The following is a 72,089-nucleotide window of genomic DNA, read 5'->3' as shown; positions in this document are numbered from 1 at the left end:
TTTATGGAATTTCACAAGCTGCGACATTGTTTGTCGCGAATAAAACAGTGACCCCTATATACAACGCGTTTCCTATAATTTACGTCTATGGCCACAAACATTTTGTTAACAGATTACCGGTTTCGGTCTTTAATGACCATCAGATCTGCAGCAAAAAATGGGAAAAACATAAATAAACTCGCAGATTGTCTTCAGCTTAAAAACAATACATAGCCCATAATGAAAAGTACTACTGACAAATATATGCATTTGTGCGCTTTAAGTATGAAGAGGCATAGTTGTTTTATAGAAACAGAGTCCTCATGTACTGCAGCCTTAGTGGCATCGTCAAATGTTAAATGGAGAACCAGCACCAGCATCGTCAAATACATATAAATATCATCATATGCATGAGTCATATTGTCAGTAGCATTACTGTTCAAAACAAGCTGACGCACTGTAGCCACAAGATGTTTGTGTTGTAAGTTCACCAGATGTAACTAATGTCGGTATACACTAGTTTTCAATAATTAATTGAACAGCGAAAATAAAGGGGGTACAATAGTTGAAGTCTGTAATGAGCTTATAACATTACAGTAATAAAAAGCAATGAAAAAGAACACGACAATAGTTAAAAAGAGGAAGAGTTAAGAAACAGTAGTTGACATTTGCTCTAGTGCCAATACTATAGATAATGACATAAATAATAAACACCTTTGATAGTGCACCGGATAATATTAAACAACCATAAAACAAATAGCTAAAGAAGCCACAATGAAAGAAAACATAGTGCTGCACATAATCAGCGCCCTCTGTTAGCGCTAACGCGAGAATTCCGCACAGGCGGGAAGTAGTTGGAGGAACGTGACCGCCAGAGAGCCCCTCGTACCCTGCGGCACTCCGTTGCAAGTACTCTTCACAGAGTGGGAAAACGCCGTGCTCTTAATTTGTTAGAAGAGTTTGTAATTTATAAAGCAAAAAATAAAGAACCAACAAAACTGATTATCTGGAAGAGCGACTTTGTGCCCAATGCCTACTTTGTTTCGTTTGACAATGTTTTACTCTAATCTCTGTACGCCTCTGTTATGCATGGTTTGTTGATAGTTTCACTTAGTATTGAGTGCTTCAGATATTTTCTTCGTTTTCGTGCGTTTTACGCATGACCCTAGTATTTTCTTGTTCCTTCTCTGTTCATTTCATAGACTGCATTAACTAGACAATGTAGGTCATGCACTGTTACGGAATGTTATCATTCTTGCAAGCCAAGGAACATATTTATATTAATTGCGTGTAAGTCAATGTATTGTGTCTATTATACGTCACGTATTTGAATGTAAGGTGCGCATCCGACGTGAGGGATTGGGCGGAATTGCAAATTATAAGAGAGCCAAGAGATGAAGGTGTTGAACAGATAACGTAATTACTGGATGCCTCTGCTCACAATTTATACTGCAGGCGCGTTCGTAGTAGAGGTGTCAAGATGAATACTGTAGTTACCAGGTGCAGCTGGTAAACTATATTGCGGACACTTGAGTGGAAATGTTAGGGAGAAAATCTGCGGCCACTTGCGAAATTAGATGGGAAATTATATATTTATTATATTTAGAGAGGAAGGCAAACTGAAATGAATATTAGAAAATGTGCATAGAAAATAAAGTACTGGAATACTGAAATTATGATTTATTATTACGATAATTAAGTAACTTATACGCTTAAAGAATTGTTGGAACTAATATGAATAATAATAATGAGAGCATTCAGCACTTATATACGTAAAAGCAATGACCCATATAGATCTGATTTTAAGATTATCTTACTGATACTGTTACTGCTAATATAATATTCTGATTTTGCAGATGTCAGTTTCCAATTGAGGCAGCGATTTAGCTATTTAGATGATACGTCTTCATCTTAGTGGAGACGCATGTAACTGCTCGCCTATAGCGACCACTAGCACGTTAATTTTACTCTCCTTGTAAATTTACGGATACGTAGTTCTATGGAACATCTGGTAAGCAGTTTGACAACATCACCAATATGCAGTCAATTTGTTACGAAGTTGTTATAGAAAGGGAATCTATAGCGACGTCATGCACCATGTGGGGCGCAGGGTGAGGTAAAAATACATGGCCTGGATTGCATGTGCAGCGACAGCAGGGTAACAGTTTTCCAGTAGCGATGGAGAGTTAGAGATGCCACTGCTATTATGATGGCAATACGACATTAAATTCTGTGCCATAGATTAGTAGTAACTATGGATTACAGACTTTCGTTATAGTCTGCCTTCTTACTACTTATTGTCCATATCTGCAATGTGTGTCAATGATATGCTTGAATACTTCTGTTTTATTACCGATGTCAATTTCTTTCCAGTGTATGCAACACAGCTGGACTGAGTTACCATTTCAATTGAACGTTATCAGTTACTGCTTTATACCTGATGTATTTCGATAGTTACCCGATCATCAGTAAATGCGGGAGCGATTACGTAACTTATTATTACACAGGTTGTTTGTGAGGCTTTTTACCTTCACTATTCGATGCCGTAACATTAAATATTTTATAAAGTATTAAGACCTAATTTTACTGTTGTGCACCAAATTTCATTTCATTTCTAGTACCTTATTTTTCTCCCATAAATTTCAGTATGTGTGATGGAAATCTTCCACATATGATATTTCCCTTAAAATATGAAAGGTGATGTACCAGAATAATTATTCTATATGCATGAAGGACTGTAAAGATATAACTGTCACAATACACTCAATAATGTATAAATTAGATAAGAAAACGAGAAACATCAGGGCAAGAAATAAAAATCATAACATTACGGAAAGAAAGCGATGATGGAAGAATAGTGGTTGTAAGTAGGATAAGGACAAGTGATTGAAACGTATTGTTATGTGACTCACAGTGTTGAAAATGTTTTCTTGCAATACAGAGAAAATAATGTTCAGTAGATGACCCTTTATGTGGAATTCTGAGTACCGAAAAGTTTTGATAGCATCCGTATGGTCCTGATAAACGTTATTTGAGGTGGTCAAGAGAAATGAACGTGCAAATATTTATTAACTTTTTAGTGAAATTATGGCATGTCATTCTGGTACACACCATACTTTCTACGTAACTGCCGATCCTCACTGTAAAGATAAATGGTCGTGTAGCAAGTCAACACCAAACGCGATTTCTAGATCCGCAAAAATCTCCATACATGCAACGTTTTTTGCTCCCAGTTATCGAATACGTAATTACCAATTGCTTCTTCTATTACTCCGATATTCAACTCTTTCATTCCTAATAGGGCAGTCTACTATTGTAGTCTAATATCGTTACTCTACAACGACCACTGGACCCACGATCACACAAATCCGCCAGCGTGCCGCAGAATGCGAAGAAAATCGCTTCCAGAACTAAAGATTCAATCTTCGATGGCCATCCCTACGTTACAGTTGCTACACATCACATCCTACTTACTTCTACTACTACTACATCCGCCGTAACCGTACCCAAATTAGCTATCAGTTTATTAGTTGATCGTAAATGATCCCTCTGTCATGAATCCAGCGTTATAAATTGAATTAATTTGGTTCCAACGTTCTTCCAAATATTCACCCTTTGGATCAATCTCACACTTTCCTACAAGCAAGTCCCGTTTTTATTAAACGACATTGCATTTCACTTCCTAGAAACCAAGGTAGGCCAGAACAATACCAGTACGGCACGTCTCTAATCCTACTGAACCAAATCGTAATCGACATCTTCATCGGTACGTTCTCCATCAACTGCTTTTCAAAATATCTATTCCTTTTATCTACCTCAGTTCATCCAAAAAATCACAATTGATGCCTCATAGTATAAGCACAGGAATCACTCCGATGGAGTTTCTCTCAAGTAAACAGGCAGTTTAAAAGAATGGACAATATCTTAAATCCTATTCATCCTCCACACCCATAGGACTGAAGCTCACGTTCGAGATAAACTGCGTACATTGAATGCTGATGTCTTCCTTATAAGAATGGTCTCCACTGCCTGCAGCAGTGAAGAACAAAAGCTTGATTACTTCGCTTACTTTAACTCTGTTACTCATGCGGTGTTATATTTTGGAGCAAGTCTTCACTTCCACCAAGAATATTCTCAGCCCTGAAATGGGCGGTTAGACTGATATTTGGCGTCAGTTCGATAACTTCCTGTAGGCTGTTGTTCAGGTGTTTCGGAATTCTAAATCTGCTAGTGCTATGGGATTTATTGCTGGCAATATTGACTCGTTCAGAAGAAACTACAACATTCTTTCAGTGAAGAATAGACAGAAAAAGCTATATGCATTACTGTGACACTTCCTTAAACTGAAAAAATGAAGTGTGATAAACGCCAACTCGAAAGGTTTGTTTGTTTCACTCCCTTCCCTGTGCAATGTGTTATTTTTTCCTGTGCCCCATTAATTATTTGTTAGTGCTTTATTAATTATTTAATTCTTTCGTTTGTAAATTTCGTGATCAGCGTTCTGTAAACTGTGTACTAAGTCGTTCTATAACCTGATAGCTATGGCTCGCACTGTCCCACGAAACCTGATAGATAAATATATAAACACGGTAAAATGTAAGCATTGCCCGTACTCTCGAAATGTTCACCAGATATTTCTCTTCTCCAAATGGACATTCAACCATCAGCTTTCAACCTACATCCCTCTTTCCTTCCTTTTTGGTTCAGCAGTTTATCTGGAGCTACATACACAGCAAGCAACAAACACAGGACCTCTAATAGGCCACAGTACCTTGAACATCAATGTCCATAACAGCTTAAAACGTCTGCTCCGTCATATTTCCGCCATTATATCAACATCAACTGTTTTTAGGAATTAAATGTGTATCGATCGTAGCTTTATGTCAGAATTCTATGTAAGTGAAGAGCAGACACCGCGCTGCAGCTGGAACGTCCACTTCCAGTGGATCGAAGAACAATAAAAGAAAGTAAATAACACGTAGGCGTAGTTATCAATTAGAACTACAGTATTTAATTATGATTAGTTTTGAAAGACAATGGCAGGAAAAACGATTTCCTTCCTTTATTAATTATCTGGTAGCTGCGGAAACTAGATTGGTGAGCTGTCTGTACAAGAAAAAGAAGATAAAAAAGAACGGCACTCCCAGCATTAATAAAGAACACTATACCGTAGTGTGTTAACTGCCGACCTTGAGCTGTTACTTTACGCTGCGACGAGTTCTAACTCGCTACTTACAAGAATCATGTTTCTGAGCTCCGCCAGAAAAAACTCGTGTACGACATACAATATAAAAAGTGAATATGGAAATGCGCGGTTTCAAGAAATATGCTCACATACCTGTAGTAGCATTTAACATGTTTTCACTCCTTTGACTGGTAAGTACATTTTTGTAAGCCGTATTCCTCTATTCCCTTTGTTGATAAGCGGGCACATGCTTGCAATTAACTGCTCAGCTAAAAAAATTTCCAGCCCCCGTTTTAGCAGTTAACAATCCACTTTTCCAAGGTTAGACCAAACCAGTTTCAAGATGTTGTAATCGCCTCTCCAGATGAAAAATAAGGCCAATTTAACATTAGGCCATTGAAATAATACAGTATCCCAACTTTAGGATGCAACCAGTCTTTAGCATTGGCAGTTAAAACGAATGTTGTGCAATATGGCTAATTTAAATTTGGTCGTAGGAATAGCACAGCGAGACGTTAAATTATCTACATAACCCAACATCCAATTTAAATGGCAATGCTGAAGACGACTGGTATCCGAACGTTGAGAGAGGATACTGTTTCGATAGCCTAATATTAAAATAGCTACATTTTTCGCCTGAAGATTGGATTAAAATTTCGCCAAACCGGTCGCGTACAAGACTGGAATAAAGGATTTTCAACAGCTAATGCTGTATTCATGATTTTTTTGATGATTTTTAATGAAAAGCTTTAAAAAAAATTTTTTTTACATGTATCAACCAAGCTGTGGATGCCTGCATCGTGAAATCATTGCTTTTCGTCCACTACTAACGTGTACCCCTTCCTTGTTTCGATCTTTCACGTCGTAAGGACAGGCTACTATAAGGGGAGATCAAAAAGTTTCCGTTCGAAGGCCACACTAACCCTTTGCAGCATGTCGATGCTTATATCCCTGCATCGAAGATGCGCTGGGTTGATTGCACGCTGCAGCAACGCCATCAACGGGAAGTTTTTCATCGACCGTTATACAATAAGACATGCAGTTCCGTACTAATGAGGGAAATCTCATTTTCTTCTGAAGGCCTCCACCATTATTCTCAAAATACGTATGCAATTTCATGATGGAATAAATATGGACCTCCGGAGCTGAAAAATCATCTGTAGAAATTTCTTCAGATTTATATGCATTATGCAATACCTCTTAAATGCAGGACAACGACAGGGAGCAACGAATTCTGGTTCTACTCCAGGGTCCAGCGAATCTAGTTAACTGTGACTCTAGTTAAAATCAGTTTGTGATGCAGAAGAATTTTATCTTCTCTACTGTAAAGTACTGGGAAAGGGCTACAATACATTCCCTGGGGAACGCAGGTTTCGCTCGTTTGTGATTCATTCCCCATACGAAATTTCTTATGGAATCCAATATCACTTTTTTTTTTTTAGTCAAAAGTCTTCCGTCTTCTGAGTGGTTCGACGCAACTCGCTATGAAGTCTTCTCTTGCGCCAGCCTCTTGGCCTCAGAGTTGCACTTGCATCTTGAATTATTTGTAGAATTTTTTCTAATTTCTCTCTTCCCCTAGTGTTTTACCTTTTGCAGCCCCTTACAGTAATATATCAAGATAAACCCTGATGCCTTAACACATATGCTAATAGCCTACGATTCTTCTCGTTATTACTTTCCAGGTGTTCCTTTCCTTGCCTATTCTCAGAGTCTTCCCTTTCCATATGTCCATCTAATATTAAACATCCTTCTATAGCATTACATCTCGCTCTATCTTCTTTCCCGCTTTTCCCACGGTCCATGATTCACAACCACACAATGCTTCAAATGCACATTCTCAGATACTTGTTCCTGAGATTATGGTCGATGTTTGATACTAGCACAAACCTCCTGGGCAGATACGCCCTACTTGCCTATACCAGTCTCTTTTTTAAGTTCTCCTTCCTTTCTCCGTCATGTTTAGTTTCGCTTCCAAGGTAGGAGAGTTCATTAAATTCGTCCACTTCATGCACAGGAATTCTGACGATGATTTCTCTCTATTGTGCTACTACTCGCAATCCATATTCTGTACTCATTATACTGTTCATTCCATTCATCTCTCCCTGTAATTTTCCTTCATTTTCACTGAGTATACCAATGTAATCACTGAACGTTTATCATTGCTATTTCATCCTGAATCTTAGACAAACTGAATGTTGTTTTCTGTAATTGCTTCTTCCATGTATAGACTGAACGGTAGGGGTGAAAGTCTAAACTCCTATCTTGTATGCTGTTTAATGCGGGTACTTCGTTCCTGGTTTCCAGTCATCTTGCTCCCCCTTGGTTCCTGTACTTATTATGTATTGTCTTTCCCTATAGGTTTCATCTTTTTTCTCAGAATTTCGAACACCTCGCACAGTTTAACGCTATTGAAAACAATTACCAGGTCGAATGCCCTTGATTTATTTAAAGTATTGCTTCCATTATCAGTCGTAGTGTCATACCTGCCTCCCTAGAGCCTTTATTTTTCCAAATAGTAAACTGACTGTCATCCAACAGATCCTCAGTTTTATTTTCCATTCTTCCGTACATTATTCTTCTCAACAACTAGGATGTGTGAGCCGTTAATTCTCGTAATTACCTGCCCTTTCTATCTTAGTTACTTTGCAGGTGATATTTTTCAGTACATCGGAGTTTCCGTAAGTGAGTCCAAAAATTTTGTGGGACATAGAGGATGTTCCACTGGACAACTTGAGGCAGGGAATCTGGGGTCGGGGAAGTGAGCTTAAAGAGTTAATACGAATACAATTACATTACTGTGTACTTTTTACTTACAGTAGTTGCTGTCAACTGCAAGTACCATCATTAACACAATGCACGTACCATTTATACTGTGTCTTACAAAATGTTCTCAATGCAAGCATGGCATCGGCGAACAAGAATCTGACACACCCTGACAAATATCCCCGGTGTCTTTCGAATCATATCACAGGTAGCTACAATTCTGCCAGCTAATTCCATCTCCGTATCCACTACTGTTTCGTAGACAAGTGACTTTAGATATCCCCATAAATAACCATGCGGATACAGGTCAGGTGACCTTGCAGGCCATGGTATGGGACCTGCCCATCCACTTCAATGACTAGGAAATACAGCAATGAGATAACTGTCACCGTCCACACTGAGGTGAGGCGGTGCACCGTCACGTTGTATTCACATCGTCTCACAAACATCCAAGGTGACGGTCTCCAAACACTCTGCACGAACCTCAAGTACTGGTGGCCATTCATACTTCCTATATATCAGGCTCGTCCTCCTTATTTCATTGCAGCAAACGTAGAATGTGAGTGTAAATAAACAGCACAGTACGTGTAAACTTGTATGCATGTCAGTTGTAAATAATCTCAAAAACAGTAATGCTAGACAAAGCGGGAGACAAGTCTCCTTAATCTGGCTTCTCTGACCCCAGGTTCACAACCTCATAGATCAGGGGAGCATTCTCAGTGTCCTATTACATTTTTGCACGCCCGTATGGAGACACCCTGTATCTGATGTAATGTCTCCCGACTTACTGAAGCTATAAATTAATTAGTATTGTTTTCTTTTTATTGCCACTTCCCACAAAGCCTTTAGAAATTGCGAAGGAATATTTACTACATCTCCTGTCTTATTTGAACGCAAGACTTCCTACGCTCTCGCATGTACACAGCTCAAAAAAGTGGCTGTGAGCACTATGGGACTTAACAGCTGAGGTCATCAGTCCCCTAGAACTTAGAACTACTTAAACCTAACTAACCTAAGGACATCACACACATCCATGCCCGAGGCAGAATTCGAACCTGCGATCGTAGCGGTCGCGCGGTTCCAGACTGAAGTGCCTAGAACCGCTCGGCCACCATGGCCGGCGTACACAGCTCAGTTGTGCATTGTGGTGCGATATGTGTAACAAATTAGCTCACAGGAGAACATATTGATCACGTCCTTCAAAAAACATAATGGTTCCATTGGAGAGCTGTAGAGGGTGTGGCACTGGCACCTAGCAGTCATGTGACTCCAGAACGTGAAATCGTTTACATGGAAAGAGGGCTGTGAGACGGATCGACGTGGCCATGCCATCGTTCACATTATAAATGAAGTTACAAAATTTGTTAATGTACCAGAGAACCACTAGCGAGTATGTAATATAAGTTAAGAACAGTGGTCGTAAAAAACAGATGCTGATCGACTGTGACCGGAGACGAGTGTCTCCTCTTCTCAGTGACAATCGGCTTCAAACCCGACATTTGCCGTCAGGAATGTAGTTGCATGCGAATTATTTCCCAAGAAAACATTCTTAAGGAAACTGCATTCAGGAAGGCCATCGCTCGCAGAAGCCAACAACTGCAGCCTGTCTTCCATGGGTCAAACGATATAGAAATTGGACAGTAGCTGACTGCAGGCGTACATTATGGATTTATGAGTGACAAGTTCCCCTTTTCTCAAACGTAACGTGAGTAACCGACGGCCTAATGTGGCATTTAACGCGCAATGCATGGTGTCGGTGATGCTTCTGTGATGATTTAGCCTCGATTACCACCGCTAAATCGTCGCAGAACCGCCGCCGACACCATGCACTGCACGTCCCCATTATACCCTGAGTGAATGGACTCGAGAGTCCACTCACTAAGGGTATAATGAAGAAGAAACAGGATGGTTATTTCAAGATTATCGTTTGACCACGTTGTGCTCTATCTTACACATTGTAATAATGAGAATCTTCTCAGTAGATATCAGTTGTCATCCTAGTGATGCAAGGGGAAACTTCCAGTCTCACAAACACGCAGATATCATACTTTAAATCGATTGGACCCCTAGATCACCCGATCTCTATCCCATAGAAAATATCTAGGACTATGTGAGCAACGGGGGGAATGCAGTATCAACGGTATTAGCAAGGCATGGTGACGTTTATATTGTCAGGAAAAATGCACCACCCTCAAGGAGAAGGTAACGTTACTGAGAAATGGTATGACGGGTAGTTCACCATTTTAGGAATATAAGATAAGAAAATCGGTCCAAATGAAACATGTCATATTAAATGGTCTCCTAACACTCGCATCCATACACAATGCGCCCCACTTTATCTCCTCTCTAGTGGCAACACAGGCATGCATTCTCAGACGTAAGCGATCATAAATGTGCCGAATGGCATCTGGCGGTCGTGTCCCTCTCTTCTTGCGCCTTATGTTGCAGGTCGGCAATCTTTCTCGCAGGCGCTTGAGAACGAGGAAGCTCCCGCTTCATCATGTCCCGTAAGTTTCCACTTGGCGAGAGTTATGGTGGTCTTGTTGGCAAGGGCAGTTCTTTTACACGAGGAAGAGAATCACAGTAACCAAATGTCCTGCTGTAAAATAGAATCACCTTCCTGTCGAAGATATAAATAGCATGGGGATAACCGCCTTTGCAGAGTATCGGACACTGCTTACCTTATCCTGCAAACAACACCAACTGTTAGTTATAGCTGATGGTTCAACACATCATGAAGCGTCAGATGGGACCTGTGTGTCGTGGGCGATTGCACTTCGTAATAGGCAGCACACTATGTCTACTAAATACATGTGTACACTCATCGCTCGTTTACAGACACAGGCCTCTCTCATCACTGAAGACAATATGGCGCCATTTCAGTCACCAGTAAATCCTTTCACAGCACCAAAGTAGCCACACTTGGCGGTGTCGTGGTTTCAGTGGTAGCCAAGTCAGAGGTACATGCGGTGTAATTCGTGCTGCAAGCAGACGGTTCACAATGGTCACAGATGTCACAGCAGGTCCACGATGTGCCCGCATTTCACCCCTGGACAATGTTCATCGGCCACAGCTGCTCTTACAATGCATGGACCTTCACGTGCGTCTTAAATACGCCGACGTCCAGAACCTGGTCTACAGGTGTGGGAGTGTTCCACAGATAACTTTTAAAAGCAGCGACGTGCATCTGTGCACGTGTGCAGCAATCCGTTGCTACGTTCATCCAGCTTCCAGCAGGTCCACAGTGCGACTCCGTTTAAATGGCGAAAGCTGCTCATCAGGAGTATGTACTCGTTGGTGGAGCATGCTTGTACCCTAAAGTGAATTTAACAAACACTTTTCACCTATAAACTCAATATAGCTATTTCCGGGAGAATCAAAACAGAGGAAGCACAGACTGGCCTACTTTACGCCATCTTATCGCCAATGATCATGACAACCGAGTCACTAACAATACACCTTGTCAGTATGCACTAATTATGTCCAGGTGCATTGAGGCTATTTCATTTTTTTTCTGGTTCTCTATGTGCCATTGCCCTTATGTAATAACCTAAGTCTCAAAAGTGTAAGTTGCTAGAAGTGTACGTATTTCTATGCGCAACTGACATATAATGCAACAGAATCGTCTGTCTTTTCTTTTTGTTTTGAACGGCCAGTGTCGGTCGGTCACAGCCAGTGAGCTCCCTGCCGCCGTTTACATAGCTTAATTCATAATTTCTTTGCATGTTTTTGGGTACTTGCATTGTTTAATTCATAAATTTCTGGCGTATTACAGTATTTGAGAGTTGGAGCATCGCGTTTTAGTACCCGAATAGTGTTAAATCGCGTAGTCTCCTTCTGCCGCCGAGCAGTATGTTTGCAGTGCGCAAGTAGCAGCATTACTGCATTTACTAGGCAGTCTTGTACTTTATTAACCGTTTAAATTTTGTGTCTAATTGTTTGTGCTCTCTGTAGATTAGTTCAGTATTTAGCACGGATAGGAACTGCGACTGCTGTGTTCGGATGCGGGCTGAGTCTGTATCCCTTCGCTCCCAGCTTCAGGAAGAGTTGGCTTCGGTCACACAGCTTGAGGCTGTTGCCAATGGGCATCACTGTGGGGCTCCGGATGGTGTTTGTCGGGGACGGCCAGCCCCTCCCACGCATCCCCTGATCGGACTACGGCTGGGGCTGCCCGAGATACTGCCCACATTGAGGCTGACCCCTCACCCTTGGTGGAGTGGGAGGTCGTCTCGAGGTGTGGCAGGGGACGAAAGACATTCCAGAGGCCTGAACGGAAGGCCTCTCCAGTTTGTCTGACGAACCGGTTTCAGGCTCTGTCTCCGGCTGGTACTGATCTTTGGCCGGACATGGCTACTTGTCCTGTTCCAGAGGTTGCCCCTCAGTCTGCAAGAACTGGGCGGTCGCAGTGGGTGGGCCTACTGGTAATTGGGAGCTCCAACGTCAGGCGCGTAATGGGGCCCCTTAGGGATATGGCAGCAAGAGAGGGGAAGAAAACCAATGTGCACTCCGTGTGCATACCGGGGGGAGTCATCCCAGATGTGGAAAGGGTCCTTCCAGATGCCACGAAGGGTACAGGGTGCACCCATCTGCAGGTGGTCGCTCATGTCGGCACCAATGATGTGTGTCGCTATGGATCGGAGGAAATTCTTTCTGGATTCCGGCGGCTATATGGTTTGGTGAAGACTGCCAGTCTCGCTAGCGGGATGAAAGTATAGCTCACCATCTACAGCAGCGTCGACAGGACTGACACCGGACCTTTGGTATAGAGCCGAGTGGAGGGTCTGAATCAGAGGCTGAGACGGTTCTGCGACCGTGTGGACTGCAGATTCCTCGACTTGCGCCATAGGGTGGTGGGGTTTCGGGTTCCGCTGGATAGGTCAGGTGTCCACTACACACAGCAGGCGCCTACACGGGTAGCAGGGGTCGTGTGGCGTGGACTGGGCGGTTTTTTAGGTTAGACGGCCATGAACAAGTACAGAAAGGGCAACAGCCTCAAAGGGTGCGGGGCAAAGTCAGGACATGCAGGAACCAAGCAGCAATCGGTATTGTAATTGTAAACTGTCGAAGCTGCATTGGTAAACTATCGGAACTTCAAGCGCTGATAGAAAGCACCGAAGCTGAAATCTTTATAGGTACAGATAAATTCTGCCGAAATTTTCACAAAGGCACAGGCGGTGTTTAGAAAGGATAGATTGCATGCAACCGGTGGTGGCCTGTTTGTCGCTGTTAGTAGTAGTTTATCCTGTAGTGAAGTAGAAGTTGATAGTTCCTGCGAATTATTATGGGTGGAGGTAACACATAACAACCGAGCTAGATTAATAATTGCCTCCTTTTACCGACCTCCTGACTCAGCAGCATTAGTGGCAGAACAACCGAGAGAAAATGTGGAATACATTTCACATAAATTTTCGCAGCATGTTATAGACTTAGGTGGAGATTTCAATTTACCAGTTATAGACTGGGACACTCAGATGGTTAGGACGGATGGTAGGGACAGAGCATTGAGTGACATTATACTGAGTGCACTATCCGAAAATTACCCCAAACAATTAAACAGAGAACCTACTCGTGGAGATAACATCTTAGACCTACTGATAACAAACACACCCGAACTTTTCGACTCTGTAAGTGCAGAACAGGGAATCAGTGATCATAATGCCGTTGCAGCATCCCTGAATATGGAAGTAAATAGGAATATAAAAAAAGTGGGGAATGTTTTTCTGTTAAGCAAGAGTAATAGAAGGCAGATTTCCGACTACCTAACAGATCAAAAAATTTCTGTTACGGTACTGACAATGTTGAGTGTTTATGGAAAAAGTTCAAGGCAATCGTAAAATGCGTTTTAGACATGTACGTCCCGAGTAAAACTGTGAGGGACGGGAAAAACCCACCGTGGTTCAACAACAAAGTTAGAAAACTACTGCGAAAGCAAAGAGAGCTTCACTGCAAGTTTAAACGCAGCCGAAACCTCTCAGACAAACAGAAGCTAAACGATGTCAAAGTTAGCGTAAGGAGGGCTATGTGTGAAGTGTTCAGTGAATTGGAAAGTCAAATTTTATGTACCGACTCGACAGAAAATCCTAGGAAGTTCTGGTCTTAAGTTAAATCAGTAAGTGGGTCAAAACAGCATATCCAGACACTCTGGGATGATGATGGCATTGAAACAGAGAACGACACGCGTAAAGCTCAAATACTAAACACCTTTTTCCGAAGCTGTTTCATAGAGGAAGACCGCACTGCAGTTCCTTCTCTAAATCCTCGCACAAATTAAAACTTCTCTGACATCGAAATAAGTGTCCAAGGAATAGAAAAGCAACTGAAATCGCTCAACAGAGGATAGTCCACTGGACCTGACGGGATAGCAATTCGATTTTACACAGAGTACGCAAAAGAACTTGCCTCCCTTCTAACAGCCGTGTACCGCAAGTCTCTAGAGGAACGGAAGGTTCCAAATGATTGGAAAAGAGCAGAGGTAGTCCTAGTCTTCAAGAAGGGTCGTCGGGCAGATGCGCAAAACTATAGACCTATATCTCTGACGTCGATCTGTTGTAGAATTTTAGAATATGTTTTTGTTTGCGTTTCATGTCAGTTCTGGAAACCGAGAATCTACTCTGTAGGAATCAACATGGATTCCGGAAACAGCGAACGTGTGAGACCCAACTCGCTTTATTTGTTCATGAGACCCAGAAAATATTAGATACAGGCTCCCAGGTAGATGCAATTTTCCTTGATTTCCGGAAGGCGTTCGATACAGTTCCGCATTGTCGCCTGATGTACAAAGTGAGAGCCTACGGAATATCAGACCAGCTGTGTGGCTGCATTGAAGAGTTTTTAGCAAACAGAACACAGCATGTTGTTATCAATGGAGAGACGTCCACAGACGTTAAAGTAACCTCAGGCGTGACACAGGGGAGTGTTACGGGACCATTGCTTTTCACAATATATATAAATGACTTTGTAGATAGTGTCGGAAATTCCATGCGGTTTTCGCGGATGACGCTGTAGTATACAGAGAAGTTGCAGCATTAGAAAATTGCAGCGAAATGCAGGAAGATGTGCAGCGGATAGGCACTTGGTGCAGAGAGTCGCAACTGACACTTAACATAGACAAATGTAATTGTATTGAGAATTCATAAAAAGAAGGATCCCTTATTGTATATATGATAGCGGAACAAACACTGGTAGCAGTTACTTCCATAAAATATCTGGGAGTATGCTTGCGGAACGATTTGAAGTGGAATGATCTAATAAAATTAATTGTAGGTAAGGCGAGTGCCAGGATGAGATTCATTGGGAGAGTCCTTAGAAACTGTAGTCCATCAACAAAGGAGGTGGCTTACAAAACACTCGTTCGAACTACACTTGAGTATTGCTCTTCAGTGTGGGATCCGTACCAGATCGGGTTGACAGAGGAGATACAGAAGATCCAAAGAAGAGCGGCGCGTTCCGTCACAGTGTTATTTGGTAAGCGTTATAGCGTTACGGAGATGTTAAGCAAACTCAAGTGGCAGACTCTGCAAGAGACGCGCTCTGCATCGCGGTGTAGCTTGCTGTGCAGGTTTCGAGAGGGTGCGTTTCTGGATGAGGTATCGAACTACTTATGCCTCCCGGGAGAACACGAATGTAAAATTAGAGAGATTCGAGAGCGCACGGAGGCTTTCCGGCAGTCGTTCTTCCCGCGAACCATACAGGACTGCAACCGGAAAGGGAGGTAATGACAGTGGCACGAAAAGTGCCCTCCGCCACACACCGTTGGGTGGCTTGCGGAGTATAAATGTAGATGTAGATGTAGACGTAGATGTGAACACAGTTTAGCTTGTTCAATTCATTGTTCCAGAGAACACTTACAGATACCCGAAAATTTAACAAAGACGTTAAGAATTCTTTATAGAAAAGTGTGATAGCCCGACGACACTTGCAAAAATACAGATATTGGCTCTTCACGAACTATCCACATGTTGAGTACATCACAATATTCACCACTAAAATCACACTCACAGCCATACCTCACTTATGAATTACAATACTGTTGCAGGCAACATAATCGTTCTGCAGTTTGGCCCAAATGGCAGTTGTCTAAATTTTATTAATATCGTTCTTCGAAAAGAACATCGCCTTCCCAGGAGAGATTCACATTTGAGGTCCCGAAGCATCTCCGTTAAACGAGTCCGTTTTTCCAACCTACCTGTAACATATCTAGCAGCACACATCTGAATTGCTTCGATATCTTCCCGTATTCCGACCTGGTATGGATCCCAAACATTCGAGCAGTACACGGGAATAGGTAGCACTGGAGCACTGTGTGTTGTTGTGGTCTCCAACCCAAAGCCTGGTTTGATGTAAGTCTTCATGCTACTCTATCATTTGCAAGCCTCTTCATCTCCAAGTAACTACTAAAATCTACATCCATTGAATCTGCTTAATGTATTCATCTCTTGGTATCCCTCTACGATTTTTACTTCCCCTCCCCCACCAACCCTTTCCTGAAGTACTAAATTGGTGACCCCTAATTGCTCAAAATGTGTCCTACCAACCGACCCCTCTTCTAGTCAATTTCAACGTGCCACAAATATCTCTTCTCCCCAATTCTGTTCAGCACTTACTCGTAGTTCAATGAGCTACCCATCCAATCTTCAGCTGTCTTCTGTAGTGCCAAATTTCAAAAGCTTCCATTCTCTTCTCCTCTAAACTGTTTATTGCCCATGTTTCATTTCCATACATGGCTACACTCCTTAGAAATACTTTCAGAAAGGGCTTCCTTACACTTAAATCTATACTCGATATTAACAAATTTCTCTTCTTCACACATGCTTTTCTTGCCATTGCCTGTCTACATTTTATATCTTCCATACCTCGACCATTGTCAGTTGTTTTGCTTCCCAAATAGAAAAACTAATCTACTACTTTAAGTATATCATTTACTAATCTAATTCCCTCAGCATCATCTGATTTGATTCGACTACATTCCATTACCCTCGCTTTGCTTTTGTTCAAATGGTTCTGAGTACTATGGGACTTACGATCTGAGGTCATCAGTCCTCTAGATCTTAGATCTACTTAAACCTAACCAACCTAAGGACATCACCCACGTCCACGCCCGTGGCACGATTCGAACCTGCGACCGTAGTATTGCTTTTGTTGTTGTTCATTTTATATCCTCTTTTCAAGACACTGTCCATTCCGTTCGACTGCTCTTCCAAGTCCTCTGCTCTCTCTGACAGAATTACAGTGTCATCGGCATACCTCGACATTTTTATTTCTTCTCCGTGGACTTTAATTCTCCCAATTCTTCTTTCATTTCCTTTACTGCTAGCTCAATATACAATTTGCATAACAATCCTGTCTCAATTCCATCTCGGTCACTGCTTCCCTTTGCGCCAGTCTTACTCTTATAAATGCGATCTGCTTTCTGTACAAATTCTAAATAGCCTTTCGCTCGCTGTATTTTACCCCTGCCACCTGCAAGAAAAGAGTGTTCTAGTCAACATTGTCGGAAGCTATGTCTACAAATGCTGTAAGCGTATAGATTTGTCTTTCCTTAACCTACCCTCTATGAGAATTCGTAGGGACTGTATTGCTTCACGTGATCCTACATTTCTCCGGAATCCAAACTGATATTCCCCGAGGTCAGCTACTAGCAATTTTTCCATTCTTCTGTGAAGGATTAGTATTAATATTTTGCAACCGTACTTATTAAACTGAGAGTGTGGTAATTTTCACACCAGTCGGCACCTGCTTTCTTTGGAATTGGAAGTATTACATTCTTTTTGATGCCTGACTGTATTTCCGCCTCAAACATGTTGCTCGTCAGATAGAAGAGTTTTCTCACAACTGGCTCTCCCAAAACTATCAATAGCTCTAACGGAATGTTGTCTACTTCCTGGGCTTTGATTCGACTTCCGTCTTTCTATGCCTTTTGAAATTCTTTACGCACTATCATATTTCTCTTCTCATCTTCATCTACGTCCCCTTCCATTTCCATTAATTGCCCTCATGTACATCTTACTTGTATAGACCCTCTATATACGCTTTCCCCGTTTCTGCTCAAAAATTTTCAAATGGTTGTGAATTCTTAAGGAACCAAACGGCTGAGGTCATCGGTCTCTATACTTACACAATACTTAAACTAAGAACCACACACATATGCCTGAGGGAGGACTCAAGCCTCCGGCGGGAGGGGCAGCGCAATCTGTGACATGGCGCCTCTAGCCGCGCGGCCACTCTGCGCGGCTCCACCTCCCTGCTTTCCCTTCTTTGCTCTTGATATTCATACACGTCGTTCTCTTTTCTCCAAACCACTCTTTAATTCTCCTGCAGACAGCTTCTATACGCCGGTCGCTGTGGCCGAGCGGTTCTACGCGGTTCAGTCCGGAACCGCGCTGCTGCTACGGTCACAGGCTCGAATCCTGCCCTGGACATGGATGTGTGTGATGTCTTTAGGGTAGTTAGGTTTAAGTAGTTCTAAGTTCTAGGGGACTGATGACCTCAGATGTTAAATCACATAGTGCTTAGAGCCATCTGAACAGCATCTATCTTACCACTAGTTCAAATGGCTCTGAGCACTATGGGACTCAACTGCTGAGGTCATTAGTCCCCTAGAACTTAGAACTAGTTAAACCTAACTAACCTAAGGACATCACACACATCCATGCCCGAGGCAGGATTCGAACCTGCGACCGTAGCGGTCACGCGGTTCCAGACTGCAGCGCCAGAACCGCGCGGCCACTTCGGCCGGCTTTACCACTAGTGATAGATGCTTCTACATTCTTACCTTTGTCCACTAGCCATTGCTGCATAGCCATTTTGCCCTTTCTACTGATCTCATTTTTTAGTTTTCTGCATTCCGTTTCGCCTGCTTCACTTATTGCATTTTTATACATTCTTCTTTCAGTGACTAAATTCAGTATCTCCAGTGTTACGCAAGGATTTCTACTAGCCCTCGTCTTTTTGCCTACTTGATCCTCTACTGCCTTCACCATTTCATCTCTCACAGCTCTGCTGTATTCCTTTCCCCTGTTCCTGTCAATCATTCCCTCATACTCCTTCTGAAATCCTCTACATCATCTGACTCGTTCAGTTTATTCAAGTCCCATCTCCTTAAAATCCTGCCTTATTGAAGATTCTTCAATTTGAATCTGCAGTTCATAACTAATAAATTGTGGTCGGCGTCAACATCTGCCCCTGGAAATGGCTTACAAATTGAAACCTGATTCCGAAATTTCTGTCTTACCATTACGTAACTTACCATTTTATAATCAATCTGAAACCTTCCTCTGTCTCCAGATCTCTTCTATGTATACAACTTTCTCTCGTGATTCGTAAAATTGAATAATTTCTTGTATCTTATACATTTCCTCTGTCTCCTCCTCATCTGCGGAATTAGTTGCTATATAAAATTGCCCACTGTGGTGGCTGTGGGCTTTGTGTCTATCTGGGCTAGAATAATGCGTTCACTATGCTGTTCATAGTAGCTTATCCGCGTTCTTATTTTGTATTCATTATTAAACCTACTCCAGCATTACCTTTATTTGATTTTGTATTTATAACCCTGTATTCTCCTAACCAGAAATCCTGTTCCTCCTGCCACCTAACTTCGCTAATTCCCTCTATACATAACTTTAACCTATCCGGTTCCATTATTAAATTTTCTAGCCTACCTGCCCAATTAAGGGATCTGATATTCCATCCTCTGATCCGTAGAACACCAGTTTTGTTTCTCCTGATAACGACTTACTCCTGAGTATTCCCCGCCCGGAAAACCGAGCGGGGGACTATTTTATCTCCGGACTATTTTACCCAAGAGAATGGCATCATCATTTGACCATACGGTAGGGATGCATGACCTCGGGAGAAATTACGTCTGTTGTTTCCCCTTGCTGTCAGCCGTTCGCAGTACCAACACAGCAAGGCCGTTTTGATTGATGTTACAAGGCTCCTGTTCTTTTCATTTAGCTTTATATTTTAATAGTTTTAACACTTGTAAGTATAAACCTGTTATACTGTACGAACTGGTCAACCAGTTACGCTATATTTACCATTCCATGCGATTCAACCTCCGAGGTAGTCACTAGTGCAAGGTTTTGCCCTTCAAAGACTGGATTCTGTGTCTGTTTCCTTCCATCTATTTTTATTTATATTTTTCGCTCCTACTGTTCTTTCTTCCGCGCTTCTCTATCACGACATGATTTAACTGGTGAACTGCTCTGTGTGCATCATCTTCATTTCTCCCCCAAAAAAAGGGTACTGGCGTCCGTGAAACAGTTTGTTCCGAAGTACTCCTCATTAACAGTCACTCCATTGCCGGTAGTTTTTGAAAATTCCTTCACTGCATTCTCTATGGGCAAATTAAATAACAGTGGAGACAAGCTGCAGCCCTGCCGTGATCTTTTTATAATCTTCAGCGACAATACATACTGCCCTCTGATAACATTCGGATACTTGGAAACATGCAGGCTTATTCTTTTGTTCCTGAAGACTACTCGTATAGTCACCTCACTGAAAAATTTTTTCCACATAAAATGTAAACGATTTTGTTTGCTTATGGGACAAGAAGAAACACATATTTTGTCACATAGAGATATTTGAATATTGTTTGATAATGGTCAATGGCAATGAGGTTCACCAACAGCCGTGTAACTTAGGATGTCATTTAGTTTTGAAAAAATGGTTCAAATGGCTCTAAGCACTAAGGGACGTAACATCTGAGGTCATCAGTCCCCTAGACTTAGAAGTACTTAAACCTAACTAACCTAAGGACATCACACAAACTAACCCAAGGACATCACACACAGCCATGCCCGAGGCAGGATTCGAACCTGCGACCGTGGCAGCAGCGCGGATCTGGACTGAAGCACCTAGCACCGATCGGCCACAACGGCCGGCCATTTTGTTTTACTTTGAAGATTACCAGTTTTCATTATGCCAAATGGTAGTCTTCAAAATAATATAAAATAAGATCTTCAGTTACGAGGCTGTTGGTAAATTTCGTCGACATTCACAATTACTTAACCAGCCGATGTCCCCTGTTCATGATGAAGCAGTGGAGATCGCTTGATAATGTCGAAATTGGACAACAGTGAAAAAAACTAAAAAATTGTACAGCCCATAACGGACAAGCACTGTTGGCTGGGGTATCCCGGGGGTTATGTAGCCTAACGGACAGAGTATTTTTCCTCCTCGCACAATGGTGTCTTTCGTTACGGATATGTTAGGCTTACATATGTTTGTGGAGTATGGATGAACGAACTCTCCTCGAATAGCACCAAGGATGCTGCTGAGCTTGACCGACGAAGTGTCACAAAACATCACCTCAGGAGACACTGCAGAGAGATATGGAATCTGTTCCAACATGTTTGCACATACATTGCCGGCGAAATACTGCTAGCAAAAATTCCATCCACCACCTGTAATCGAGCCCCAGAGTCGAGAGTTAAACGTGCAGTTGTGTGTCAAAATATTCACGGGTGTGCTGCCGGTCAATAGTGTCCAACGGGCACAATATTTCGGCGATCATACATGTCGCCGAAATATTGTGCCCGTTGGACACTATTGACCGGCAGCACACCCGTGGATATTTTGACTATCAAATACGCCGGGAGAAACTCAAGAATCACGTGCAGTTGTGTGTTTGCGACCTCAGCTACGGAGGCGGGTTTTGTTCCAACACGTGTTTTCGGACGATTTTTGTATATGTACGTAGACGATCAAGATTCGTGCGTTAAACCTCAAAGGTATCTCTATAGTCGAAAAGAGTACTGACCCTCGAGTTTCAAAGGTTATTTTTTTATTTATTTTTAATTTTTGCTTTAAATTGCTGCTCCATGCAGTTGCAAATAATCTTGCTTGGCAACTCTAGAGGCACGTGATACGAGGCTGTATGTTTTGCACTGTTCTAACTTCCTCGCTCTGCTGGCTTTCGGAATGCATATTGCATGTCTCTACTCAGAGCAGGTGGATATATTTCCCAGCATGTATATTTCGTTTATCACCTCAAATAACTCGTCATTATCATTATATGTACCGCATGAAAATAAAAATATTTTACGGAATAAGACACGGCTGTCAGTCAGCATTTCAAGGTCAGTTGGGACCGATAGAGCCGTTACGTTTTATATTTTAGATGCGAAGAAAGCCTAATTCAGCCGTAACCACTCGCAGAAAAGAAAGACGATCTGGACTCTGTTTTGTTTATAAAATCATTTAATTGCTGCAGTCGAATTTAGAGATAGTAGAACCTGTCCCAAACTCCATCATTGTACTCTCAGTACAGATAACGAACGTGAAGGTCGGTACGGAGGGCCAGGTGGTCGATGTTCCGCTACGAAGGGCGCCGGGTGGGCAGCTGACCACGTGGCCAGCGGGCCGGCTGCGTCCAGTGATGCAAGGCGGTGGCTGCTCGCCGAAGGCTGCGCGTCTCCACCGCCGCCTCCGCCGAGTCGTTGTGAAAGATGCGCCTGGGAAGGCGTCCCCACGTGCGTTCCCAGCGCTCATCGAAGGCTGCCCAGCCGGGCCTGGCGTCGCGTGTACCGCCGGCCGAAATCGGCTGCACGGTATCTGTCGTGGCCCCCATCTCATCCGGAGCTGCAAACGAGCTTCATCTGAAACGACAGTACCAAACACAACGGCCGCAACCAGTTTATGAAACGATTTTGGTAAGTTGGTGCACCGCTACAATGTTGTATGATGAGGAAATAAAAATGTGTTGGACGTCCTTGTGCCCGGTGGAGGGCACCAACTACGCGTTGAATGGGGTCTTCAGCAGACTCCCAAGAATGAAGAGGTCTGATGATTACCAGAACAGTGGTTGAAATCCGTAACCAGTGAATTAAAACCATGCGGAAGAGACGTTTATTATACACTCCTGGAAATTGAAATAAGAACACCGTGAATTCATTGTCCCAGGAAGGGGAAACTTCATTGACACATTCCTGGGGTCAGATACATCGCATGATCACACTGACAGAACCACAGGCACATAGACACAGGCAACAGAGCATGCACAATTTCGGCACTAGTACAGTGTATATCCACCTTTCGCAGCAATGCAGGCTGCTATTCTCCCATGGAGACGATCGTAGAGATGCTGGATGTAGTCCTGTGGAACGGCTTGCCATGCCATTTCCACCTGGCGCCTCAGTTGGACCAGCGTTCGTGCTGGACGTGCAGACCGCGTGAGACGACGCTTCATCCAGTCCCAAACATGCTCAATGGGGGACAGATCCGGAGATCTTGCTGGCCAGGGTAGTTGACTTACACCTTCTAGAGCACGTTGGGTGGCACGGGATACATGCGGACGTGCGCTGTCCTGTTGGAACAGCAAGTTCCCTTGCCGGTCTAGGAATGGTAGAACGATGGGTTCGATGACGGTTTGGATGTACCGTGCACTATTCAGTGTCCCCTCGACGATCACCAATGGTGTACGGCCAGTGTAGGAGATCGCTCCCCACACCATGATGCCGGGTGTTGGCTCTGTGTGCCTCGGTCGTATGCAGTCCTGATTGTGGCGCTCACCTGCACGGCGCCAAACACGCATACGACCATCATTGGCACCAAGGCAGAAGCGACTTTCATCGCTGAAGACGACACGTCTCCATTCGTCCCTCCATTCACGCCTGTTGCGACACCACTGGAGGCGGGCTGCACGATGTTGGGGCGTGAGCGGAAGACGGCCTAACGGTGTGCGGGACCGTAGCCCAGCTTCGAGGAGACGGTTGCGAATGGTCCTCGCCGATACCCCAGGAGCAACAGTGTCCCTAATTTGCTGGGAAGTGGCGGTGCGGTCCCCTACGGCACTGCGTAGGATCCTACGGTCTTGGCGTGCATCCGTGCGTCGCTGCGGTCCGGTCCCAGGTCGACGGGCACGTGCACCTTCCGCCGACCACTGGCGACAACATCGATGTACTGTGGAGACCTCACGCCCCACGTGTTGAGCAATTCGGCGGTACGTCCACCCGGCCTCTCGCATGCCCACTATACGCTCTCGCTCAAAGTCCGTCAACTGCACATACGGTTCACGTCCACGCTGTCGCGGCATGCTACCAGTGTTAAAGACTGCGATGGAGCTCCGTATGCCACGGCAAACTGGCTGACACTGACGGCGGCGGTGCACAAATGCTGCGCAGCTAGCGCCATTCGACGGCCAACACCGCGGTTCCTGGTGTGTCCGCTGTGCCGTGCGTGTGATCATTGCTTGTACAGCCCTCTCGCAGTGTCCGGAGCAAGTATGGTGGGTCTGACACACCGGTGTCAATGTGTTCTTTTTTCCATTTCCAGGAGTGTATAAAAGAATTTAACCGGACCTTTGATCTCCAATACAGCTAAGAATTTTTTTCTAAAAATAATAAGTTTGTAGTAATAGACGGAAAGTCATCGAGTAAAACAGAAGTAATAACCGGCGTTCCCCAAGGAAGTGTTATAGGGCCTCTATTTTTCCTGATCTATATTAACGATATAGGAGACAATCTGAGTAGCCATCTTAGATTGTTTGCGGATGATGATGTCATTCACCGTCTTGTTAAGTCATCAGATGATCAAAACGACTTGCAAAATAATTCAGATAAAATATCTGTATGGTGCGAAAAGTGGCAATTGACCCTGAATAAGGAAAAGTGTGAAGTTATTCACATGAGTACTAAAAGAATGCAGCTAAATTCCGATTACACGGTAAGTCACACAAATCTGACGGCTGTAAATTCAACTAAATACTTAGGGATTACAATTACAAATAACCTAAATTGGAACGATCACATGGATAACATTGCGGGTAGAACAAACCAAAGACTGCGATTCATTGGCAGAACACTCAGAAGGTGCAACAGGTCTACCAAAGAGACTGCTTACAGCACGCTTGTCCCCCCTATTCTGGAGTATCGCTGTGCGGTGTGGCATCCGTATCAGGTGGGACTGATTGATGACATCGAGAAAGTAAAAGGAAGGGCAGCTCGTTTTGTATTATCGTCAAATAGGGAAGATAGTGTCACAGACATAGTACGTGAATTGAAGTGGCAATAATTAAAACAAAGGCATTTTTCATTGCGACGGGATCTTCTCATGAAATTTCAATCACCAGTTTTCTCCTCCGATTGCGAAAACATTCTATTGGCACCCACCTACATGGGGAGAAATGATCATCAAGATAAAATGAGAGAAATCAGGGCTTGACAGAAAAATTTAAGTGCTCGTTTTTCCCGCTTGCCGTTCGAGAGTGGAACGGTAGGGAGACAGCTTGAAGGTGGATCGTTGAACCTTCTACCAGGCACTTTATTGTGAATAGCACAATAATCACGTAGATGTAGATGATGTTGTTGGAAGGTCGGTGTGGAAATACTGATCCATGCTGCCTCTATAGCAGTCCGTAATTATTGAAATGTTGCCGTTGTAGGACGCTGTGCACAATCTGACCTCTCCATAGTGCCTCAGAAATGTTCGATGGGTTTCATGTTGGACGATTCACTTGAACTTTCCAGAATTTTCGTAAAACCAATCCGAACAATTGTGTCCCGGCGTTTGAGATAATAAAGTCCATGAATGGTCGCAAATGGTCTCCAAGCAGCGGAACATAACCGGTCAAACCAGACGGCCCAGTCCATTCCGTGTAAACGCAGCCACCACCGTTTTCCACAGTGGCTTGATGACAACTTGGAACAATGATTTCGTGGGGTTTGCGCCGCACTCAAACCCTACTATCGGCTCTTACCAACTACTGTCGGGAGACTTATGACAAGGCCACGGTTTTCCAGTTGTCTGTACCCAACCGATACGGTCACCAGCCGAAGAGTGGCGCCACAGGAGATGTCATGCTGTCGCGTCGGTCCTGTGCTGCCATCGCCCTTTAACTCTAAATATCGCCGGACTGTCCTAACCGATACGTTAGTCGTACGTGCACCATTGATTTCTGCGTTTGTTTCACCCAATGTTGCTTCTTCATTAGCACTAGCAAGCGCCCCTGGAGTCGCTCGTAAGGGGAAGGCCATCGGCCACTGCGTTTCCCTTGTTGATAGGTAATGCCTGAAACTTAGTACTCTCGGCACACGGACACTGTGGATCTTGGAATATTGAACTCCAAAAAGATTTCCGAAATTGAAAACCCATTGGGTCTAGATACAACTACCATTCCGCGTTCAAGTCCGCAGGTCGTGGTCTCGCGGTCGCGTTCTCGCTTCCCGAGCACGGGGTCCCGGGTCCGATTCGCGGCCAAGTCAGGGTCTTTCACCTGCCTCGAGATGACTGGGTGTTTGTGTTGTCCTCATCACTTCATCATTATTCACGAGAGTGGCGAGATTAGACTGAGCAAAGTTGGGAATTTGTACGGGCTCTGATAACCGCGCAGTTGAGCAGCCAGCAAACTAAACACCATCATCATAATCATCATTCCGTGTTCAAAGTATGTCAATTCCCGTCGTTCGACCTTAATGACGTCGGAAAGCTTTTCACATGAATCACCTGAGTACAAATGCCAGCTCCGCCAATGCACTGTTCTTTTGTACCTGGTGTACGCGATACTACTGCCATGTGTATATGAGCATATCGCTATCGCATGACTTTCGTCACCTCACTGTATTTCTTGCTGTGATCTAGAGTTAGAGGATTGGTCTGGAACATCTCACTATCCTGTGGAAGTCCCCTGATCTCGCATGTTTACCACAACTATCATCCATTTGAACTTCCTTACTGTAACCAGCTTATACTCTCATACTCTCCTCACTCTACTTTATTATTCTTATGTTACGTTATGTATAACATCATATTAAACTCTTACATTCCTCAGGATATTTCCTATCAACCTATCCTCTTAACGAAGTTGTGCCAAATTTGGCTTATTATTTCCTTCTTCGATTCATTTCCTCTCCACTTATTATTCGACCATTCCATCTTAACTGCAACACTCTCCTGTACCATCAAATTCAAAAATCTTCTATTCTCTTCCACTGTGAACTCCTTATCGTCCACTTTTCACTTCCGTACAAGGCTACACTATAAACGAACGCATTCAAAAAAGGCTTCCTAATGTTTACATTTACATTCACCGTCAGCAAATTACTCTTTTCAGATATGCTCCTCTTGCTACAGCTATGCTGCATTTACGAAAGCGTGTGAAAGCTCTTAAAACTTTTTAAAGAAACAAAATCGTATTAACAGTCTACATCTTTATTTTTTATGACAACATATTTATTTCTCAACATATTCACCCTGATGACAAACACATTTCTCTCAACTAGAGACCACTTTGTTGATACCCAGAAAGGAGGATGTTTGGATGTGTTGACAGAACCACAACTTCACCTCTGCTTGCACCACATCATCACTATCAAAGTGAAGACCTCGAAGGTGTTTTTCAAGTTTCTTTCTTTGCCCTCTATTCATCCTCTTCTCTTTTACCTATATCAGCCAAACACGCTGTATAGCAGTTTATGAGCAACAAGCTTCCTTTAAGCGATCATCTTCAAGTCAGAGCTTAATACTTTTTCACATTAAAAGGGCGTTCCATGATGTCAAAAACGTAAATGTTTACTTACAAAATTTGTGACAGATTCTGCAACTAAAACCAATTACGTATTTGACGCCAAGGAGCCTTCCTTTAATGTCATGTGGTCACGTGGCTGTCTCTAAATAAATGTTCATCATAACAGCTTTTCTCGTTTTCATGGTACCGTTCTTTATATACATATAGCTCTGTACACAGAAAATATCTCTTAGAACCATCCAAAACGTAACTTTCGCTGTAGTGGACAATTGCCTCTGACCCCAGAAGTGAGACGTAAAATATTACATACGCGGGAGTTCTAAATCGAATCAGTGTTCATGATGACACTCTTGCCATGCACTTCACACTGGTTTGAGTATAAATATTGATAGTGTAGCAACTCCGAAATTACTGTCTTGGCAGTATGCTGTTACAGATTATTTAGTTCTGTCCTATAAATTCGTCGATCGCGATGAATGTAACTGAGATGGTTGTGAATAAAAGGTAACAACAGCATACAGTGATTCTAATTTGCTTATAGGCAACGTCTAACTGCACTTGGCTTCTAGGGAACTGTTGCTATTCCATCGCAAAAGGCTACTGTTTCTGAATTTACTTCAGAAGTGCATCACTCGATTACCGCCTTGTTTCACTCGTTGGGAGAACCATTATCACCGAAGCGGTTCTACACAGTTTCATCTCAAAAATCGGCCTACTGTGTGGAGACAGTCTTGACACCAGATTCTAAAGACTACAACTCATCAAGGTACCTTTCCGTTTCTACCAAGTCAAAGTCTGCAGGAGAATCACAAACTTTTCATTGAACATGTATTAAGGAATCGAGGAATAACTTCCGTAGTACTAGAGGGGACTGTTGAGAATATGAACTGTAGGGTAAGACAGAGATTGGAATATATACAACGGATAATTGAACACGTATCGTGCAAGTACCGCTCTGAGATGAACAGATTAGCGCAGGAGAGGGCGTCTTAACAGGTCGCATCACACCATTCATAGTACTGATGACTGAATTATATTTATTTATTTATATATTTAAAGACACACCGTAATTCAGGTGATTTCGAAGTTGGTGCTGCCAAAGAAGTCTTCTTCCCTACAACATTAAAGAGGTGTGTTTCTAACTAGTGCTTAGGAACAAATTTCCTTTCGTATATGTGCTCCATTTGCTTCGTTTTAATTATTTCCATCAGTATGCGTCGCAATGGCTCAGTGATGAATTAGCACACTGCAGGATGATAGTGTGTAAGTGTTTGTTACAATACGAACTTCAAAAGCAGAGTGCACGGAGAACGAATCTCGCTAGAGGCTAGATGAGCTATTTTCTGTGAAACTAACTTACCGGTAATAGCTCGCATCGTGCGTCCATTAATCTATAACACAAAAGTGACAAGAGGAGTCATTAATCCACTTAACTGACATATCACCCATCGTCTGTGCCTCCGTTATCTAATCACAGCGGGTTATAAACATAGCTTACTTTCTTAATACGTAAGTATAGTACATTCATATTAACAGTCTAAACGAATGTCTTGTATGTATCAGTGGTCCCAGAAAGTAAAGAAGTATTTCCAGCATCACAATGCATTTTTAAAATAAGAGTGCACGGAGAGGTTAAGGGAGATAATTAACTTTTTCCTTTGCCGCCGTGTGTTATTACTGTCTGTCCTTTTCTCATAAAAGTAGACTGTGAAACGTTTGTATGGAGTTAACTTTTGTCTCAACTGACGCTGCAATGAGATGTTACGTAGCGATTTCCCCTTCGCGTATCTGTTTGTCCTAGCCACCTGCCAGTGTCGTGTTCTTGACCCAATGTTATTATGCACCAAGAGATGAGTCAGTACTGACTTAAGCAGACGTATTTCCCAAGGCTGCGCATAGATCCTGTGCAGAGTGAAGACTCTATTGCTGGAAAAATGCAAGTATCGCTGATAATCACATGGAGAACTAAATATGATGTACACAAACAGCCATATCTCAAAAATTATATGCTTTGCATTTGAATACCTGAGGGAAATATCGAATGACCAGTCTCAAATGACTTACTGCACGTTTATTGTGTCAGTGTACAAAATAACTTAGTCAAGTAAGTTTCATACTGCGATCTTATCTTAGATGCTCTATAGTGGATCGTACTGACCAAGTGGTTCGAAACAGAGACCATTTGTGTGTGTGTGTGTGTGTGTGTGTGTGTGTGTGTGTGTGTGTGTGTGTGTGTGTGTGCATGTGTGTCTGTGTGTGCGTTTCGATAAAATTATGTGCGACTGTTCTCGTGAACACAAATCACAACGTGCGAGAAAAAGCATATTTTTATTGACTTGTCTTAATAGAACAGCTTTTTGAATAGAATGATCAGTGTAGGTTATGTGATAGCTATCTTCAGACTCTACTAAACAAATGAAAAGTACATAACTGGCTACTACCTTAAAAGATTAAAAACAAATGACAGAAGTTATAAGAAAAACACAATATACTTCTCATTCTCCCGCTCTGCAGGAAGTCATAACATGTAAAAATAACACGTTGTCGTTGTCATGCTTCAGCCAGCGATATACAGGAATCAAAGGGATCCTAGAGAGACTTGATGCACGCGTAACGTACAAATAAAAATATATAATACTCAAAAGGAAGTTAATGTGAAAGAGCAATTATTTAAAAGATTCTCAGTTACACATAAGAAAGCTAGATTTTTTAAAAAAATGTGCACCCACATGAAAAACGTATTCGTCTTCTGACTGTTTCAACTGGTCAGAGTTTAATAAGCTCAAAAATAAAAACTGATTACAGAAAACAATTGTCTAACATCAATTCATATGATTAAACATTATTTAAAAACCTTGTTTTCTTATATGCTACTGAAAACATTTTAAAGAATCACACTTTTAAATTAACTTACTTTAAATTACTTTGTGTCTTTATTTCCACGTTATGCAAGCATGCATGCATGCTTCAACAATCTTTAGGATTTATTTGCGTCCTATATATAACTGACTGAAGCACGAATGGTAGTTTTGACTTGTGTTACTTTTACCTGTTACGAACTCTTGCAGCGCAGCAGAATGAGAGGCACACTATGTTTTTGTTATAAGTTCTGTCATTTGCTTTTAATCCTTTGAAGTTGTTAGAAATAATATACTTTCTCTTACAGAGTCTGAAGATGGCTATTCCATAGTCGAAACCGTTAATTCTGTCCAAATAGTTGTGCAATGAATACAATGAAATAAAAATTACATCATCGCTCTCCAGATGGAGGCTTTATGCCAAATTCTGTTCAAAGCATATTTTTCTGCTCAATATTTACAAGAAGTATCTACGAAAATTTCCAACGAAATTCTATAGATAATGTGAAATCATTTAGTAATAACTGGATCTGTATCTGTGTATAGAAGTTCACGATCTGGTGTTAACCAGAAAATCCTCTTAAGGACAAATAGGAAAAACATATTCTTAATTTGGCACTTGTGTCGAAATCCTGTCGTTGTTACCTGCAAAATATCCAACAAGTTTTAAGTTGGGAGTTTGTTACAGGCAAAGTTAAAAAATAAAGAATAAAAATTGGGGTACAGCGATTCTGAGGTTAAGATCTCGTATTGTCCGTATCGTTAGAGACGAAAACTGGCAAAAATCCGTTCGATGAATGTAGTTATTTTGTAGTGATTGAGTGAAACAAGGAGGTATGGAGATTAATCGGATTGGTTTTGTAATAGCACTGGTTTGTTTAGCGTTTTATATGTGAGCTGTAATTGCATATTATGAGCGCAACGGCCACAGCAGATCGCCGTATAATCGTCCTGCTCAAGAAAGAACCAGAAAATGGAATCATTTTAAGAAAATAATGACTGATTTAAATAAATCCTATTACAAACGTTCGGGAAGACTGAAGACGTAATTTTTATTAATAATTACTACGGTAGAATATGGTCAGGTACAGCGTTTAGAGATAGATGTTGATTACGAAAACAAGTATTGCTGTAGAGGAAAATTATATGGATTCTTCAGCAGGCAGCTGATTACTTCGACAGGTAATATTATGTCAGTGATATTCACAGTATTATTAATGTCATTTTATGAGAGCTAGAGGGTGCGACTCAGTGAACTCATGACCGCTTAATACTCAGTGATCAGAATTCAGGGAAGTCTTTAGAGAAACTTTAAAAACTTCCTAGTGAATTTTTACAAATATTGTTGCTTAATACTTCTAAGACAAGAGGGAATAAATTAAAAACAAGTGTAAAAATTTGTTTAAAACTTTTTATTGCGCATACCATCGATGATACAGTAGCATATAGGATATAAAACATGAGTAATGGCATTGAAGACGGCGAGTGCTTCGGTTGTCGCCACTTCTTCCGAAGCAAGGAAAGGGTAAGATTACCCAGTAAAATGAATACACAATTAAATACATATAAAACATAGAAACGTGGAGCGATACGTGGCAGTATGGGAACCTGAAAATGGTCCTTTAAGTACGGTGTGTATACAAATATGCACAGTAGTCCTATTGACACGGAGACGCTACTACGGCAGCCTGTCGGCGAGGCGATTTTCCTGTGACAGTAGCTGTACTGAAACGTACAGAAAGAGAAAGGTCACGTCAGCGTCGTATCGAGTCTAGCCTTGGACACGTCGACGCCACCGGAATACGGAATCTGCGCCACGGAGACGCCCGTCCGGTTGCCAATTCCACAGGACGTTCGCGGCGATATGTTTCGTGCGAAAATGTCGGGCGTCGCGTGGAGGATTTCCATAGTGACACCGGCGACACGTCGCTGCCGGCGCGCTCTACCCGGCATGCCGATGAGTTGTGCGGGCGAGACCTTGGACATTACGGCTGCGGCTTTTGTCAATGCTGGAATCGTACTGCGGCATGGCACGGAGCCATCTAACAAGCAGCAGAACAACTTGTTATTGGACAACCTACTGGAAGGGCTGCTTCTTTAATGTTTCCCAGTACCAAAACACCAACTGTGACACAAATGTCTGTCATTCCCAATACAGATGACGTTTGCTTGGAGACAAGAGCTGTTACACGCGGGTGCTCCAAAAACTCTACAGTAATTTTGATGATGCTGTTTTGTTGCACAGCACTGAGTCCAAGAGATTTTTACGGCTGTGGGCTTAAAGAGAGAGTTAATAGTGCGTAAGCAACACGTGCTGGGTGGTGAATCAACTGCTCTTTAGATGTTGCGAGTTTATTTTTTTAGATCGCCAGGCGGCCGCAAGAAGCGTCTCAATGTTTCTCCGTGCTGCTACTTTGCCTGACGAATGCAGCTTTAGATATGGTACATGCAAGAAATCTATGCGTTACAGACTACCTAAGGAAGTGTCCTTTCGTGTTAGTGGGATGCAGTCGCATGAGCGAGGAAGTATTTATACTCGGGCGGCGACGGACTGTCTGGCAAAAGAGCGGCGCGGAGAAGCTTCACGTGTCAAGCGCTGTTCGGTCCGAAGTCGGGGGAACGTGTGTGTATTCGGCGTCTCGGACGGCCTACTGCTGGTTGTCCTCGGGCTGCGGCGGCTGGCTGGCGATGAAGTCGAGGGCGCGCTGGATAGCCTCAGGGATTGGTGGCGGCGTGGGCAGATGGGCTCCTTGGGGAACGAAGCCGTTCTCGTCGGCCGTGTACGTCAGCTCGATGCGGGTGCCGTCGGGCGCCGTGTAAGAGTAAGAGCCCTGCGCCGCCTGGCCCTCGGTCTCAGGGTTGCCGGCGTTCTTCAGGTAACCCTCCTCCTGGGCGCGGATCTCATTGCCCGTCTCGTAGCTGCAAAGGGATCGACTCACATTATTCAGGAGTATTAACAATATAGACAAGAGCAGGAATTATAGCGCAAAATTAGCTACTACCCTACCTTTTCCACTATATATATATATATATATATATATATATATATATATATAAATGTGTGTGTGTGTGTGTGTGTGTGTGTGTGTGTCAGAGACAGACAGAGAGAATATTTGTGTGTTTCGTTGTTAGCAATGCCACCACCGCCGTACGACCAGACCACGACGCCATTTCACTTGGTCCCGCGTGTCCGTTAGCAGAACCACGCTGTGACCTTACATTAAACAAGTACAGTTGTGGCTAAGGAAAACGATTTCTAGACAGCTATACACGTGCCATCAAAGGTTTCAGCGTGTCCCCGTGAAATATTACGATAGAAAGTCACGATAAGCAATAATACAGTGGTCGACTAATAGCTGCACTGAATGGTGAATAAGAGGCTTGCTTTACTCATTATTTAAAAGAGATCTTGTTGTAGACCGTGAGATAAGTGTGAGATATTTACTTGCCAGACCATATAGTCCGTTGTAACTGGCATCTAATGCAGAGGATAAACAAATGCCGGCCGGAGTGGCCGAGCGGTTCTAGGCGCTACAGTCTGGAACCCCGCGACCGTTACGGTCGCAGGTTCGAATCCTGCCTCGGGCATGGATGTTTGTGATGTCCTTAAGTTAGTTAGTTTTAAGTAGTTGTAAGTTCCTGGTGACTGATGATGACTGATGACCTCAGAAGTTAAGTCCCATAGTGCGCAGAGCCATTTGAAACATTTTTTTTTATAAACAAATAAATGCATGCGTACCGATAAGTAGTCACTGATAAACGAGGACAAGCGCAAGAAGTCGAAGAATCGTTACAGCGATGGTATGTGGTAAGGTACGACGGTGATGTAGCGTATGGTTTAATGTAAAATGGACACATTGTCTCATATGGTTAATACATAAGTGCAATTTACTGCTGCCTCGAATGCTGAAATATCTTCAGTGCTGTAAAGTTGCTAGCAAAACAAAACAATCGTTGATATGTACTGAGGTTTCGCGTGCGGTGAGGTAGGGAAGGGGTACAGCACGAGTCCGTGTTCGCGTGATTTCTTCTTACTCTTAGCATAGCAACCACCGGCGTTTCTACACAGGAACCAAAGGAAGAGAATTGCTTAGTTAGTGATGGATAAACTCAGATAAACGCTGGGAATCCAATACTGGTAGTGAATCATCATCGTAGATGAAATTTGGTAAGACACAATGACACCAGTGGTGTAAAGCTACAGTGCCACGTTTGCATAATGTTCTATGGGTATAATCCAACAAGACCCAGTTTCGTGTATGGCTCATTCCAGTAACATAGCTTCTCTGCATGCATACATGTACGTAGAAACACGAAGCTGCTAACGACATTGATTTCCTAAAATGCATAGTTTTCGCTGTCGTGACCCTTTCTCAGTTTATTAAACGAGACTCAGAACTGCTCCAATGAGGAGTAGTATACCATAAAATCAGATAAAAAGACAGTGTCGTCGATCAGAATTAGTGGTGCGAAATACCTTTGCGTAAGCACCTACGTGATGGTAAGGTTGGCTGGAAAACCGATAGGACAGAACTAACTGTTCCACCTGCTAAACTAACTCTTTGCACATGTAATGTGAATGTGCCAATTGACACGTTAAATAATTCGAAACACTCCTTCGCTTAAGCTTTGTACTAAATACGAAGAACTATATTAAACTTTATTAATCAAAAAACGAGAGAAACGGAGTAATTATACCTTATGCTGGGATAATTATCAAGTAAAGACGATTGGTAGTTGAAACTAGCACTGTAGTTGGTAATCAGTTATAACCGAAATCATGAACTCAAAATAAAAACAGTCCGTTCGAGACCTTCTGTGCTCAAGAAGTAAGAAGATGTCGAGTGACATCATATCCGTATTACAATGTCGTTAGAGAAATAAACTCTCACGTTAATTAATGGAGTAGAAGAGCTTTCACAGGGGGCAATTAAAATTGGTTTAGATTCACAATGTCGTCATCAAAACATGTTCAATGTGGAATATGATCCGTAATATGCTGTGACAATCATTCGCTACGAACTCTGTATAGCTACTGAATACATGAACTGTCTCTGCGTTCTTGGTGAAATGGAATGGGCTGATCTATCTAATGGATCTGGCAGTATACACCAATTTTATTGAATAAACAACTGAGTCTTTTAAGGAAAAGTTTTTTATCAAAAGTCTTCTTTTAATGAATTTCGTCCAACAGAAGTTTTAAAAATGAGAACCATTCAGTACTGCAAACTACAGAACGATTAACTGCTCGCATCTCTTTATGACACAAAGCTGACTAGAAGAAACAGATATAGTGGCTCCTGACGCAAGAACTCGCGGACGTCGATGAGCAAGACTATTTCAAGGTTTACGGATGATGCGTCACGGTTAGTGCTTAGACAAGTTGAGAATCTCAAGCGGCAAGACTCCCTATTCCCATGGCAACCATGCATTGACACGTTTTGGTGTAAACTGTTTCCCAGTTACCGCGCATAATATTGCAAAATGATTTACGTTTGATCTTATGAAGATCAAGGCCGCAGGGTTGCCCGGACTATGAGACGGTACTAACAATGACAAAAAGTTATTTAATACCACTACATGTACTGGAAAAATTGGTTAATCTCTACATCTAAGTGAATGCTGCCAGTTGGTTAATGTTTCAGTTGGATTTGCTGTTGTTATTGCCACTCATTCCTCTTCAACGGAACGAACACCTTGAATGAGCAACTGCTTTCCTAGTCTCTATATACTCCTTATGAAACCTTAACAAAACACGAAGAAGCAACATCACGGGCAGGCTTGAATAACCGAATGACGTCGAGTGGTATAAGTTCGCGAGATATTAAATCACGTAAATAATGCCAATCATCAAAGCTCCAGTATGGCGTAAGGGAACCGGTAAAAGTTACGCTGCAAAAGAAAGAAGTGAATTATATAACTTAAATGACGTGCATTTGTGTACCGAAATGTAAGTAGTTGATGCAGCCTGGGCTGAGATTATAACGTTAGTACGACAGGTAACAGAGTGGCATCCCTGGTGTGCCGGCAACCCACCTTACGGCGATGTCATACTGGCAGTATGAGTGAGAAATTCCAAGCATTATGAGAGTTGTCTCGCTGGCTACCCGATTTGTGGAACCTTAAATCGCTAGTTATTATACAATTAGGCAGCTTTCCTTTAAGGAAGATTTATTAATGACATGAGGCACCAGGTTTATGTTCAATACTTACAGTATAGTTTTAGTCCAATAATGACTTTTAAGTACTGAAACTCGCACCTCGCATTTCTCCAGTCAAGACGGGGTGTTACTGATGTTAACTGTTTGTAGGAGACAGATAATTCGGCTGATCTGATGACCATTTCTTTGCTAGCGACTTACTGTGAGAGACGAATTTCTTAAACCTGCCTTTTATTGGTATGTTATACATGACAAGACAATGCTGAACATAACAAGATTCTGCTCAAAGACACCTTGCAATTAATATAATTTCATATTCTTTGCCTGCGTAGCAGTGCACAACGGATGAAGTGGAATGATCATTTAAAAAACAGTGCTCAAGTTGCTTAGATCTGCTACTATTCAGTTAAGTAAAGTGGATAGATCCAGTTGTCTTTGAAATATATGGACTAGGATAAACCGTTATACGTCAATCACTCGCTGCTTTCTTCCGAATGGAACCAGCTGTACCTGTCTTAACAAAAGCATTCATGAAGTACGTAAGCATGGACCTGCAGGTTCCGAGCCTTATTCAGTCCAACCTCAGCTCGTACAATTGATTGACAGAGCAGTATTTGAGCAGAGAACTGATCTGCCTAAGACTTCTAATGTATTGTTCATGATGGGCCCTGTTTCGTGAAACATAAATAATTCATGAAACCTTCATTCTTCAGATGAATGAAAGTGATGGGAGTGCTTTGAGTATCCAGTGATCAGTTCATGGAATGAAGATACGACAATTTTCCACTTACTTTTGAGAATATGTTTTTCAGGGGGTTGCAGCTGTTTCTACAAGGTTCAGGCAACCTTATGTTTAACCTAAGATGTACCGTACTGTGCCTTATTGACAATGCACCGAAATGCGAATTAACGGCGCTTCCCTTGTTGGAGAAAAATGTAGATAGCACGCAGCATGGCGGGAGTCTTTACGAGCGGTAGAGCCGTTAAACGAGAGAAAGTGCGACGGGTGTACAATACGCGGAGCAGACTGACTCACCAGCTGTTCGCTGCCAGAAGGCGACCTCTGCGAACGCTCTCTGACCGCTGGACTTTCTCTGGGTCACGCCTGCGCTCTATCCTTTACAAACGCCGTCTGCGCATGATTGTACTCCAGCTATCCCAACAAGTTTCGAGTCTTGTGAACCGCGCATGAAGTTACAAAGACATTAGTTATCTACGGCCTCTGCTTGTAAAGTACATTGCACAGTAATAATGACTATCTGATTAATTAGCATTGCAGTTAGCCAATCAGGACTTTGCAAACACTAATTCAAGCTGCTCGCTAGAGACGGCGCCGCCAAACAAGTTGTTCGTTTTGTTCCCTAAAACCGAACAATGAAACGATACAAATATTGGATGTGGGACGGGAGTTGGTATCGAACCCGAGCCAAACTCTGAGCAGTCTTTATCGCTATTATCTACGCTATAATGCCAACTGACGCTAATTGTATCTGACGGGCCGCTTCAAATTGGGCCCGCAGCGGCTTCACTAGCTAACTGTAATTAAATCGAAAAAAAAGCATCGTACTGAATTTTTTACTAACAATTATTTCTCAGTGTAACCTACTCCGCAACAACCTTACAAGCTCTTCAGATTCTCTCGGACCACTCTGTATAAAAATAAAGTCTAAAAGAATTTATACTACAGATTGCAATTTATTTGATTTATCTTGGTGTGCAAAGCCGTCGTTAGAACATTCCACATATACAGCTTCCACAGTCATCGCATAGAATGCTCTGGTGGTTAACGCAAAAAATAATAAAGAAAATATCTAAAGTCTGACGTCGAGAGGCAAATTTCAGTCGCTTGTATTGAAATGTTAGTAGCAATTAGAACTATGTATCAATGTATGGGTAAGTATGGAGGTACAGGCTTGTCCAAAACACATGTAGCCTTTGAGAAAAGTGTGAACTGGAGCGGTTTGACAACATTCATGTTCATGGTTTCCATATACCGGTTATTATCTCGTGGTTCGCCGGGCGCGATGGTCTAGCGGTTCTCGGCGCTCAGTCAGTAACCGCGCGACTGCTACGGTCGCAGGTTCGAATCGTGCCTCGGGCATGGATGTGTGTGATGTCCTTAGGTTAGTTAGGTTTAAGCAGTTCTAAGTTCTAGGGGACTGATGACCACAGATGTTAAGTCCCATAGTGCTCAGAGCCATTTGAACCATCTCGTGGTTCTTTAAAATTCGTATGAGAATTAAAATTACATGCAATGATTGCACTAAATGTTCTATTGCTACTGCAATTTCTTAATTTCCTTCTCAGCAATTGATAGTAGAGGAAATTGTGTAGAACATGGACCCAAAGAAGGAACAAGCCTAGAAGACATATAAAAAGAGATCTGAGAATATCTGTCATTGGAACAGAGGGAAGAGCAAAGGGATAAAACTGTAGGACGGGGCTGGGTTTATAATAAATCAAAACATAGTTGGGGGACCTTGGGTGTAAGTGCTACTCTGAGGCTCGCTGGTTTGCGCTGGAGGCGAAGTTATGGTTGACAACATTAAGCAGTCAGAATACTGATTTTTAATAATCTGTTGGTTCTGGTGTACGGTTTTTGCAACCCACCATCATAGATTAGAACATAAGATCAAAAACTATACGTACCTCCATTTGTAGGAACCGTCAAAGTTGACACCCTCGTTGACGTAGCTGATGATCGGGATTGGTGACGTGTTCTGTCCGCTAGGGGCCTGTGGCCTAGCGACCACCGCCGAAACGACGACCATCATCAGGACTGCGACCTGTAACAATCAAACACTGAACATTACTTTCCGATGTCACCATAAGGCACGACGAGCTGAAGATGCGTAACTCCTCTCCATGTCTAAAGAGAGCGGAGAACGCAGAACACAACGGTTCTTAATTATGGATTATCTATTCGGGGAGAAAACCACTTTGCAATAAGCTTGAAATGTGAACTTTTCAGTGACGACCAAATGTGATTTCGATATCTGCACGAATAATGTCAGCTCTCTTACGTCTTTCAATAAATAACAAATTTGTTGAAAGTATTGTGTGAGATTAGAAACGTAGCAGGTTGTTACCTGAATTCACGAACTACATTATAGGATATAATTACTGAATTTGCAGATGATATCATTCTCTCGGAATATTATTGTCATCATTCGTTGAACTCCAGCGTGTTGGAATTAGTTTTGATATGGGGAAAACGTTTGCTGCGAACTCATACATGTGACTATGTGCGAAGTTAAGGGGAAGTCTCATTGCGTAAACACAGAAGGCAACGCGTATTTACGACGTGGTGTACCGCAGGGTGGGGCTCAGCCCACGCGATGACACACACATTGCTGGATGCGCCTGCAGGACACACGTGCTCCTGATGACGACACGCCCGCTCCAAGTGCTTTCTTTGGGAGCACGTGTAACGGTGAGGAGCAGACGTAAGTAGCACAAGTGATTTGCGTACTAATTGGCGGGACTCAACCGCTCGAGCGTAAAACGAATTCAGGTCGTAGCACGTGACATTGTCTCTCTACGACTTACATTGCATTTCAGGCCTGCCTTCATTCACGACGTCTCCCACAGGATGCTTAAGATGCTGCTACGATTTCTCGCTGCTACTTCCGGGACCAATTCCAGCGTAGCCCGAAATACTCCAGTTCCAACGATCGTGACCCTCTCTTCCCACTTTCACCGATCTGCCGCGTCATCCCCCTTCGAAATAGTGTGTCTGTGTTTAGGATTCAGGTTCCGTAAGGATCGTTTCCCAGAGAGCGAGTCCTAAAAAGCAGTTGCTCAATACTGACAAGCGTAGGTATGTGTAAGTCTCCATTTTTGTGAAGAGCACTGTGTTGGTCTCATAAAAATGGGCCAAATCGTCCAAAAAATTTCCAAATATCACAACCCAATCTTTATTATATTTTCAAGGGCTGCTTAAAATTACTAGAAATGGTTGCTTTGTACCTCCTTGTATCTGCCGAACTGACTCGACCAGTGCTGAATGTCGAAATACTCAAGCACTGGGGTTGGCTTAAACGAAGGAAATCGGCAATGAAATTTTGATGCACTGCCTCACAACAGCGCTGTTCGTGAAAACAAAAAAAGAAATTCCTACAAACGCTCTATACCACAATATAGCTGCCTTCATCCCTTTTTACGTGTTTGGCCACGAAAAGGTACATTTAGTACATCAATAATCGAGAGAAACTAAGCAACCACGAAAATAAAAATACAGGTACCGATGGAATCAAAGCTGTGAGGACGTGTCCTGTCTCTTGTCTGGGTAGCTTAGTCGGTACAGCTCTTGTCCACGAGACGCAGAGATGCCGAGTTCCAGTCTCTTCGCACACTCCGCTGCAAGGTGAAAGTTTCATTCTGGATAGACACAAATTGCTGTCGGAAATATGCTCTTACTTCACAAAAATTTTGTTCCCCCTTACCAGTGTATCCAGATCACAACCCCCAACCCCCTTTCACTACCCGATCCCGCTCCACTACACCCTTCCTCCAGGCATCAATCAGCCTGAAAATTTCTCTCATACAGCTTTGCTGCCTGGATCTTCAGTAACAGTAACGAATAGAGTGTTCGTAAATAGGCATACCATACACTTTATTTTTGTATACTGTCCTCATGTCATTTTAATGTCTGAAGGAACAGGCAATAAAAATTACAGATAAATATTAGTAACACTGAAAACAATTTTTACTAAAACTGGACCAACCAATAGAACGTCACTTAATTGTTTGCTTGATAGTTTCATTCGCCCTAATGGTACACAAGTAATTCATAGCGGACGGTACGTAATTAGTAATTCGCAGCCTATTCACTATTCACTAGTTTCGTTCTTTTCATAGCGCCTATGCAAATACTGCCGCCATTTAAATAAAGCAGCATTTTTAATTTTTCTAGAGTCATATGAGAAAATACACTTCTGACGTATTTTGTGATACATTAATTTAATGATAAAGATTTCAGAATATTCTACTTGATTATTTTTTCTCTTGTGAAAACTTAGCACTACGTCTTCTATAACAACACAAATCTCCCCGTGACAATTTGTGTAAAAGAGATGTTGCCCCTTATTCAGTGTGTCAAGTTCAGGCTCTAGAGGAGCGTATGCAGTGTGCATATACTGGCGAAATTCATCTTTTATCTCGTATGCCTACAGTCTTGACACACTTGGACATAATTCATGAGCAGGCAAAATACATCGTAGCTCGCCATCACACCAGAAGAGGACGACAGCGTAGCTTTCCCTCTCCATCCAGGTTTCACGGTCGCTTGGCTCATTCTGGCTTGTACGGCAGCCAAGGGGACCTCCTGAATTATGCGCGTTGGCCCGAGGTCTTGCTCTCTGCAGCCCATCGCACTTGAAACGGTGAAAGGCCCTAAACATTCGTCACATTCCTTCCCTCATTCACTTCAATCATCGATACATTTCACGTTTCAGCCGTCACGTTCACGTTTAAAAGGATGAATAGCTCTCTTCCACACTGACGGAGAACCTTGTTATCTACGTTATTCACGGAATATGGTAAAAAATGGAACATCGCTATCTTTGATGTTGTGACTTGATGGGCTACGAAAGTGCTAGATTATATTTATTTTGAATGCTAAGCAGACTTTGCCAACGGCCTTACCGCCATGTTACCACCGTTTTCCGTTATATCGACCGATTTAAGCGGTGTCGGGCTTGGCTAGCTCTTGGAAGGATGACCGTCTGGATCTACCGGGCGCTGTTGGCAAGTGGCGTGTACTCAGTCCTTGTGAGGCCAAACGCATGGCTTCTTGACTGAAAAGTAACGGCTCCGGTAACGAAAACTACCGGGAGGGTGTTGTGCTGACTGCGTGACCTCCGTATCCGTATCCAATAACGCCTCTTGATGCCAATTGAGGAGCTACACGACCGAATAGTAGCGGGTTCGGTCAATAAGACCATCATAACGACCGGGAGAGCGGTGTGCTGACCCCACGCCCCTCCTATCCGCATCCTCCTTGAAGATGACACGGCGGTCGGATGGTCCCGGTCGGCCATTCGTGGCCCACACGACGCTCAGGGGCCTGAAGATGGCGTAGTAAATCGCCGAAACTGGTAGCCAAAGAAAAGAAGTTTGGAACCCTGACGGCCGAAAGGTGTTTAATTTGACATCCAGTATCGAACAGCCGAGTTCCGCAACCATCTCTGAAAAAATGGACATACAGGGACAGTATTGTCCGCTTTGTCATTGAAATAAACAAGTATTTTTACATCTATCTATGATTCTCAGTCCTATATGATATGCTTCGTCCTCCATATTAAGAGATCAATGCAGTCAAAAATCTCGTTCTATCGTATTTTCATCTACCGACGATCTGAGCCTTCCACCCACCTTTCCTACAACAAGTGGCACAGATGGAACAGAGGGGAACTCACAGAAGAAGCAGCGGTCGAGCGATGAAGGACGGAGTTAAGTGTCGGACGGTGCTGTAAGTCAGCATCTTGCGACGCGTCCCAGTCCCCACGTAACAGCAGCAGGCGCAAGCGGGAGAGATGCTATCTGGGAGGGCCCTTTTCCACCCTCTCCGCCGCATGTGCCGCCGCTTCTTGCGAGAGGAAGGCGCCAGGAGGCCCCCTCCGCCTTTCGCAAGAAGACTCGTGGCTACTTCGCACGCAATTAGCAGTCACCTGTATGCCGCTACCACACGCTCAAGCACGTGCTACCCGACGGCTGTTTGTTTCTTAACGACTTCCGCTCCTTTTGCGCAGCTTTTCTTCAGCGGTGTAGACATCTGCACGGATACTTATCTTCAGTGGCATCTGCTCGTACAGGCCTCTCAATCTCATTGTGAGATCCCACTGATTCTCATCATTAACCTCTTAATGTGGAAACTAAGAAATTGTTAAGATTACTTGTCAGCGTTGCACACATTGAGATAAGCATACCACGCTGTTATGTTCAATGCGGACGTTTCAGTACGCATCCTAGAGCAACTTCACGCCATATAAAGTTACTGATAAGTGAACTTATAGCTCGAATCTGAGAATGTCAGGCCGGCCGCTGTGGCCGCGCGGTTCTAGGCGCTTCAGTCCGGAACCGCGCTGCTGCGACGGTTGCAGGTTCGAATCCTGCCTCGGGAATGGCTGTGTGTGATGTCCTTAGGTTGGTTAGGTTTAAGTAGTTCTAAGTCTAGGGGACTGATGACCTCAGATGTTAAGTCACATAGTGCTTAAAGCCATTTGAACCATTTGAGAACACCAGTGATAGACTGTTCACAGTTTGAGGCCAGGAACGAACACTTTCCTTCGTTCTACGCCTTGCAGTTTTCTAACGACTCAGCCAGTTGCTGAAGTGGGCGCTAATCTCTAAGCAGAATTGCTCTTCCCATTCCTTCTAAGTACAGAAAATATAACAGTAAATGGATCTCTGCCTCAGTTTGTCCCTCTATCGCGTCACATACATGTTGTGTGCAACTATAGCTACTGTGTTGTAGGCGGCTACATCGCTGTCAGACCATAAAATCAAAGGTACAGAGTTCAACCCCCTCTCGGTCAAATTTTTTTTTTTTTACTAGTTTCTTCTTTCACCTTCAGTCGTGATTTATGTGCATGAACAGTATCACGTTACACTGTGTTTCGGAGTCCACGCTAAACTATACCAACCGGTGTAACTGAACTGTTGGTTAAGTGAGTTCGAAAGTCGGAGGAAGACAACGGCATACCACTTCCAGGAGGAGCGAGCCACGTCTTTAAACCAACATTCGGATTGCAGACACGTTTTGCTTTTGATCATAAGTGTGCCCGGTTAAGATTCTTCGCGTTGCTTTTCAGGCCCCGGTGAGCCAGAGCAGTTTGGAGAAATTTTATTCCGAAAGGTCAGATGAAGTTTCGGACGCTCTTACTTCAAAGTTCCGTTCCACGTTGCTAGGTGCTATAATGTTTAAGTAAATTATAAATTTACTAGATACTGAAAATTAGGAACTTGTGATTCTAGCCAATGGTATTAGTGCATCTCGACTGAGATTTTTAAAGGAAAGCTCTTAACACACGAAACCATTTATTTTCTCGAATTAGCTTCTTTCAAGAAGTTTGTGACACGTCTTAATCCAGTAATGGAATAAAATTGAATGTCGACCTATAAGGAGTTGGAGCACGTAGTCGGAGGAAGACTGCGAAAAGATATCTCGATTGGAACAGTTTAAGAAAAATATTCGAGCAGTCAGTTCAGTAGCTCTAGGAAAATCTCTAACTTCGTATCCTTAATTCTGTCCGTGAAGAAATCGAGTCGCCCTGCATTGTTAGCCCATTATGAATTATATGAAATATTCGTACTAATCAGGTGGTAACACATGGAACAGCTTCTGTCAACAGCATATTTACCATCAAATCCTGATGATAGACGAGAACATTGCAGTTCTCAGTGCTCGCCCAAGAACAATGATAGTCCACGAATTGTCTGTTTTGAGCTTAGACTTCCTGATACTTCCGGTTCACGTAACAAGCGATTCAGAAGTAGTATATTGTGAACACTTATTTTCCTCTGACTCACAGTGCGTTCCAATAGTATATCCTTTTTCTAAAGCGTCATCAAGCAGTGCTCATTTTCCCGATTACTGAAGTAGAAATAACTGGTATTTTTTTTTCAGTTAACTTTTCGAGAGAGAATATGTTGGAAGAGGATCTTAGATCGACGTAACATGTCAAGAAGAGATAGGGTTTAAACTTTCAGCGGCGAAAAATTTGCAGGAAAGCTAAATGTGGAAGACCGGGCGGAGTTTTGAACAGCTCTCCTCCCGAATGCGAGTCCTGTGCCATTCCCATTCCGCGAGAGTACTTGCAATTTGTTACCAGAAAGTTCACCGGTTAATGGACACAAGCATTTGTGGGAGACGTTCCTGTTGCTACGAAGAAAAACTGACAGGAAGTTTCCTGCAGATTTTTAAGAAATTGAATGTGTGGCGAGTTACAAGGGAACTAAAATAAGGAGACGTAAGTAATGAAAACTCGAAAGATGTACAGGTGCTGTAGAGAAGGGTATTTTGCATGAAATCCTTTTGTGTATTAGGCGGCGATGTACCGAACACGGAGACAACAATAAAACTGATGTTTCGACCGTCTCTGCAGCGAGCCACTTCAGGACGACGAAACTGTTGTTTTATAGTTGTTTTAGTGTTTCAGAATGACCCTTCCTATTACCGAAAAGGATGTTACTCAAATTGACACTCGCCGTTGAAGACTATGGAAGATGTATCGACGCTGTTCGAAGTTAATCTTAACCGGAGAATGCAGTACTTTACGGAATGCTGAGTCGTTCCTAACACTCGTCGCACATACGCACCGTCTTCATGGCTGTTGCTGCTCGTTGTGCTGTGAGGACCACTGTAGGTAGGATCACCGGATGGCGACTGATGCTGTTCCCTGCGCTTCCCCGGGTATTTATACCGTGCGGCGGGCATCCTCCGCTCCGCCCCCCACCCCACCCCCACAGCGTAGACGACGGCGGTGCGCGGGGACAGCTGCTGAAAAACGTCCCGGCACGGGCACGGTGGCTGTGGAGGGAGGCAAGCCGAGTCTGGGTGGCGGCTGCTGTGCCGTGTGTGTGTGTGTGTGTGTGTGTGTGTGTGTGTGTGCGTGCGTGTGCTGCTAGCAGTCAGCGTCAGGGGTAGAGCGTGGGGAGATGAGGTCCTTTCTCCAGAGACGTGCGCATCCTTACCTCATCACCTCGTCGCTCGTCGCTCGTCGCTCTTACAACAGTCACTATAACGGTTCTCGTCACACACGTTGCCTCCACGTATTGTATTACCAGCAATATTGATGTCAGAAGTATTAATAAATAAGAAAGTAGTAATTGTAGTCAGGTGGAAAGGAAATACTTCCACAATCATCTGGTAAGACGTACATCAGGGAAAAATAGCGTTGTAAATAAATGCACGAGTGAATGACTAATGGTATTCCCAATAAAAGTTAATATCACTTTCGTGTAATTGGTGACGTTACCGAGTTGATTACCGACGTGCCGTGCTTAGGAAACAGTGGCGGAGGGAAACAGGGTGGGTGGGAGGGGGGGAGGGGGGAGAGGGAAGACACTACTAGCTGTGTGTGTATCCAGAGCCCACGTTGCGACAATCGCCAGGCTTCGGTGCGCTCACGTGTTACGCTACCGGCTGTGGAGACGATTGGGTCCACGGAGTAGCATCAGTCTGGTGCCGGAAGGCGCTGCGTTCGGGCGAACTCGGCGGCAGCGTCGATCACGATTGTGTGCCGAGCGTACGGAGGGAACTCTCTTCGTGAGCATCTACGAGCCTCCTATTACAGCGACTTCGAGGGAATGCCACATCTAACGGCTTAGAAGGATCCGGAGGATTTCTTGAGATGCGCATCGGGACGAGCAACATTTTACGTTGTAGTTTTGGAATGCGCAATGTTCCGCCGCCATCAGGCTTTCGTTTTATGACGGTACTGCACTAAGTTTGTGCTTAGGTCGTTCGAGTCTCCTGGTGGTATTTGATGGTCCCAGGTGCTATCGATGTGCCTCCAGTGGTCACGAATTCGCCAGATTATCGCTGTTACCTACCACGCTTACTGCGAATGCGTTTGAGATGCTGCTACATCAGGTAAAAAGTTTGGTTAGTGGAATTCTGGTAGTCAGATGGAGCCAGTTATGTCTACGCTTTCAGAAGTATGGTTCGGCATTTTCACCACATCGTGTTTGAACACTCTGGAATCACTTCACTGCTCCATGTCTTCTGAGCCCTGGATGCCAACATTGAAGATCACATACTGGCAATCGTGTTCCAGTAATGTGTTGTCATACAGAAGTCACCTTATCCTCCACAGATGCACTTAACTCTCTTGATGTTCCGTGTGCAGTTCCACAGATAAGCCGTTTTTTACAAGTGGATGTAGTCTAACAGTTAATTCCTGTCCTTTCACTTCTTCATTGTATTGGTGTACGAAAAATATCATTAATTTCAACAGTTGTGCTTCTTCGTGTCAAATTGGTTGTTTCTTCAGATCCAAATAGATACGAAACTGCTTCACATGCTTTAATGTAATGACACATATTGTAGCCTGGTGAGAGTCACTAATTCACGAAATTGATTTCAAGGTATCTTTTATGTACTTTGATCAAGACTTCAAATCAACTTTCCTCCACTCAGTTTTCGACACTGCAAAGTTGTAAAATGCTGTTGATAATGAGTTAATAAGAGAGGGTCTCCAAGATCACATTATGCTAAGATTGGTCGGTATGCGGTCTGTAACCACTCCACGGAAACAAAAGAATACGTCTCTCTACTAGGCGAAAGTAGCGTTCTGTTCCCAAACTAGCGTCAACTGCATTAATCCTTGGGACGGTGTCTACCAAACATGGGACTAATCCGACTACTCATTTTGGTACTGCCCCATGATGTAAAACAGCTCCTTTCATTCTCACTGGTACGAGAAGCAGGCGTAGATATTTTTATAAGTAAATTTGCTGATGCCTCCTTTTCGGTACTAAGAATAAATGAACGAAACTGTCATCTCTAAAGTGAACAAAGGATGGAGATGATGATGGTGGTATATTAACATCATATCGAGCTGATTAATCTCGTACTGCACAGTTAAGGAAAATTAATACATTAATGCATTATTCCAGGCTTCAGATTAAATATCAGAGGCACTCAAATGAAATCGATAGAGATGGAAGAAAGTAAGTAAACTGTTTACTATTTCAAAAGTAATCGCCGCTTTTCCCCACCGTGTGACAACATGGTTAATGCCTTCGTGGAAAAATGGTTGCGATTGCTTACGGAACCGTGATTGTACCAATGCTCTCACGTCTTTGTAGAAAGCAAGTCAACGCATAGCTTTCATCAGGGCTCCAAAAACAATGAAATCTCATGGAGTGAGATCGGGCATCGGTTGAAGATGTGTAAGGGCTTCCCAGCGAAGCGTCTGCCGCCTAGTCGAGACAACTGTGGCAACATGTGGACGTACATACATGTTCCAAGGTTGTTTCGACTATGCAGCAGAAGCTACGCTGTGATGTCGACACCCTCTTCACAGGTCCGATCTCTCCCCATGTGATTTACATATTGTGGAAGCCCTGAGAAAAGACATTCGTGGCCACCGATTTACCTCAAAGAGGCGCACGTCTGGGTACAGCCATTTTTCTACGATGGGATTGACCACTTTGTCTCATGGTGGGGTAAATTTGTTAAAATTTACGGCGATTACTTTCAAAGTAATATACAGTTTACTTACTTTATTTCCATCTGGGTCGTTTTCATTTGACTGACCCTTATAGTTAAGCACAGATACTAAGGTCGAAAAGCGGACTGGGAAAACTCCGCACTTCTCCATGTAGCTCTTGTTCAACTGATCTCTAGTAATGATAAGGGGAAGTAATGTCAGGATATGCCAACGGATTTCGTAATCGACTGTATATTTCGTTTGCATCGTGCACGACATATTCCTGACAGTATTTGACACTGCGTTTCGACCACTAAAGTACTTTGTCATACCAACATAAATGATGTTTTTTCTCCTTTTAAATCTGTTGTAACCGAATTAAGTTACTGAAACGAGACTTTCGGCAAATGAATGGTAGACCACAAAGTGTGATATGAATCAGCTCTCGCATTGCAACCACGTACAATCTTTTTGATGCCAAATTTAACAATGAAGGTTGGTGTGTGCCTCTCTCTTATCACTTCTTGTAACGATTCCAGTCACCTTGGAACACAAATTCAGCAGATTTATTAGATAACTAATTTGGAGAGAACCGTTTCAGGTGCACTAATATTTATTAAAACCACGACCAGTTTCGAGATTTTAAAAATCCCATCTTCAGGTGGTTAAAATTATTGTAATGGTAACACATAAGGTGCCGTCTTGCCAGTCAGTGCAAGAACCCCAATCCACATTTGGTTGGCGTTCCCGGGGCGGGAAGTTTTCTCAAGCATGCACTGAATGGAGCTCTTGCACTGCCTGGCCCGGCCTCATGTTATGTGTTACTAAATACAATAATTTCATACACCGGAAGATGAGGTTTTAAAATTCCGAAACCGCTCGTGGTTTGAATAAATATTAGTGCAACTGAAGCCGATCTCTCTAAATTAATTATCATGCCTCTCATTTGCGGATGTCCTACATACTTAATCTTGTGCAAGTTTCTAAGAGTATTTAGCAAGTAGTTTCAGACCCAACATTATGAGCACATCGTTCTCGTGGTATATTCGTCATTTTTCGAATGCCAATGAAAAGAAAGTTTGCTGTTGCAGTTTAAAAGCGAAGGTCAGGAATAAAAACGAAAAGAACAGTTGAAATCGCATATTTAGTTTTGTTCACCTGGGGATAATCGGTTTGGTTTAAAACACCCACCATCAGAGCAAGAATTCGAAAAACCCATTAGGTGTCCTCAGAGCAATAGAAGACAATAACTTGTGGCATTACATAGCAGCTCCGGGGCAGGTTCTTCATGTACTCTGAATCCTTAGCCTTTGTTGATTATTATAACCAAAAGCGATTACCTCAAGTAGAACGAAAAGACATAACGATATGGAATGTTACTTTTTGTTTTGATACCAAGTACAATCGCTGAAGCTCCTGCATTATGCTGCAAATTCTTATTTCGTTCTAGATATTGAACACACATTTAAATATTTTGGACATGACAGGTTAAATGATCGCGCTGAAACGATATATCCTCAAACTGTACTTTAACGCTTCGCACAGCCTGCGAAAAATAGGTGTCCAGTTCGGATAGAAGTTTAAACACGTCAAACGGTATAGGGAGGATTTCGCTAATGAGCGCAAACAAGTAATGATGCACCTCGTTTGCTTGCAGCACTGGAGAGATTGGTGGTCTGCGGAGAACGAGAGGCAGGTCCGTTTCCCCGCGACAAACACCGCAGCCGTGGCTGGCAGTGGACCAGACCGAGCAAGGCCGGCCGGTACTCTAGAAAACCGTCACACGCGCCGCTGGGGCAGCAGCCAACAACGTCTCGCACGCGCATGCGCAAAGCCGCAAGTGGTGATGCCCGCCGCTGCCAGGGTGCGTGACCGTTTAGAGTCCCGCCACTCCCACTACCTGCTCTACGACCGTATTCATTCTCCGTGCATCCCACAACACGATGAATTAATGTCTGGCGTACACCACCAGCACCCCCCCCCCCCCCCCCCTCCCGTCTAGGAATGAGGAATGTACTGCCGTGCTCCGGTAACTAAGTTATTCAAGGTGTTCATAATAAATTCCACTTACGACCAGAAGAAGAAGTTGTGTACGTAATGTGCGAGTTTGTAACGCACAACAGAGACCTCGTACACGAACAAACGTGTGAGACGTGGTGTGCTAATATCACTCGTTTGCTGGATTTACCATCGAGATCAGTGTTAATCGTCAATAGAAGTAGTAACATTAGCAGTCCAGTATTTAATATTATAACACTGTTCAATGGCAACTGCCGAACTGGATGGAGAACATCGTTGCAAAAGAGACACAGACTGCGTACCGTAAATCGTCAGTCTAGAATTTTACGTGAGCAATTCCTTGGTAAGAATATGTTGATGTCGGTAGTAAATGTAAAATTATCTTGCTCTATCACAGGATCAGAAGAATATCTCGAGTAGGACTAGAGGTGCTGTGCCTTTACAGATTTGGGTCCTAAGATTTGTTGAAGGGAATCAGTATCTACCGTCAGTGACTGCACCGGGTTTGTTTTTGGTAGAGTAAAAAAACTTCCTTACCGTCTCCAATAACGTAGTGTCTTACGGTAAAAAAATTCGACTGATACCCGCCTCTGTTACAATGTGAACATCAACGCAACACACGTGTACGGATTTGTGCAAGAAAGTCTCATAATACCTCTCTTGATCCAAGCAGGATGGTTCTAATAAAGGTCAGTTAATATAAGTTAGTTTTATTTTACATACAAAATATTAATCGCTGTGCTGTTTCCGTCGGGACTGGTTTATAGGTTTCAGAGTGTGATCGCGGAAGGATGCAGTTGTCCCGTCACCATCAATGTCGTTCCACACACCTCATTGGATGTCTGGAAGGAATCCTGGACGATAAAGACCGGTGAAAATCAAGTATTTCGAGATTAAAGTGTTGGTGCACAATTAAACTTTACTTAAACATCGAGGGTAACACTACGAAATAGTCTAATGTGGTGACTGAAATCCATAACAGGAGAGCTAATAGTATATTGGGTTTCTAGAATTCCGATACTGAACAGAGTGGCTGTTAAGAATTAATCTATGCAACATTAAGAGTTCTGCTCCATTGTTTGGACACTCTGCTAATTCGGCCTGGTGGAACATGTTGAAGGGTTTATGGAACGCATAGGATAGTGTGACACTGATGTCCATAGAATTGTAAATGGTAATCACAGGAGAGAAAGGTGACGTAGTTCTTGCTAAACCATCCTGCCTAAATTTAGAGAAGCGGGGTTTGAGACAGGTTGTACAAATATTCTACCACCTCCATCGTATATCTTGCGTAAAGATATGAAAACAGAGACAAATCGTGAAGGTTACATGGTGTACGGTATCATTTTCTTCTCGCCATACAGGGTCACATAGTTTTGCACACTGTCCAAGGTAGAATTAAGGAATGAAATAACATATTTTTGAATAGCATACCTATTTACTAGGTTAAGTCGTACGGATGGAAGGAAGCCTTGCCTTTGTGTGACCTTAGAACCACCCGTCAAGCCATTAGAAAAGGAACTATGGATTAAAGTGGCATTTCCTGCGTACGAAATGCACGGTACATTAAAAATTTTCGTTGATAACTAGAAAAATGTCGTACAGAGAATCAGGAATTGAACTCTGGAGCGTACCTAAGAGTCGTGAGCTGACATTTAGTCGCTAGGTCACGAAGCCAAGTGCTAACGCTTCGGAAGGCGAAGGCATTCACAAGTAAACTAGGAAGCGCAAATACATTCGCACAGCTTGTTTTCACTACTTGCTTGCGAAACTCTGCAGTGGTATCTGATTCAGAGTAGTTAGAACTTTTGTAATATCCTGTGACGTAAGAACTTGCTGAGTGTTCAACAGTAAAGAATTGAAAAATGTAAGTGACATGAAAATGTCAGCAGGAGCTGACGGTACAAGAAACTGTCTGAAGGTAAGTAGCAACTAAGTTTCTGTCATAAGGAAACTAAATGGCTCTAGGTACTGCGACGTTGCCGCTGTTGCCTGTACGAGTAGCTCAGTGACGTGACTGTCCTGCGAGTCTGCACTACCTTCTACTTCGGTATAGAAACTCGGCACGTTAAGTTTATTTTTTCGGAGAGTGGAAACCAATTTATGATGTCAAAACCTATATTGCACCAAGATGGTGTGCATTATAAATATTTGTTGCCATTAGCGTGAAACTGTATTGACTAAGTTCAGCTACGTCTCCACATGCGAATGTTAAAACAACTGTTTCAATATCAGTCCAGTCTTCTTTGCCAGTACGCCAATGCTTCATATGCAATTAGGGCAGCACTACTACTATTGTGTAGCGTTACTGAACATAGTACAGAACTAAGTGTAATTTTAAAAACGATGCGGTGATCGCCGAGCTGGATTCCCCGAGCACTCCGCGTACGTTGATTTGTTGTCAGATCGATTCAAACCGCTTTCCAACCTTCCAATCTTATTGACAGCACTGAGAAGAAAATCATAAGCATAATGATTGAAAGATGTGGGGTACAGCCTATTTCCTATAGGTGGTTGAGGGATCTGCTCGACGCGCCGTACTCACATTTGAAAATTCTCGTTGCTATGTTAGTAATTTTAGTTTTTTCCTTTGTTTTGTTTCCTTTATTTCTCTCATCGAGAAAACAGTAAACTACACTACTGGCCATTAAAATTGCTTGCACAGGTACAGCCACCCATGCAGCTTCAACACGATACCACAGTTCATCAAGAGTAGTGACTGGCGTTTTGCGACGAGCCAGTTGCTTGGCCACCATTGACCATACGTTTTGAATTCGTGAGAGATCTGGAGAATATGCTGGCCACGGCAGCAGTCGAACATTTTCTATATCCAGAAAGGCCCGTACAGGACCTGCAACATGCGGTCGTGCATTATCCTGCTGAAATGTAGGGTTTCACAGGGTTCGAATGAAGGGTAGAGCCATTGGTCGTAACACATCTGAAATGTAACGTCCACTGTTCAAAGTGCCGTCAATACGAACAAGAGCTGACCGAGACGAGTAACCAGGGGCACCCCATACCATCATGCCAGGTGATACGTCAGTTTGGCGATGACGAATACACGCTTCCAATGTGCGTTCACCGCGATGTCGCCAAACACGGATACGACCATCATGATGCTGTAAACAGAACCTGGATTCATCCGAAAATATGACGTTTTGCCATTCGTGCACCCAGGTTGGTCGTTGAGAACACCATCGTAGGCGCTCGTGTCTGTGATGCAGCGTCAAGGCTAACCGCAGCCATGGTCTCCGAGCTGATAGTCCATGCTGCTGCAAACGTCGTCGAACTGTTCGTGCAGATGGTTGTTGTCTTGCGAAAGTCCCCATCCGTTGACTCAGGGATCGAGTCGTGGCTGCACGGTCCGTTACAGCCATGCGGATACGTTGCCTGTCATCTCGACTGCAAGTGATACGAGACCGTTGGGATCCAGCACGGCGTTCCGTATTACCCTCCTGAACCCACCGATTCCATATTCTGATAAACAGTCATTGGATCTCGATCAACGCGAGCAGCAATGTCGCGATACGATAAACCGCAATCGCCATAGGCTACAATCCGACCTTTATCAAAGTCGGAAACGTGATGATACGCATTTCTCCTCCTTACACGAGGCATCACGACAATGTTTCACCAGGCAACGCCGGTCAACTGCTGTTAGTGTATGAGAAATCGGTTGGAAACTTTCCTCATGTCAGCACGTTGTAGGTGTCGCCACCGGCGTCAACATTGTGTGAATGCTCTGAAAAGCAAATCATTTGCATATCACAGCATCTTCTTCCTGTCGGTTAAATTTCGCGTCTGTAGCACGTCATCTTCGTGGTGTAGCAATTTTAATGGCCAGTAGTGTAGAAGCAGATGAATTACAATATTGGCGTTAAAACTCGTATTTTTTCCATGTCTCGCTAGTTAACTACGAGGGGACATCAGTAATTATGGTACAGATTATTATGGCACGCCAAGTAACTTTTGTTAAAGAAAAGAAGGAAGACTGGAGTTCAGCTTCTCGCCGATATTAAGGTCATTAGAGACGGCGCACCGGCTCAGATTGTTTAGAGGATGGGCAAAGAAAGCGACCGTGTCTTGTTAAAGAAAATATCCCGGCATTTGCCTTGAGCGATTTAGGGAAATCACGGAAAACCTAAACCTGGATGACCGGATGCAGATTTCAAACTCCGTCCTCCCGGCTGAGTGTCCAGTGTGCTAACTACCGATCCGTCTAGCTCGATAATTTATGTCGAATGTTGCACCACACTTCAAATGGACACATATTTATGACACTATATTTAGCATAGTCGTCAAGTCACTGTAAACAACGGTCCGAGCGCTCTACCATTCGTTCAGTTTTTTGAAGATAGAAACCCGGTTCTTCGGTAGGGAGCCATCCGAAAACGGTTGAGTGGGCGTCCTCATCGTTTGGAGACCTCATTTCTCCCGCAGTTTCTTTCAGCTTGCCGAAAATACGGAAACAACATGGTGCAAGATCTGGGCTTTACGATCAGTATCACCAACGTCTACGCAGTTTTGGTTCATACACCGCGAGAATGTGTCGGCGAAGTTGTGTGCGAGTTGCACGTTACTCACACATAAATCGCATTGTCAGGCACACTTCAGTTTTGGTGTGCGTTTACAGTTGCTGCGACACCTCAGTCCTGTTGATTCTCAAGATATAAGACGCTATACAGACGAATTATCACATCCGAGTGCGAAGTCCCTCAGGTCAGATAATGAGTCTGTGCTAAAATTATCGAAATAAACAAAGGAGGTTTTACTTAATGAAATGAAGCTACATTAAAGGGTATCTCAAAGAAAGAGAAACTTTTTCTCTAGCATGGTGGACCCACGTGGCTTCCATTGACGCATCGTATCCAAATTATACATCACACCTCACATGTCTCGTATAGCAGTACTGACATCTAAGCCAGTATTTGGTTTGTTGCTCGTAGAAAGCACGTTCCGAAATGTGCGTGCAAGGGAACCAATAAAACCTGTTCGTATTCCTACACAGACGTCGACATCACGTTCCCGCCTGTCCCAAAAATGTTATTGCTGAAATGGCTCTGAGCACCATGGGACTTAACATCTATGGTCATCAGTCCCCTAGAACTTAGAACTACTTAAACCTAACTAACCTAAGGACAGCACACAACACCCAGCCATCACGAGGCAGAGAAAATCCCTGACCCCGCCGGGAATCGAACCCGGGAACCAGGGTGTGGGAAGCGAGAACGCTACCGCACGACCACGAGATGCGGGCTTATTGCTGAAACTAATAAGCTACGCACCAAGACATATAATTATTAGGCCAGCACCCATCATCTTGTAACATGAGGTGACCAAGTAAGTATTCCGCGCCCGTAACGAGGATGAGATATCGAGTCAGTTATCCGTTCGCCACGGCATTTACGACGCACCCCACTTAGTGGGGGGATGGTGTAACATAAATGAAGGTCCTTCGCTTAGTAACAATTTTGTCCGTTCCTTCATCGCACAACACACGGAGATTATGATCTGTAATTTGCTTTATGTCTTCCTCGCTCTGCTACGTCCTTACACCTAACAAAATATAATATACGAGAATTCTCATCGATGCTGACAGACCAATCGACTAGGACGATGATAAAATACCGAAACAAAAATGGCTGTTTTATTCTCTGAGTTCGATTGTGTTGATTCTGATATTGTTAATGCTACATGTACCACTATTCGTTAACGTGCTTACAGACAGGGGAGGCGCATGTTTGGGCTATGATGACGTCAAATAGAAGTAAATCATTCACAAGTCCTTCTTTATTTGCTGTAGGGTATGAACATGATATTATTCTACTCCCATTGTAAGCTAAAATGTCTTCTGCTCTGAAGTGTCCCTGCTAAGGGATACGTTAGACATTATTCCCTCTTCTCGTACAGCAGGAGTTCATTTTCAGTGCCTCATTTTCAGCGGTGATTCCGTCTCTCAAATTTGGGAAATTACTGGTTGACTTCGTGCATCAATTCTTCAGTGTGGGTTATCAGTCTTCTGGCTGGTTTGATACGACCCGCCAAGACTTCCTCCACTATGTCAACCTCTTCATCTTAGGGTAAAGCTTGAGCCACTGTCCTTAAATATTTGTTGGCCATATTCCCTACACCTTTCATCCTCCACAGCTCATCCTCCTTGTGTATGTTCTTCACTTGTTTATCACCTCTACGTTTCTGCAGAGAACCTCACTATTTATCAACACACATGACTTTCAACATCCTACTATGCAGTAGAACTGAAATTTTTCGATGCTCTTCCTTTCCGATTATCCGACGGTACATGTCTCACTCCCACGCAGGGCTGTGCTCCAAGCTTACAAACTCAGAATTTATTCTTCAAATAAACAGATTTGTTAGTAGTAAACTAGTATTGGCCAGAAATGCTCAACATCATGTTTTCCTGTGCAAGTCTGCTTCTACTTAGTCGCACCAAGTGCTCTCTTGCTTCCCAGGTATCACAATTTCTTCACATTGTTACTTCGTGGTGCCAAATTTTGGTTTTACATTTATCGCATATCGTATTTCTACAACTCCTCTCTGCTTTCGTCGTTCAAGGGCCTACTTTGAATTACTATCAGTCCATATTCTGTATTCATTAGAGTATTCACTCCATACGGTACGTGCTGTAACTCATCTTCACTTTCATAATGCTATGATTGATATCCTTTCGCCTTGAATTCAATCTCATTTCCGAACCTTCGGTGTGTGGGCTGAACAGCAGGGATGAAAGACTGCATCCGAGTGCTTTATCAGTGGTCTTCCAATTATATTTTTCTCACTTATTGTTATACATATTATAAAATAACCATCTTTCCCTATTGTTTCCACACATTTTCCTGAAAATTTCGAGCACCTTACACCGTTTTACGGCATCGGACACTTTTCCTAGTCTAGAATGTGTCTTGAGTTTTCTTAAGTCTTGTTTCCATTAGCAAGTGAAATGTCATTTCCTAAATCCAAATTCATCTTCAGCTAAGTGATCATCAGTTTTCTTTTCCATTCTTTTACATGTTATTAACGTCATCGGATTCGATGCTAGGGCTCGTAAGTTAGATGGTTGTCGCACTTAAATGCTCTTGCTGTCTTCAGTCTTATGTGGACGATATTTTCTCGAAAGTGTCATCGCCTATCTCAAAATTCTTAGATTTTACTAATCAACTTGTCTCATCGTTTAGCTGCAACATCCCTTGATGATTTCAGAAATTCCGAAGGACCGTTTTCTATGGCTGTCACGTTATTTAACTGGAAGTCTTTCAAAGCTCTTTTTCATGTTGGACCCATATGTTCTCCGCAGCGATTCATCGATCACATCAAAGTCTTTAAAGTACTCTTTCTATCTACCACGAGTCTCCTTTCCGTTTAAAAGTCAAAGTTCCTCTTTCGGTCTTAATGATGAAGCTTTTTTTAAATCACAGTGAAGGTTGTTTCGACTTTCCTATATGCTGACTCAGTCCCTCAGGCGAACATTCTGTTTCCGATTTCTTCGAACTTTTTCTACAGCCATTTCGCCTTAATATCCTCAGGCGAACATTCGTTTTCCGATTTCTTCAAACTTTTTCTACAGCCATTTGGACTTAGTTTCCTACCTACTAATGATTAACGAGAGTTTTATGTTACTGTATTTCTGTATTTTACTGAATATTTTTGTACTTCCTTCTCCCTCAATCAACTGTAGAATTTCTTGTATTATCCAGGGTGTCCTGGAAGTTTCCCTCACTGTAACTATATCTGTCCACCCAACTTCCGTGATTCACCGTTGTAGAGACTCCCTGTTCCTCTTCAACTCTACTCCGTACTGTGGCTTTGAATGTAGCTACATCTACAGAATTAAATAGCTTCAAAAGGAACTACTCATTTTCCAGAACTGCAGTGTCCTACTTCTTTCCTCATTGATTCTTCCGGATAATTCACTTAAACTGCATCCTGCATTTCAACTTCACAAATTGTGATCAGAGTCTTAATCTGTCCCTAGTTACGCCTCACAATCCAATATTTGATATCGGAATATGTGTCTGACAGAGGTGGAATAGAGCTGGTTTCTTCCCGTTCTCCAAGCATTTTCGAAGCATATCTTCTCTACTTGTGACTCCTGAAAAGCGCATTTGCTATTGCCAGCTGAAATTTGTTGCAGGACTGAATCAGCCTTTGTCCCTTCTTATTCCTACTATCGAGCTCATATTGTACCGTCGCAGTCTTCCGTACCTTCCTCTGCTACAGCGTACTAACTGCGCAATTACGCATGGATCTTAGATTATCAAATTTCTTTACATACTGTATTACATGTTCAATAGCCACATATCTGTCTCTCCCTCTTCATCTTCTGCTTGTGACATCGGCACACACAGTCAGCTACATTTGCTGGCATTAGTTTGTTGTCGATTCTGATGAGAACAGTCCTATCACTCAACAGTTGACAGTAAATCTCTGAGCCCCACTTCCCAACCATAGGAAGCCTTCTCACGTTGAACATTTATCTGCTACTGTTGAATATTCCTCCACATTCGTCTGAACAGAAATATTTACCTTCATTCCATGTCATTTTTCAAGTTTTATTTGTTTAGATGGGAGGCAGAAGAGTATTGGCTTTGAATGTCCATATTTTAAAAATAAAAGAAGGATTGCTCCTTACTTCCTAGGGATCTTCCGCACAGGAGTTTTTTAGGCTCAATTTCTTATCTACATATATCAGTTAATTAAAGACACATACGGTCACCAGTTTGTATAGTGACGTTTGTCTCTGTTACTATCATTACCTTCAGTTCAAAAGCCAAAAGTCTATGTTTATTTTAGGCGTATAGAGTGAGCTTTTGGAAATTGTTACTAGTGCAGGTATGATTTTGCGCTGAATTTCCGCAACAGCTTAAAATTGACTACTCGAGCTCATGGTGCAGTATATGGCGGTCCACATAGATTTGTAGTGTTTAATCTTGGCTCTCCAAATTCCTCGGAGGCTGCACTGCTGGACTTGTAGATCTTACCGTCGTAGGACAGGTCTTATAGCTGACATACCGGAAGTTTCGTAGGGACTTCGCTCATTTATTTCTGCAGAAACATTCAACGAATATAATGTGTTTCGGGACACAGTTCTTCTCAATGGTTCATTGTTTTGTGCCACAGGCCCAAGAAAAGAATGCGTAGAATTTTTTTACAAATATTTTGGAAGTGGACGCGTCTCACATGCAATATTGTAGGTTACTGGGTCAGTGATGGTTAATTCGAAATGTGATGTAAGGTTGTTTTTATTTTGTCTCGAACTCGCTAACTTTTTATTCTGTTTACATTTATATCGTAATTTCAGTCGAATAGCTTCATAGAGGTATTACTAATTTTCTGAAAATGAACAGTTAAGGCATATCTTTCAAGACATTGTTTTATTGAAACTGATAGATGCTCCATTATCACCACAGTTTTAAGTCGGGCTTGTAACACAGAGATTCATTGAATGATGACAAATTGTTGTAGCTTCTAGCAAGTATTATGCTATTTTGACACATGCATGTACATTTCATTACAATTTTATGTCAGAATTTTTTTTATCCTCTCGCACGATGTCCACCAGCATTTATACTGAAAGAAGCTATTGTTTCGAAATAAATTGCTTATCTCTTCAGGAAGATAGCCATTTAAGTACATTAGTGTTTCTGAAGAAGATTGTTAAAGTGATCGTTAAAAGGAAGTGTACACAGCAAGAATGAATCTTGTGTTATGATAGTCCAGGTGGAGAATCGAAGAGCAATGATAAGGAGAACGATTGTTAAATGTACATATTGAGAATAGTCATCAGTACTGAGTTCTTTCGAAAATTTCTCCTATGTTGTCGTTGTTACTCAGAATTACGGTTGTCAGTTATTTTCAGCAGTGTTACAATGCAAGCAGTCTGATGATAAACCCATATATCTGCTGTTGTTGTCTGGGATTCGACGTGTATGCACACCGGTTGACACTCGATTCAGAGGAACCTGTAAAAGCACTTCTGTTTGACAAAAGTCGAACAGCGATTTGTCTCATTTTATTTTTCCCGAGCGGAAGGCAATTAAGTTTTGATGAACCTTTCAGTTAATAAGGAAAATGAAAAACAGACTCGTCCCGAGTTCACGTTAATTACTTCGTCGTCAATGCCAGCAGGGCATCCTCGACCTTGTCCTCAGCAGGAGGCCTTGTAAACCTGTTACTGCAAAACCGTTGGCCATTATCCAGGCAGTACTGGCGCCGGGCGTCCATTTCCTGCTCGCAGTGACACAGCTATTAGAATCACCTCGCTCTCTCTGGTATCAGGTCGCCTATTATGGCCGAATTATAGAGCATGGAGATGAAAACACTGCGCTCACTTACATCGATGTCTTCGGCAAGTTAAAGGACAGCATTTCTTGTGTGACTTTCAGTACATCGAGTACCATAAAGGCCACCTATACAAAAGATGTGACGACGTGTGTTTGATGTATGTTTTACAAGCGCGTCAGCAACTCCGTCATAACAACAGACTGTCTGCCGCATAATTCTTTAAGAGCGAAATGATAAGTAACAAGCTAGAAATGACCATAAAACAATGTATTATGAGACTCATCTGCACACACACGAATTTCATGTTACTGACCCTACATCGGCAGAAAGAACCGCAGTCTACCATCTAAATACTGATCCCCACGTTATAATCCTGCCTGCAGATAACGACTCCACCATTGTTGATTTGAACCGCAAGGATTACCTGGTAGAAGGACTCTGCTAGCTATCAGATACTTCTACCTACAAACCTTGCCAAAGTAACTCTATTCCAGAAACCAAGCAGGATCTCCAGTCACTCCTCAAATCCTTAGACTCATCCCAGAACCTCTCCCCAGAGTCCATCTCTCTGCTCACCCCTACCACTCTCCGCACTCCCACCTTATACATCCTTGCTGACGTCTATGAACTGAACCACTCAGGATATCCCATTGTGGTTGGTTACGGTGCCCCCCCTGACAGAATCTCTGCTCTCTTAGACAAACACCTTCAACCTATTAGACGGAACCTATATGAGGGAGGTATAAGATACCAACCATTTCATCCACCGACTCTCCACAGTACGTATCCCTTTGCCACACAATGCCCTACTCATCACTATTGATGCCACCTTCCTTTACACTAATAACCCTAGTGCCGATGGCCTCACCACTATTTAGCACTAACTTTCCCAACGCGCGAGGAATTCCAACCCAACAACCTCCTTCCTAGTCGCTATGACCTACTATACCCTCAGCCACAATTACTTCTCCTTTGAAGGCATTACCTACAAACAAGTCTGCGATACGGCTATGGGCACTCCCATGACACCATTTTAATGCCTTGGTTCCACATAGCATACTTCTTAAATACGCGGAACAGAACTCCCCCTTCTGGGTGCGACGTTGCTCTATTTCTTTCAGAAATTAGAAGTATTCTGACCCATACTAGGTGACGCAGGTAAGGCAATCCACCAAGCATATAGCAAAACGAAGAAATAGGTCGACGTTCAGTTTTCGTCAAGTTATCACAGAAAATGTGTCGAATTATCTGACTTGTGTAAGTAACTTAATACACTACTTGATCAGACGTATGCGGACATCTGTTTGTGGACAGTGGGGTTTGTACTCGGTTAATCTTTGCAATGGGTAGAACTCTGATTTGTCTGAATGTCTGTGGAGGAGTGGCAGATCATTGTATCTCAAGAGTCGGAAGGAGGGATGGTCTGGTGCGAAGTCGACCCAGCCCGTCCCAAAGGTGTTCCATTTGGTACGTATTGGGACTCTGGGCCGGCCAGTCCATTTCCTTGGCAATCAAAGCTTCCTCTTATTGGAAATACTATTTTGACACGATTTCATCTCTTATTCGTACGAAAGAAATTAACGATATACGAACACCGCATAGTTCTAACTCTCTCCTGAGCACGTATCAGAGGATACTACAATACCCCTTACTTTTGTATCGAGTATTTCACTCACATAACTGTGCATGATACTAATAACTTCATCCCGTCCTTTATTCCCTACATGTTCAGCCTAAGTGTAAAATATTGCTTCTCTGTTAGACCTCGATGAAAGCTGAAATAGCAAAACGATAATTCCTTGAAAAGCAGTGAAGACCTTTTGACAAACAGGAATTTCACCCAACATTTTATTTGATTCTTACAGTAAATCGCAAAGAGAAATCTCTGGCACTGGAATCATCATACCTAGGCCTTCTATGAGCAATTAATGTCACCGAAATTTAGCTGGTGTAACAGGAAGATTTGTCGTTCCAGTACCCAAAAAACTGATAAGCTCTCCTCTTTCGTGGGACTGATTTGTTTGAAACATGAAAAAATTGAGCATTTGGTGTCTCTGCCTAACTCATGAGACACACCGTGCAAACGTTACTCATACTGTCATTTTTCTCGATTTAGTTGATTCATTAACAGATGGCATCTCACCTTCACACTTTGATGTTCCACACATTTTAATGATCCTAAGAGGATCTTCGAACTATACACTATTGTTGTCCAAAGCAACAGGAACTCAACCGATCTTGTCTACATCCGCAGCCCGATTACCTAGCAGGTGTATTTGAAATAGCTGAGGCACACCTTTGACTTGCCACATTCTTACCGTGAGAAGATCGTCTTAGAACGTTCTTTCCGTTACCATTGAAAGTGAAATCGTCTGTATGTCGGTGCCTTCCTACGGTATTTGAAAGTCATTTCAACTGCCTTGTGGTACCGATGGCTGGCCATCAGAATTTTCCATAAACTCATTTTTTAATAAAATGGACTTACCCCATTTTTCCGTGGGGTCTTCATATTGTATTTGTGCCTTATAGACGCTGCTTTATGACGTGGTGGGTTGTCGTCGTGACAAAACCTTCCTCTCCGAATACTGCTCTACTTTACGCAGTGCACAGTACTGCAGAATGTGTCCTTATTCATCTGCACTTAAAAGTTTCTTAGGTGCGGTAAAGGGACCACACCCCAACCACGACAACTCACTCTTCCTCACTTCACCGTTGTCACTACACCGGTCGCAGGTTCGAATCCTGCCTCAGGCATGGATGTGTGTGATGTCCTTAGTTTAGTTAGGTTTAAGTAGTTCTAAGTTCTAGGGGACTGATGACCACAGCTGTTAAGTCCCATAGTGCTCAGAGCCGTTGTCACTACACAAGATGACAGGTGACGCTCTCCAGGCTTTTGCCAAATCCAAACCCCTTCATCGAACTGCCAGAGAGCGTAGCGTGATTCATCATTAGAAATCATTCGTTTTCAGTCATCTGCTGCCCAGTGTCGTCACTTTTTTTGTCAACTCAAGTGTCTCGTAGTACTGGCTACAGATATGTGTGACTTATGAGGAGCTGCTCGACCAAAGCACAGCAATGCTTTTAACCGCTTACGCACACTCATAGTGATAGCTGGAATGGTGGTAGCAGTGTAGCGCTGGTGAAACTCACAAATGATTCTCTCTCTGCTGATTTCACGCGATTTTTACAACCACCTTCTGCAGTGTTCGACTGTCCCTGTCTGTCATTACACGAGGCCTGCTGGTGCTCGATTTAGTCACACAGCTCTTCTGACCGTCCTTTTCTGTTGTTATGGTTTCTCTTTGGCAACACAATACTTCTCACTTCCTATGGTGACATTTAGCAGTAAATTTCAGGCTACACAGGAGTGTTCTGACGCTTTTGATAAGATAGCGTATAGCTGTCGTATTGACACCGACATTTATCACACAGGAAATAATCTTCGATGGGTACTTCAGAATCATAATAGGTATGGAAATCGATAAAACACCAAGAAGCTAAGAGAGCTGTAAACCGCTGTCCCGTCCTCAGATAAAGTGGTCCCCCAAACGTCCGTCTTAGAGTTCCAAATTCCGCAAACAGGAGTGGTGAATTTACACATCAATCTGTGCTCTGCAGTTTCAGCGGGCAGTGCGATCAATCGAACTGCTCGTAAAGTTACTGACACATTCACACAGGGCGGTAACGAAATAGAACTAGTGTGTTTCTAGGCTATTAAAGTAATTCCCATACAGGGTGGTCAGTACCAATGTAAACACTGTAAGTGGGCTATTTAGGTTTTTATCTGGGTAACGCCATGTAGCGCTCTATATGAAAATCACTGTGCTGTGTGCAGTCTGTGGCTGGTTTACATTGTAGGAATTTGCTATTGTAGTGTTGGGCAGTTGGATGTTAACAGCGCGTAGCGTTGCGCAGTTGGAGGTGAGCCGCCAGCAGTTGTGGATGTAGGGAGAGAGATGGCGGAGTTTTGAGAGCGGATGATCTGGACGTGTGTCCGTCAGAGACAGTAAATTTGTAAGACTGGATGTCATGAACTGATATATATATATATATATATATATATATATATATATATAATGACTTGTGATCACTATTAAGGTAAATATATTGTTTGCTCTCTATCAAAATCTATCATTTGCTAACTGTGCCTATCAGCAGTTAGTGCCTTCAGTAGTTAGAATCTTTTATTTGGCTGGCAGTATTGGAGCTCGCTTTACTGCAGTAGTTTGAGTAATGAAGATTTTTTTGCGGTAAGTGATTCATGAAAGGTATAGGTTATTGGTAGTAGGGGCCATTCTTTTGTAGGGATTATTGAAAGTCAGACTGCGTTGTGCCAAAAATATTGTGTGTCAGTTTATTGATGATCAGAATAAATAAAGAGAGAAATATCTGAGTACGTTCAGTTTTGCTCAGCTGTTTGAAAATCAAATAACGTTAAGAGGTTTATCAGCACAGTAATTCACTAATTTTTCTAAGGGAACGTCATAAAACTTCTAAGAGTGTTGTAGGGTTGGTTGTGGTGATAAGTATTTGTTAATGAAAAAATTGGACACACGTTGCACCGTACCCGAGTTAATTAGCACACAATGTAGCCATTCAGGCCGTTTTGCGAGCAAATGCAAGCAACCCGCCAGTAACGGTGTCATCAAACGTGTTCTTCGTTTGATTTCCTAAAATCGAACAACACGGCCATCAAGTATTGGAGATGCGACGGAAGTAAGGATCTAACCCGAGACAAAGGCTCTGCTGTCTGTCCGCTACTCTGTGAGACCGACTCGCACTAATTCAATTTAACCTTCCGATTGACTACGTGCGGAAAAGATGCAACAGACCGAATTTTTTTCTTGACAGTTATTTCCCAGGATAAAGTGTCCTGCAAACCCCCTTACAATCATTTCAGACTGTTTCTCGCCACCATGTATAAAAGCGGATACAATTTTACCCCCTCAAGGACGAGTTTGTGTAAAATTAAAATATTCTCATTTGGTAAAGATGTGGCTGTGTAAGAGTACCTCTTTCGCACCAAAAAATAAAAAAAATTGAACTTTACCCCCGCGGTCAGCTGAAATAACAAAGTTCTTCTCCAAGCGTGGAGAGTTCGTCAAGCCGGCCACTGTGACCGAGCAGTTCTAGGGGCTTTAGTCCGGAACCGCGCTGCTGCTACGGTCGCAGGTTCGAATCCTGCCTCGGGCATGGATGTGTGTGATGTCCTTAGGTTAGTTAGTTTTCATTAGTTCTAAGTCTAGGAGACTGATGACCTCAGATGTTTAGTCCCATAGTGCTTAGAGCCATTTGAACCACTTTTGAGAATTCGTCAAAATCGTGCGACGTCTGCCTCATAAACCTTCGATTCTTTGGAAGATGACTGAAGTAACCATCAGCCAAACGTCGATCCATTTCGGTTAATTCATCCGGCTGAAAACAACAAAACTCTTTGATCTTAAAGCACAAGTATCTCAAAAAACGTACATTTGCAGAACTGCAGCAGTTACACAGAAAAAAATGTTTCCTCTTGCTCCCAAACCTAGGTTCACGATCTCTTTCGCATTTTATACAGTATGCAGGTAAGTGATCATAGTCGTTTGTAGTTCTGTTATTTATCCCGTTCAGATTTAAGGTCAGAACAATGAAGGTAATTACTGCGTCTAATGTTGACAGTTATGTAAACTTTTATTTCTTCAGATCAGTAATGAGTATTAAAAAAATCAAAACACTATGCTCGCACTGCAACGCTTGCTGTCTCTTGAGACAGTTCTCTCTAGAATACCATTGTTTCGTTGCTGAGGGATTGTTGCTATCACACGGGTAACGATTGCTTTTACCCTCAGCATTCTCACTGTTCGCAATTCAAAAACCGTAGGGCAGTCTTCCTCCAACGAATTTAGATGTCAGGAAAAGAGAAACAGTCGCACAGTTGTCACTTGTGCTGCCCTCTGTCGTCCTGCGGTTGAGAATGGATAGACTAGGGTGGAAAGCTGCATGCTCGTGTGACTAGGGCCGCCCGTCGGGTAGACCGTTCGCCGGGTGCAGGTCTTTCGATTTGACGCCACTTCGGCTACTTACGCGTCGATGCGGATAAAATGGTGATGATTAGGACAACACAACACCCAGTCCCTGAGCGGAGAAAATCTCCGAACAAGCCGGGAATCAAACCCGGGTCCTTAGGATTCACACTATGTCACTGACCCTACGACTTATCTTAGAAGAAAGATTAAGGAAAGGCAAACCTACATTTCTAGTATTTGTAGACTTAGAGAAAGCTTTTGACAATGTTGACTGGAATACTCTCTTTCAAATTCTGAAGGCGGCAGGGGTAAAATACAGGGAGTGAAAGGCTATTTACAATTAGTACAGAAAGCAAATGGCAGTTATAAGAGTCGAGGGACATGAAAGGGAAGCGGTGGTTGGGAAGGGTATGAGACAGAGTTGTAGCCCCTCTCCTATGCTATTCAATCTATATATTGAGCAAGCAGTAAAGGAAACGAAAGAAAAGTTCAGAGTAAGTATTAAAACCCATGGAAGAGAAATAAAAACTTTGAGATTCGCCGATGAGATTGTAATTCTGTCAGAGACAGCAAAGGACTTGGAAGAGCAGTTGAACGGAATGGACAGTATGTTGAAAGGAGGTTATAAGATAAACATCAACAAAAGCAAAACGAGGTTAATGGAATGTAGTCGAATTAAATCGGGTGATGCTGCGGGAATTAGGAAATGAGACACTTAAAGTAGTAAAGGGGTTTTGCTATTTGGGGAGCAAAATGACTGATGATGGTCAAAGTAGAGAGGATATCAAATATAGAGTGGCAATGGCAAGGAAAGCGTTTCTAAAGAAGGGAAATTTGTTAACATCGAGTATTGATTTAAGTGTCAGGAAGACGTTTCTGAAAGTATTTGTATGGAGTGTAGTCATGTATGGAAGTGAAACATGGACGATAAATAGTTTAGACAAGAAGAGAATAGAAACTCTCGAAATGTGGTGCTACAGAAGAATGCTGAAGATTAGATGGGTAGGTCACATAACTAATGAGGAGGTATTGAATAGAATTGGGGAGAAGAGTAGTTTGTGGCACAACTTGGCTTGAAGAAGGGATCGGTTGGTAGGACATGTTCTGAGGCATCAAGGGATCACCAATTTAGTATTGCTGGGCAGCATGGAGGGTAAAAATCGTAGAGGGAGACCAAGAGATGAATACACTAAGGAGATTCAGAAGGATGTAGGCTGCAGTAGGTACTGGGAGATGAAGAGGCTTGCACAGGATAGAGCAGCATGGAGAGCTGCATCAAACCAGTCTCGGGACTGAAGACCACAACAAAACAACTCTGTCACGCTGACCACTCAGCTACCGGGGGAGGACGGAAAGCCGCGTGAAACCAGTCTGCACACTGAAAAGACGTAACGGATTAGTGACAAAAGGCATCTAAAATAGTATGGGCCTGTCAGTATTCGGTATTCGATTACAGCGTGGTACTAACGGATGTAACTTGAAGCCCCGTTCGGTGTCTGCCGGGAAACGACGCCGGCCCGCGGCAGGATGTGTTACAGATGCAGTGATGGACGTCTCGGCGCCGCCCTGCGCCACAGTCGCCTAATTACTGTTACGAAAACGAGGAAGCGGCGCCCCATTGCTAGCGTATTGTCCGGGTCGCGCGGTGTTGCGCCAGCTTCAGACGCCGCTCCAGCGAGTGCGTTCCAGCGGCTAGCCACCCGGCCGACCGCCGCGCAGCGTGCCCGCCGTCAGACCGCACAGTAAATCGCGAGCGTCAGATCTGCGGGCGCGGGCAGACTGCGGCCGGCGGGGGCAGCAGGTGGGGGAGGCTGACAAAGCACTGCGCTGGCCGGGAGAGCGTCTGCACGAGCTTCCCACCAGCCGCGAGGGATATCTTCCGAGACTATAGTAGCGAAAAGCCGACACCTGTAGTCTGCAGCTGCTGCGGCGCTGCCTTGTAAACTGCTGCTCGCAGTCAGCGTTTTTTAGGTGACACAGCTACGACTGGCCACTCGGAATACAACTGCCCCTACCGATGGATTGTATGCAACCAGCAACGCCATCAAATACCAAGAGCAAGAGCCTCATACAATCTCTCTCGTTACGTGCAAACTATTAGACCTACAGGAAAAACTAAGATAATCTCTTTGAAGGATACTTAATGTAAATAGATTTTGTAGTGGGACACTTTTGCTAGAGATTACTCTTCGAATTACTCAAGATAAACGTGCAAAAGTCACCCTCAAAAGTGTTCATACACATAGCGATAAGCGCTTGTATGTCCCACCGAACTTATATTCACTTCTCTGTCTGTTAGAGAAGTTTCATCTTTGGTTGAGAACTGCAAAGGCATATCTTAACCCTTTGAGTTCCAGCAAAGTCAAAAACATATTATTTTAAAAATTTTCATAAAATTAATCTTTATTATCACTGTAAGAATCGCATACAAGAAGATATTGACAAAAGTAAACAATCAGTTACTTTAAGAAGAAGGTTTCGATTTAGAATACAGATTTGATGTTTTTTATAAAATCAACCTTAATAATCAGACTAATCTAGGAACACAAGAAAAAATTAGCAGAAATTAAACAATTAGTTATTTTTACCAGGCGATTTTTCTGTGGAACCACTATGGAATACAGTTTTCCACCACCAATATTTTCATGCGATATATTTGAAACGAATTTCGCGTTTCTCCTGGATATAATCTAACATCTAGAAACTTCCATGAACTCATAAAGCTTAAGATAGATTGAAGTGATAAATAATAAACAAAAAAGGGCCTATAATTTAATAAATTCATATAAAAAGTTCATATAGCTACACTGGTTTCACTTTAAAGCCACTCGAAAAGCAGTAATACAAACACAAATTTACGTTAGAGTAACTTCAGATATACCTACTTTCACTGTCATTCATCTCCTCCGCATGACAACCCCGAAAAAAAGCCACAATCTCCTACAAACACATTGCACGATCTACCCATCGACTGTTGTTTTGAACGCTGTAAATGACTGTTGCCATCCGAAACATTTGTAGAAGTACCTCTGTATTTTGCAACAGAATTCGTGGTTTGATGCGAAAGGCACTGGTACGCCAAACAAAAAATTAATGAAATGGTAGCTTGAGGCAGAAACCTCTGGTACTTAAAGGATTAAGCATGTTTCTTAAACTCTGAAGTTCCCAACGAATTGCATTCCTTGGCACAGTGAATCAGCCAGAGAGGCCCACATGGCTTGTTGGCAAACTCTACCTTCCTGACAGCTTCTCTGTCGATGAGACAACGTGTTTAATGTAGAAGTTTTGCCTTGTGACACGAGAAACTCGCTGTTTGAAAGGGAATTGATCTGGACTGTGGTGGGACAATTGCTTGTTGGCGCTGCCCACGTGTAACTATACACAATGTAGAACATCAGATTCACTTATCTGAGATACAATTTTTAGTTTCATTTCCTGTGGGCAATGCTACTCCTGAATGAGATTTTAAATCTGCAGCAGAGTGTGCGCTGATACGAAACTTTCTGGCAGATTAAAACTGTGTGCCGGACCGAGACTCGAACTCGGGACCTTTGCCTTTTGCGGGCAAGTGCTCTACCAACTGAGCTACCCAAGCACGGCTCACGACCCGTCCTCACAGCTTTAATTCCGCCAGTACCTCGTCTCCTACCTTCCAAACTTCGCAGAAGCTCTCCTACATACCTTGTAGAACTAGCACTCCTTGTTCCAGTGTAAGTTTTCATTAGAACATGTGACTGTCTCTATACAGTATCTATAAGCAATTTGCATCTGCAAGTAGCTTATACTATCAAATAATACTATGAGTGTTAATATAAAAATAGTTACTTTTTGATATCTTTTGTAAAAATCTGATCTGTAATTGAAGTGATCCATTGAAACCCACTTGCGTGTATGAGACGAGCTTATGGGTTCGTTTTCTACCTAATATGTACACTCAAACTCAGAAGTCGTATAATTTGGTGCATTTATTAATTTATTTTTCACTCCTCCAACCTTTATTAAAGGCCTTACAAGTGTTCATTAACACGAACGGACGAACTATACTTGAAACTTTTTTCAGACAATTATAAACAGCATCGATATACTTGGTGAAATCTATGACAAACATTGTGATGACTTATAATACAATAATTAGGTGACAGTTTCGATCATGAACTGTTTTCAGAGTTCTAGCACAAACATGGAAGCGAAGTGGAAACTGTGAATCTCAAAACACATGACGCTTTCATTATTAGTCGGAAAAATTAAGTACACTTACGAAAAACATCTGTTGTAACAACTTCACATGCCATACGCGATATTTAACCAGGAAAGTATACACCACTGCTGAGTTGAAAACGCAAGAAAATTTATACTAAACTCTGTAATACAAGCTTAACCAGACTGAAAACAACGTTGAAAAGTTGAAAAACTTTAAGACCACCAAGTCCATGACACCTTCACTCAGGTACAACAATATCCAGAGGAATAACACATAAGATTTGATCAAAGAAGCTGCAACCCAAAATCAAAGGTCATCAGTCAACGAACAAGTTACAAAATTAGTGTACACTGCAGGACAGTCACACATGTAATCAGATTATAATAAAAGAAATAAAGTAAAAGAACACAGAGTTGTGTATGAATATGTTCCTGTACAATATTATGTGATACAAGTTTCATATAATGCCATTATAGTGTCACATGTTATTATAATGTCAAAAAAAGATCAATTGGTGGAAACAACCACATATGAAAACATACATACACATGTACAATAATACGTAATATTATTGTAATGTCAAGTGATATCATCATGTCACATGATAGAAACACACTGATCATTTGGTAAGAAGTATAAAATATGATAATATTCATAGATATGTAATGATGAACAAAATACAATTATCCGCTATCATTCAAAACAGCAGCAGCAAAACAACTCAAATGTTAAATTCATAACAGAGATTTGAGGATACAAAAAGAGTAAACAAATGAGTAACTGCATACTGCAAACAGTATTATGTGATATAATAATAACATGATATCATCCAGTGATATTGCTATGCTACATAATACAGCAAGTAAACCATTTGGTGAGAAGTAGAACGTAATAAACATGTGCTGAAACATAATGAGGGAACAAAACGATAGCAATAAGAAATCCAACATCAAGTCCATACCAGAAATTGAAGGACCCATGTAGGGTAACCAGTTG

General features: G+C 42.7%; 1 protein-coding gene and 1 non-coding gene across 2 annotated transcripts; both read right to left on the bottom strand.

Moving 5' to 3' along the window:
- Positions 1-31,644: 31,644 nt before the first annotated feature.
- On the bottom strand, positions 31,645-45,808 carry LOC124544916 (endocuticle structural glycoprotein SgAbd-8-like). The gene is made up of 3 exons (XM_047123655.1): positions 45,730-45,808; positions 39,058-39,194; positions 31,645-33,166 (listed from the first exon to the last, which is right to left on the bottom strand). Exons 1-3 carry the CDS (start codon positions 45,736-45,738, stop codon positions 32,896-32,898), a joined length of 417 nt encoding a protein of 138 aa, XP_046979611.1. The 5' UTR covers positions 45,739-45,808; the 3' UTR covers positions 31,645-32,895.
- A 24,605-nt stretch (positions 45,809-70,413) lies between these two features.
- Positions 70,414-70,488, bottom strand: Trnal-caa. The gene has a single exon. It is a non-coding gene; the product is annotated as a tRNA-Leu (tRNA).
- Between the last annotated feature and the right edge of the window lie 1,601 nt (positions 70,489-72,089).

Source organism: Schistocerca americana, chromosome 8, assembly GCF_021461395.2.
Source record: "Schistocerca americana isolate TAMUIC-IGC-003095 chromosome 8, iqSchAmer2.1, whole genome shotgun sequence".
NCBI classification, from domain to species: domain Eukaryota; kingdom Metazoa; phylum Arthropoda; class Insecta; order Orthoptera; family Acrididae; genus Schistocerca; species Schistocerca americana.
The sequence above is the reverse complement of the archived record's forward strand: the minus strand, read 5'-3'. Positions and strand labels throughout refer to the sequence as shown.

Excerpts from the sequence above, each read along its gene's own strand:
- LOC124544916 (XM_047123655.1), bottom strand. Across the intron at positions 33,167-39,057 it reads GACGGTTCCTACAAATGGAG|CTACGAGACGGGCAATGAGA; the intron begins GTACGTATAGTT and ends ATCCCTTTGCAG.